The 72089-nt window shown below is 37.8% G+C and overlaps 1 protein-coding gene and 1 long non-coding RNA gene across 2 annotated transcripts; both read right to left on the reverse strand.

The window, feature by feature from the left end:
- Positions 1 to 23017: 23017 nt before the first annotated feature.
- Positions 23018 to 24086, reverse strand: LOC111533345 (THAP domain-containing protein 5-like). Its single transcript, XM_023200161.2, is given in 2 exon segments — positions 23018 to 23933; positions 23935 to 24086. Coding segments are annotated over 2 exon segments (1068 nt in total).
- A 42138-nt stretch (positions 24087 to 66224) lies between these two features.
- Positions 66225 to 67448, reverse strand: LOC111550870. Its single transcript, XR_002734194.1, has 2 exons — positions 67223 to 67448; positions 66225 to 67121 (listed from the first exon to the last, which is right to left on the reverse strand). It is a non-coding gene; the product is annotated as an uncharacterized LOC111550870 (long non-coding RNA).
- Positions 67449 to 72089: the final 4641 nt, after the last annotated feature.

Here is a 72089-nt window from a genome sequence, read left to right on the forward strand (position 1 = left end):
ATATGTTATTGATGCCTACTATGAGCCCAGATGCTTGGAACTGGAAGTAAAACAGTGAATAAAACAGACACAATGGGCCGAGCACAGTGGCTCATGCCTGTAATCCCAGCGCTTTGGGAAGCCAAGGCAGGTGGATAACGTGAGGTCAGGAGTTGGAGACTAGCCTGGCGAATGTGGTGAAATCTTGTCTCTACTAAAAATACAAAAATTATCCAGGTGTGGTGATGGGAACCTGTAATCCCAGCTACTCGGGAGGCTGAGGCAGGGGAATCATTTGAACCTGGGAGGCAGAGTCAAGATCTCACCACTGCACTCCAGTCTGGGCAACAAGAGCAAAACTCCATCTCTAAAACCAAACAAAAAAATAGACACAATCTTGCCCTCATAGAGTTCTAAATTAGCAGGAAGGTAATAATTTTGGTAATGATAATCTAAATGAATAGTTGTATCACGCCTTATAATGTACTTTTTAGTGTTAAAGCTTCCTAAAATTCCTGAGAAATATTCATTTTGTCCATGATGTATTTTTAATACATTGTAAGATTTGGTTTGCTAATGCTAAATTTTCACCTCTTTCTCATGGCCAAAAATACTATAGTGGCTGATTTTTAAAGTCTTTCTTCTTAAATCTTTATTCACAAGCCACGTATTTCTTTTTGAAGGTTCCTTTGAACTCTTTCTGGGGTGTCTAAATATCTTTTAAATTTTGAAACCCAGAGCTTAATATTAGGCTCTAGAACTACCTGACCAATGGTGTGTGAGATGAAGGAACAATCTTACGAACCCAAACACCTAATATGTTGTCTTTCTTTCATACTGTTTTAGAAGTGCCGAATTTGGAGACTGTGTAAAGGGGAGAGTAGAGGCAAATCTGTATTTCCTACTATATTAGTTATAAATAAGTTTAGCTGCAAGTAAAAAATATATTATTATCAGTAGCTTAAATAAAGTTTCTTTTTCACAGAAGCAGAAGTTCAAAGGAAGGTGGTAACTGGCATTCACTTACTCACTGATGTCACTGGAAATTCAGGAACTTTTGTCTTCTTGCCCTTGTGCCTTTGCCACATAGACCTTCTTTTCCTCATCATCGCCTCGTGATTCCGCAGTGCAAGGAAAGAAGAAAGAGAGTGGAGCAAAGTTAAGAATGAGGCAGAAGGGGCAGCCGGCTGTGCTTGTCCTTCCTCATCACGAAAGCCATGGCTTTCTGGGAAGCCTCACTCAACTGAGTCATACTTACATCTCAGTGGATGGTACCATGTTATGTAGGGAGAAGGCTCCATATATGGGCATTCAGTGGGCAAACTGCTATATTTGCCACACTCACATTTTTCAAGTCACAGCCTCACCTGCAGTTACCCTTTAAGAAAGAGGACAACAGCCATTTTTCCCTTGGACACCATGTTTCAGTGATCTTGTGACAGACAGAAGAAAGATTTCCTGCCATGTAAAATTTCACTGGGTTTTTAATGGTTTTAGGTCTAACATTTAAGTCTCTAATCCATCTTGAATTAATTTTTGTATAAGGTGTAAGGAAGGGATCCAGTTTCAGCTTTCTACTTATGGCTAGCCAGTTTTCTCAGCAGCATTTATTAAATAGGGAATCCTTTCTCCATTTCTTGTTTTTGTCAGGTTTGTCAAAGATCAGATGGTTGTAGATGTGTGGTATTATTTCTGAGGGCTCTGTTCTGTTCCATTGGTTTATATATCTGTTTTGGTACCAGTACCATGCTGTTTTGGTTACTGTAGACTTGTAGTATAGTTTGAAGTCAGGTAGCATGATGCCTCCAGCTTTGTTCTTTTGGCTTAGGATTGTCTTGGCAATGTGGGCTCTTTTTTGGTTCCATAAGAACTTCAAGTAGTTTTTACCAATTCTGTGAAGAAAGTCATTGGTAGCTTAATGGGGATGGCATTGAATCTATAAATTACCTTGGGGAGTATGACCATTTTCACAATATTGATTCTTCCTATCCATGAGCATGGAATGTTCTTCCATTTGTCTGTGTCCTCTTTTATTTCATTGAGCAGTGGTTTGTAGTTCACCTTGAAGAGGTCCTTCACATACCTTGTAAGTTGGATTCCTAGGTATTCCATTGTCTTTGAAACAATTGTGAATGGGAGTTCACTCATGATTTGGCTCTCTGTTTGTCTGTTATTGGTGTATAAGAATTCTTGTGATTTTTGCACATTGATTTTGTATCCTGAGACTTTTCTAAAGTTGCTTATCAGCTTAAGGAGATTTTGGGCTGAGATGATGGGGTTTTCTAAATATACAATCACGTCACCTGTAAACAGGGACAATTTGACTTCCTCTTTTCCTAATTAAATAACCTTTATTTCTTTCTCTTGCCTGACTTCCCTGGCCAGAACTTCCAATACTATGTTGAATAGAAGTGGTGAGAGAGGGCATCCCTGTCTTGTGCCAGTTTTCAAGGGGAATGCTTCCAGTTTTTGCCCATTCAGTAGGATATTGGCTGTGGGTTTGTCATAAATAGCTCTTGTTATTTTGAGATATGTTCCATCAATACCAAATTTATTGAGAGTGTTTAGTATGAAGGGCTGTTGAATTTTGTCAAAGGCCTTTTCTGCATCTGTTGAGATAATCATGTGGTTTTTGTCTTTGGTTCTGCTTATATGCTGGATTATGTTTATTGATTTTCATATATTGAACCAGTCTTGCATCCCAGAGATGAAGCCCACTCGATCATGGTGGATAAGCTTTTTGATATGCTGCTGGATTCGATTTGCCAGTATTTTATTGAGGATTTTTGCATTGATGTTCATCAGGGATATTGGTCTAAAATTCTCTCTTTTTTTTTTTTTGTTGTATCTCTGCCAGGCTTTGGTATCAGGATGATGTTGGCCTCATAAAATGACTTAGGGAGGATTCCCTCTTTTTCTATTGATTGGAATAAACCTAGGCAATACTATTCAGGACATAGGCATGGGCAAGGACTTCATGTCTAAAACACCAAAAGCAACGGCAACAACAGCCAAAATTGACAAATGGGATCTAATTAAACTAAAGAGCTTCTGCACAGCAAAAGAAACTACCATAAGAGTGAACAGGCAGCCTTCAAAATGGGAGAAAATTTTTGCAATCTACTCATCTGACAAAGGGGTAATATCCAGAACCAACAAAGAAGTCAAACAAATTTACAAGAAAAAAACAAACAACCCCATCAAAAAATGGGCAAAGGATATGAACAGACATTTCTCAAAAGAAGACATTTGTGCAGCCAAAAGACACATGAAAAAATGCTCATCATCACTAGCCATCAGAGAAATGCAAATCAAAATCACAATGGGATACCATCTCACACCATTAGAATGGCAACCATTAAAAAGTCAGGAAACAACAGGTGCTGGAGAGGATGTGGAGAAATAGGAACACTTTTACACTGTTGGTGGGACTGTAAACTACTTCAACCATTGTGGAAGACAGTGTGACGATTCCTCAAGGATCTAGAACTAGAAATACCATATGACCCAGCCATCCCATTACTGGGTATATACCCAAAGGATTATAAATCATGCTGCTATAAAGATACAAGCATGCATATGTTTATTGTGGCACTATTCACAATAGCAGAGAGTTGGAACCAACCCAAATGTCCATCAATGACAGACTGGATTAAGAAAATGTGGCACATATACACCATAGAATACTATGTAGCCATAAAAAAGGATGAGTTCATGTCCTTTTTAGGGACATGGATGGAGCTGGAAACCATCATTCTCAGCAAACTCTTGCAAGAACAGAAAACCAAACACCGCCTGTACTCACTCATAGGTAGGAATTGATCAATGAGAACAGTTAGATACAGGAAGGGGAATGTCACACACTGGGGCCTGTTGTGGAATTGGAGGAAGGGGGAGGGATAGCACTAGGAGATATACCTAATATAAATGATGAGTTAATGGGTGCAGCACCCCAGCATGGCACATGTATACATATGTAACAAACCTGCATGTTGTGCACCTGTACCCTAGAACATAAAGTATAATAAAAAACAAAAATAAAATAAAGAACATTTCACTGGGGTGCTGGCAAATACACGTAGTAAACTTGCTATTGTACTCATTCATTTGAAGTCTATGGTAACCAAATTAATAGCAGGTCTTTGAAATTCAAAAATGCAAATACAATACATGAAACGTTTTCAAATCCTGGCCATTCTTATCAGTTTAGAATTTAAAATACTAAGCTGTGTGTTCCAAGTGAATTTGATTCCTCATGAATTTAATTTGTCATTTCAGTCCTGAACAGTAACGAAATAGAAGTATTTTCCTTATGTATACTCAGTGAATGCAACTGAATATGAATACTATCACTTTCCTTTATGAAGGCTTGGGAAAACACAGAAAGTTTGTTAGACAAATTATGTATTTTCAAATTCTTTGGACAATGAAGTATAGTTCACATTTAGGATTCCTAATGATTTCGTTTTATTATATATATATAATTATATATAATATATAATATATTATGTATATATAAGCTGTCATAGAAAAGGGTTTCTGGATATTTATAAACTTATAGCACAGCATGTATTTTAGTAGCATTTATTGTGTTTTCTTAATTACATATATAAAATCTATATATATTACATAAGTATATATATTTATAAGTACATATGTAAGTATATATAATATATATTATATGATGGTATATTAAATTAAGTATATATAAGTAATTATACTTTCATACATATATATTAAATTAAGTATATACATATGTATACACAACATATATATATGTTGTATATGTATTCCCAGGATAAAAAATATTAGTCTAAAACGGTATCTACCATATCTACCAAACTATGAACAGTAGTGTTTTCTGGATAATGGAGTTAAAAGTATTTTATGTGTGAACATGGGTGGGCATTCATGTGCACTGGGCACTTTAGTGTAGTTGTATGCTGAGTTTTATCAAAAGTCTTATTACATCATCTTAGAAATGTTTGCATGTCAGTCTCTTCCTTCAGCTGTGAGCTTTGCAAGACTTCAAGGATCTTGTCTCATATTTCCATATTCTTACTTTCTAGAGTAGTGCCTGGAAATCTGGAGGTGCTTATTGTCTACAGAATGAATTAATGAAAATCTGGGTTCAATTTTGGACTTCCTCATTCAGTTCACTGTCCATACATCCTTTCAAATACTCTAACCAGGATCTGACAATCTATGTTATTGTGGTTGTATCAATACATTACAGGTGTTGATTTATTTTTGAAAAAATAAAATGATAAATCACTTAAACTTCAGATGCTCTGGAGAATCTGAGAATAACATGACTTTGCATTCCTAACACAGCCTTAAGTATCATGATTGTGAATTGAAAAAGTGAATACAGAATGCTGACCTATCACTACTGAGGAATGCTTCAAAGTGGGGGTGTCAGATGCCATTGTTAACTGGGATCATCATTGGTTATTTTAATTTCCTTTTCAGGAGAAAAGTGGAATGTGATCAACATTTCTTACAATGATGTGAAAGCAAAAGAACTACCTACTTTAAAAATATAAAACATTCAAGTTGAATTTTATTTACAAGTTAACAAATTAGCCTTTTGTTCCTTCCCGAATGTTAGCCAGAGATAAAATTCCTGAGTAAAAAACAAAAGATTTTATTTTGCACAGTGCAGCCAGCAGCAGGAGCATCCGCAGATTCGCAGTGATTCCTCTTGCCCCAAATCCCATGGGGGAGACACTGAGGCGCTCAGATGGATGCTACACAAGCAGAGTATCTGCAGCCCTGCTGAGGAACACTGAGACTGGAGAATCCAGCACTTTCACAGAAAGGAGGAAGCAGACTTGTTCTCTGACTGGAGTTAAGAGAAGATGCTACCTCATCTTTCAAGATTACCAACTGCATAAACAACCCTGAAAAATGGCCCCAGTAAAGTGCAGTCAGTTTTTACAATCTTGGCACAGTCAGAAAGAGGTACAGGGCAGCAAGTGGCCTGCAAGTAATAGCTTTAATTTCTTCCAATTAAAACTATTGTTATGTAAACTCAGTTTATCAACTACAATTTGCAAATATATTTTTATTATTTTTGTTACCTCTGCTTCCCCTTTGGTTGATAATCTTGTATTCTGTAGAGAACATAGTGCAAGCCTATTTCAATGAAGCTCAGTATTTGGGTCTCACTGGGCCTTTATGCCCCCTTCTATGGCTGGAACAAAGAGTTGGTGAATTAAATAGCAAGAAATGTGATGGTAGCAGAAGGCAGGCTTGGAAGATGAAGGAGCATGATATGGACTTTGGACTTATCCAAAGGAAATAGGAGGTATTTAAGGGTTAAAAGTAAGTGAGATTGTTAAAATCGCACTTTAGATAAACGGCACAGAACAGGCAAAACAGAAGTAGGGAGGGTAACTAGGGGCAAGTTGAATGTTTGCAGCCTAACCCAAAAGGTAGGAGTTAGGGTGCAGACAAGAATAGATCTGAGAAATAGTTAAAAGGTAGAATTGTCCCAATTAGAGTCTAACTGAATATATAAGGTAAGGTAGAAAATCCAAGAAAAGTGTCCAGGTTTCTGGCTTAAGTAACCTAGTGCTGGTGGCACTATTCAATAATTTAGGAAGCACAGAAGAGGCAGCAAATGTAAGAATGTTTAGTTCTTTTGTGGCTATTTGGAGTCTGAGATATGTTGGGACATCCAAGATGTCTGATAGCAGTTGGATGTGCAGATCTGGTGCTTTGTAGATAAAGCTAGGCCTGTACCAGACAGCTAAATTAAATGGTAATTGAAGTTGTGAAAAAGAACAGAATCATGTGTGAAGTATATGGAGAATAAGAAGGAAAAAACACTACTACTTTACCCTTTGTTATTAAAAATTATCTGGTGAAGCTGGGCATTGTGTTGCACATCTGTAATCCTAGCTTCTGGAGGCTGAGGTCATATAATCATTCGAAACCAGGAGTTTGGGACTACCCTAGGCAACACAGCAAGATCCTGTCTCAGCATATATTGTATGATGCTGAGGCCTGGGATACAGATGATCTCATTACCCAGGTACTGAGTATAGTGCCCAATAGTTGGTTTTTCAACCCTTGCCCCCTCTCTCACTCTCACCTCCAGTAATCTGCAGTTTCTATTGTTGCCAACTTTTTGTCCATGAGTACCCAGTGTTTAGGTCCCACTTATAAGTGAGAACATGCAGTATTTGGTTTTCTGTTCTTATGTTAGTTCATTTAGGATAATGGCCCCCAGCTTAATCCATGTGGCTGCAAAATACATAATCTCATTCTTTTTGATGGTTGCATAATATTCTATGATGTATATGAACCACATTTTCTTTATCCAGTCCACTGTTGATGGGCACATAGATTGTTTCCATGTCTTTGCTATTGTAAATTGTGCTGCAGTGAACATGCAAGTGCATGTATCTTTTGGTAGAATGATTTCTTTCCTTTTTTTAATGTGACAGGGTCTTGCTCTGTCAACAGGCTGGAGTGCAGCGGCATGATCTCAGCTCACTGCAACCTCAACCTCCTGGGTTCAAGCGATCCTCCCACCTCAGCCTCCTGAGTAACTGGGACTACAGGTGCATGCCATCATGCCCAGCTAAGTTTTGAATTTTTTGTAGAGATGGGGTTTCCTCATGTTGCCCAGGTGTCTCCAACTACTAGCTCAAGCAATCCACCTGCCTCAGCCTCCCAACATGCTAAAATTACAGGCATGAATGACTACGCTCAGTCTGATTTGTTTTCTTTTGTATATATACCCAGTAATTATTACCATTACTGGGTCAAATGGTATTTCCAATTTAAGTTCTTTGAGAAATCTCCAAACTGCTTTCCGCAGTAGCTGAATTAATTTACATTCCCACCAACAGTATATCAGTGTGTCCTTTTCTGCACAGCCTCTCCAGGAACTGTTGTTTTTGACCTTTTAGTAATAACCATTCTGACTAATGTGAGACAGTATCTCATTGTGGTTTTGATTTGCATTTCTCTAATGATTAGTAATGTTGTTGCTTTTCCATGAAGAAGTCTGGTAGACATCACGTTAATCAAATGAGCAACGTTAACATCACTAGTTAGAAAATCTATGGATGTTATGGATGTTATATAAATTCTGATGTGATACACTACTTCTCTGGTGTTTTTTCCAAATAGACATACTTCAGTCTAATCCTAGAAAACTTCAAATGAGTGCAGATTGTGGGACATTCTACAAAATGACTGACCAGTACTCTTCAAAGTGTCAAGATCTTGAAAGACAAGGAAGGACTGAGGAGCCATCACCAACTGGAGGAGACTAAGAATTTATGACAATTAATTCAGTGTGGAATCCTGGATTAGATTCTAGAAGAAGAGGACACATTAGTGAGAAAACTAGTGAACCCGAATAAGGTCTGTAGTTAATAGTATTGTATCAATGCCAACTTCCTGGTGTCAAGTATTGTACTATGGTGACAGAAGATGTTAATATTTGGAGAGACTGAGAGAGGGGTATACAAGAACTCTATTTCTGCAACTTTTACATAAAGTCTAAGTTATATCAAAATATAAAGTTAAAAGAAATTGTGGAATTCCAACTAATAAAATCCCTGGGCTATTTTTCCTCCTCACTTTCTCACTTTACTCCAAGCAGGAGAAAATAAAAGATCAAGCTGGAAAAAAAGAAAAGAAGGAAAAGAAGGCTCAGGCAAAAATCTTGAGGCACGACCACTCTCTCTTTTTTTTTTTTTTTTTTTTTTTTTTTTTGAGACGGAGTCCCGCTCTGTCACCCAGGCTGGCATGCTGGCAGGCAGTAGCAGGATCTCGGCTCACCGCAACCTTCGCCTCCTGGGCTCAAGCGATTCTCCTGCCTCAGCCTCCCAAATAGCTGGGATTATAGGCATGTGCCACCATGCCCAGTTAATTTTGTATTTTTAGTAGAGACAGGGTTTCTCCACGTTGATCAGGCTGGTCTCAAACTCCTGACCTCAGGTGATCCACCTGCCTCGGTCTCCCAAAGTGCTGGGATTACAGGCGTGAGCCACCATGCCCGTCCAGGTACAATCACTCTTAAAAGCAACCAAAAAGGCTTAAAATTTCAACCAGAAAGAAAAAAGAGACTGGACAAGGTGGCTCATGCCTGTAATCCCAGCACGTTGGGAGGCTAAGGTGGGTGGATCACCTGAGGTTAGGAGTTCAAGACCAGCCTGATCAACGTGGAGAAACCCTGTCTCTACTAAAAATACAAAAAAAAAGTTAGCCGGGTGTGGTGGCATACTCCTGTAATCCCAGTTACTCAGGAGGCTGAGGCAGGAGAATTGCTTGAACCGAGAGGTGATGATGTCAGTGAGCCAAGATCGCACTACTATATGCCAACCTGGGCGACAGAGCAGGACTCTGTCTCAAAAAAAAAAAGAAAAGAAAAAGAAAAGAAAAGAAAAAAATGAAAATGAAATCAATAATGCAAGATTCTATGAAAAATAAATAAATATATATATATAATGAAAAGAGATAGCATAGTCAAACAGAATGATGAAATTGAACAGCTTTAGAATTTAATATGTTTATTAAATTGAATAAGGAGGTCGTTAACTACCTTGACATGAGCAGTTTCATTAGAATCATGGAGGAAGAAATCAAGTTAGTAGAAGGAGAAGTAAATATGAAGTGAAGAAACGAACAATGCATGTGTATGATGGCAACTCTTGCAAGAAGTATAAAGTATAGGTGGAAATGCAGGAGGCTTTGGGTTTTTTGTTTAGATTTGAGGATGCTCAAATGCATAAGCCAAGGAACCAATAGATAAGGAAAGATTGAAGCTGTGGGAATAAGACAGGAAAGATATTCAAAAGAGGTGCTAAAGCGGAATTTTCATAGAGGTAAAATCATGATTCTAATGCAAATATAAAGTGAACATGTATTAAAGGCATCATTTAATTCATTGATTAATGAATTAACCAGGAAAATGTTAAGACCTACTCAAAGTGATTTGAATAGCTGATTTATTATAAGAAATTTAATAAAGGAATATGAGGATAAGATTGCTACATTGTGAAATTTATTAATATCCTGAAAAAACTGGAGGCTTTGGAGTTATCTTTTTATGAAAGAGAAAACTTGGACAGAAATTATTTGTAACATTATAGAGCAAAAATACATAAATTAGCATGTAACTTCACTAAGCATATCTACCCCATAATAAACCGTGAGGTGAACAAAGTACATCCCCTTGGATAATCTTTGGGTAGACCAATAAAGCAAACACCTATAAGACAATGAAAGATCATGCTGTTCTTCCTTTGTCCTTATTTCCAAGTTTGTAATAATTTTTTTGACAGAGAATAGTTCTTAAGTAAGTAGGAGGGAAGTGTATCAGTCAGGGTCTTGTCAAGTAGCAGCAACTCAAAAAAAAGAGCAGGGAAACAAAGTGAGTTAATGAATGATCCACTGACAAAATTATGGATAGAATAAGGGAAAGAAACTGAAGACAGTGACGCACTCCTGGTATCAGCAATAGGTTCCTCAGCTATGCCTGATAAGAAATGAAACATGGCCAGGCACAGTGACTCATGCCTGTAATTCTAGCACTTTGGGAGGCCAAAGCACGTGGACCACTTGAGGTCAGGAGTTCAAGACCAGCCTGATCAATATGGTGAAACCCCATCTCTACTAAAAAGACAGAAATTGGCTGGGCATGATGGCACGTGCCTGTAATCCCAGCTACTTGGGGGACGGAGGCAGGAGAATCGCTTGAACCCAAGAGGTGGAGGTTGCAGTGAGCTGAGATCATAGGCCACTGCACTCCAGCCTGGGCAACAGAGCAAGACTCTGTCCAAAAAAAAAAAAAGAAAGAAAGAAAGAAAGAGATGGTTACCAAAGACTTTGAGAAATGTATATAATGTATGTAGCTGTAGGAGCCAACTTCCCAGTGTAAGTGCTGTGGCCTTTGATGCAGGAACACAGCGATGCCAACTCTGCAGCTTGGAAAAGAGGAATAAATATCGCGGCCTCACCATTCTCCTAATCTCTGATCAAATGTTGGTGACTTCCACTGACCACGTCCAACCAAATGCCAGAGGCAAGGTAGCATTTATATAGGTCACATAGATCAGTCTCCTGGGACATGAGCAGGAGAAAATGGTGGAAAGCAGCCACCAAGGGTCAGATAGCAAATATCCATCCTAAAAAGAGACTTAGAGGATAGGTACTAAGATAAGCTTTAGAGAGGAGAGATGATTTTCAGTTATCACAGGAAGAGAGAAGTGTGAATGGGTGTAGTTATACCCCATTCATTGTTTTTGCCAGATTTGTTGAAGATCAGATGATTGTAGATGTGTGGTCTTACTTCTGAGACCTCTATTCTCTTCCATTGAACATAAGGGACATTTATGTGTTGGAAGAAATTAAGAGGCTCTCTAGTTAATGAATTACATTTTCTTTATTATCATTAAAGTTATTCTGAGAATGAGTATATCATTGGCAGACATGAGTTCAGTCAGGTTGGAGTTTGAAGAAAAAAAGAAAAGTTTGGAATGGTTACTGTAGAAAAGTGTTAGAAGGAACTGACCAGATAAATCAGAGTAAGATTTCTTGACGGGGTGTGGGAATACTTACACTTATTCTCAACAAATTTATGGCAGAACCCATTTTCAAGGTCATTTGATTTTTCTCCAGAATTGTTCAGTAAAATGGGTACTCTTTTCCCAACTTACCCATGTTTCTTCCCAATGAGAGTGGCTGTATACTTAACAAAACCTATCTATTTAGGAAAGTCACTTCTTAAAAATTGACCTCTCCCAAAAGCTTCTTAATGAGAAGCTTGTTTCTTCCCAATGAGAGTGGCTGTATACTTAACAAAACCTATCTATTTAGGAAAGTCACTTCTTAAAAATTGACCTCTCCCAAAAGCTTCTTAAGCTAATAAGCAACTTCAGCAAAGTCTCAGGATACAAAATCAATGTGCAAAAATCACAAGCATTCTTATACACCAACAATAGACAAGCAGAGAGCCAAATCATGAATGAACTTCCATTTACAATTGCTACAAAGAGAATAAAATACCCAGGAATACACCTAACAAGGGATATGAAAGACTCTTCAAGAAGAACTACAAACCACTGTTCAAGGAAATAAGAGAGGACACAAACAAATGGAAAAACATTTCATCCTTGTGGATAGAAAGAATCAATATCGTGAAAATGGCCACATTGTCCAAAGTAATTTATAGATTCAGTGCTATTCCCAAAAAATTACCATTGACATTCTTCACAGAATTAGAAAAACCTACTTTAAAATTGATACAAAACAAAAAAAAAGAGCCCATATAGCCAAGACAATCCTAAACAAAAATAACAAAGCTGGAGGCATCATGCTACCTGGCTTCAAACTATACTACAAGGCTACAGTAACCAAAGCAGCATGATACTGGTACCAAAACAGACACATAGACCAATGAAACAGAATAGAGATCTCAGAAATAAGACCACATATCCACAATCATCTGATTTTCAACAAATCTGGCAAAAACAAGCAATAAGGAAAGCATTCCCTATTTAATAAATGATGCTGAGAAAACTGGCTAGCCATATGCAGAAAGCTGAAACTGGACACCTTCTATAAACTTTATACAAAAGTTAACTCAAGGTGGATTAAAGACTTAAATGCAAAACCAAAACCATAAAAATCCTAGAAGAAAATCTAGGCAATAACATTCAGGACATAGGCATGGACAAAGATGTTATGATGATATCACCAAAAGCAATTAAAACAAAAATAAAAATTGACAAAAATTGACAAATGCAATCTAATTAAACTAAAGAGCTTCTGCACAACAAAGAAATTATTACCAGAGTGAACAGGCAACCTACAGAATGGGAGAAAATTTTTGCGATCTACCCATCTGACAAAGGTCTAATATCCATAATTTACAAGGAACTTAACAAATTTACAAGAAAAAAACAACCCCACCAAAAAGCGGGCAAAGGACATGAACAGACACTTCTCAAAGGAAGACATTTATGCAGCCAACAAACATATGAAAAACAGTTCAACATCACTGATCATTAGAGAGATGCAAATCAAAGCCACAATGAGATACCATCTCACACCAGTTAGAATGGTGATTACTAAGAAGTCAAGAAACAACAGATGCTGGCAAGTCTATGGAGAAATAGGAACACTTTTACATTGTTGGTGGGAATGTAAATTAGTTCAACCATTGTGGAAGACAGTGTGGCAATTCCTCAAGGATCTAGAACTACAAATACCTTTTGACCCAGCAATCCCATTACTGAGTATACACCCAAAGGAATACAAATCATTATATTATAAAGATACATACATACATATGTTTATTGCAGCACTTTTCACAATAGTAAACACATGGAATCAACCCAAATGCCCATCAGGGATAGACTGGATAAAGAAAAATGTGGTACATATACACCATGGAATATTATGCAGCCATAAAAAGGAATAAGATCTTGTCCTTTGCAGGGACATGGATGAAGCTGGAAGCCATGATTGATTGCTACTATACTAAAAGGATACTCTTGATAAATTCTAATATTCACAGACGTAGTATCTCAGAGCATTCTGTTACAAATGAATGCATTTTAACATTGTTTCTCAGGAAAAGAAACAGATAATAGTTATGATTGGAATGCATCAATTTTGCAGGATACCATGATCAAGCTATTTCAAGTCAATGTGCAACCAATACATTGCATCTTTGGTATATGTATTTGTATTATTTTTAATAAATTAACCAAATCAGCAAATCTCAGTGTATCAAATGTTGTCATTAGTTCTGAGAAAAGGAAATATGATATACAGCAGTATTCCCTGACAGTAAGTTCTTGGGAGTATTTGTAAAACAGCAACTGGATTATGATACATGAATTAACAAAATTCTTTTCTCTTATTGCTTTATAGTTTCAGACGTTACCTCCTTTATAAGGATTTTTAGTTGACCTCCAGAATATTTGGTAGAATGATGGAAAAGGAAAGGTGACAATTATTTCCAAGGAGATGTTGGTGTGTATGATGATTAATACTAGTGTCAACTTGATTGGATGGAAGGATGCAAATTATTGATCCTGGGTGTATCTGTGAGGGTGTTGCCAATGGAGATTAACATTTGAGTCAGTGGTCTGAGAAAGGCAGACCCACCCCTAAGTTGGGTGGGTACAATCTAATCAGCTGCCAATGAGGCTAGAATATAAGCAGGCAGAAAAATGTAAAAAGAAAGACTGGCCTAGCCTCCCAGCCTACATCTCTCTCCCGTGCTGGATGCTTCCTGCCCTTGAACATCAGACTCCAAGTTCCTCAGTTTTGTAACTCGGACTGGTTTTCCCTGCTTCTCAGCCTGCAAACGGCCTATTGTGAGACCTTGTGATCATGTGAGTTAATATTAATAAACTCCCCTTTATATATTCCATTAGCTCTGTCTCTCTAGAGAACCGTAATACAATGTGCAAAGTACATTCAAATAAACTGGACAGCAATGTAGGGTGATTTTTGTGTGTGTGTCAAAGTATAATCATATAGCTCCATAAGGCACAGGATTTGAGCTTCTGGAACTAGCTGCTACCACCACTTTCAGATCTCTTTGGCAATTATTATGCACCACTGTAAGATCTTTAACAACAGCATCTTTAAACAGCAATTACTTCCTACTTGGATCCTTTAAATTTTCCGTACCTAAATAAATATTGCTTTTCTTAATTCATCTCAACAAATTCTTATTGAAATATCAACAAAATTTGTTGAAATAAACTGGAAAAATAATTTGTTAAAGTATTGTTGTGAGCAAAGAATCTCTGAACTCACTGAGGCTGTATCTGAGTCTCATTAAAGGTCATTCTCACTTTCTACCATGTATTTCACTGATTTGTACACATGTCCTTTCTCCTCTACCAGAATATGAATTCCTTATGTGTAAGTTCTTTCCTATTTACCGTTGTATATCTTGTGGGAAAAGCACAGAATTGGCACTCATAAGTATTTGATAACTATTGGATGAATGGTTAGATACATAAACACAAAAGAAAATCAAAGGGTCTATTAATCAGCCAATATTTAAAGAGCTCTCATCTATTTACTAACTGAAAGCTAGAATTAAAATGTGCTATTGCTAATTGTGTTTTCAGAAATATCAACTGAAAATATATCTATATTGTATCCTTCTATACCTATGGCATAAATCAATAAGACATCTGAAATGATTTCTTCAAACTTACAAACATAGAGCATAAACTCTAGTTTTTACGAATGAAGTTACAGCAAGATTTAATTGGCTTTAAAAAGCCTTTACATGAATTCTCACAGCAGCATTATCCACAATATCTAAAAGGGGAAAAAACCAAGATACCTACTGCGTGATAAATGGATACATAAAATATCATATATCCATATAATGAAATATTATTTGGCAATAAAAAGGAATAAAGTACTAATACATGCTACAACATGGATGAAACTTAAGACATTATATTAAGTGAAAGCAGCAGTCATAAAAGTCCACATAATACATGGCTCCATTTGCAAAAATATGTTCAGAATGGACAAATCTTTAGAAAGAGAAAGTAGCTTAGTGGCTGCCAGGGGTTGGAGGAGTAAAGAATTAGGGAATGAATGACTGCTAATGGGTATGTGGTTTCTTTTCAGGATGATGAAACACTCTAAATTAGATTGTGTTAATTTTTGTTCAGTTCTGTGAATATAACAGAAAGCGTTGAATTGTACACTTTAAGCTGGTGAATTTTATAGAATGTGAGCTATATTTCAATAAAGCTGTTTTTAAAAGTAAAGATTAAGCGGCTTGTTCACAATTCTATCAATTGTTGGTGAAGCCAAAACTGGAATCTATATTTTCCCAACTATCATAAAGCTTTTATCTTACTTTGCTGTTGTTCTGTGTGTAACAAAGTTGGCTCTTTAAGCTTTTGTTTTCTGAAAGCCTTCACTTCTGTTTTGTCATTTGTGCATTTATTTCTAGTCCTCTTTCTTTCCTCCCACTCATTAAACTCCTTAACAGTGTTCATGCTCTCTTCGTCCAGCTATTAAATGGCCTCCATTTTAATAATTGCCACTCTGCTTTATTTTTTATTTGGCTGAATTGCAGGCTGAATTCTGATACTATTGATCTATTTTGTCCACCCAAGGGACATATCAGACTAAGAATGTGAAACTTGGTGGGGAAGACATTGAGGAAGGGGATGACTTTAGCAGTTTGTGAGCAGCAGGTGGGAAACCACTGAACAAAAGAATGATTCTATTGCCAGAGTCTTATTACATTCATAGAAATGAGAGAACAGCAAGGGTTGTTTAACCTGATACTCCCACCCAGGAGACTGGCTTACAGACAGTGTGTGAGAAATGCCATTTTCCAGATGACTTCCTCTCCTGTTACAAAATCTGGCTATAGCTCTCTGCACAGTGCTGGATCTTCTCCATGTTTGGGTGTTTGAGACACTTATCTTTCACCACTGGGCTGGATTTTTCCACTCATCTTTTAATTTTAAGTATTCTGCTGTAGAAGGATTAATTAGTCCCCATTGAACTTCATGTTTTTAAAAAAATATATAGCCATTGTGGTATTCACAGCTGGGAGAGATAGAAGTCATAAGGTAAATAGCAGTTCACATTATTTAAAAAAATTCATAAGGCAATATATTTTCTCTCTCTGTGGGACAGGACTGAATAAACCTACTCAAATTATAGAAATAAAAATGGATATCTCCTTGCCCACTATTGACACTCTCTAAGAATATGATTAACTGTTATTAGCAGATGACTTTTTCCTTTTCCCAAATGAAGATGTCAAATGTCTTACACTTGTTCAATTTGTAAATTGGATAGATTTTTTCCACTGTTGAAGACATTCTCTGGAATTTTAAGCAGATTGTATTCACTTGCTATCCATGGTGTTTCATTTTCTATTAATCCCAAGTGATTTGGGTAAATTATGAAATTTTTGTGAGAAGAATATGTTAGAATTGGTAAGTTCATGTCATTCAACCTAATATGTAGTGATAAATATATAGTAGGACTTGCTCAAATCCACTGGGTGGGGACGAAGAGTTGTCATGAGAAGGAAAGGTTACTTTATGGAGAATCAAGGGGAAAAAGGGAGAAGTGAGGTTGCCCTGGGTACAGATATAGCAGAAGTAAACTTCAAGGTGGAGCCTTTATGTAACTCTGTTATATTTCACATAGTTAAACGAGAAGAATTATATGTAGTAGACAATGTTAATTGCCTACATAACAGCTGTTCTCTCCCTTCTTTCTTGCTAACACAAGCTCAATTATGTTTGGGTTGATAATATGCCCAATCCCAAGGACTGAATTATGATTAGTCTTACCAACCATGATTTAATGTTCCCTTTTGCTTCCCTTCTACTTGGAATGATGTTGAGTCATAGTGATGCTCAGAACATCAACAACCATCTTGCCACCATGATGCAATTAAGGAGGACAAAAATTAAATATGCTGAGGCCCATGAAAGTGCAAAGAAATAGTGTCCTTGATGACATTACTAAGCTGATGAACTAACTTACTGCTTCCTCCAGACTCTTTGTAATGTAAGAGAATTGTCTCAAAAGCTTAGTTGGGTGTTTGTTAACTGCAGATCTACACATTCTCACTAATATAGCGCCAATGTATCTTCATGCCATCAAGAATATATATGATGTCACCAATTACATATAAGAAAATATAAGCCTTTGATCAGGCTTAGACAGTAAAAGCCTTTCAACAAATTTACCCACTATGAGGAGGTAAGGGAGTTTCTTTCTCATAAACACCGTTTGGACAGGACAGCACAATGGAGTGTGAAAGGCACAGTTGCGGATAAGCACCAGATACTGCTTTGGGTCCCCTCTGAGTCTTTAGGTAGAATTCACAGCAAGGACCATCCTTTAGGAAAATACTGGATTATTATTAAGATTTTAGGACTCTTATCAAGAAAAGAGACTATTGGATCAACTGCTCTCACTTGATAATCTTTTTAAATAAATAAATATGTGTGCGTGTGTGTGGGTCTGTGTGTGTGTGTGTGTGTGTGTGTGGTTATTTCTGCACATAGCATAAGACACATGCTTTAGTACCTAAAAGAAAAGGGGCATATTCACAAACAAATCTTGGCCTAGGGTTGTGTAGCCATGGTAAATAGTAGGCATCCTATTCCCTCTGCTCAACCCCTATTCATACCCTCAGCCAAATACTTTCATTCAATAATGAAATTAAATAATATAATGTTGTGCCAATACACCAATACTGTTTTATATGCTTCAATTCCCTACTATAAAATAAATACAATGACTATGGGTTTCCACCATTTTGGGTTAACATTTTGGTCTGCAGGACTCTTGCGAGCAGAAATGTAGTCTAATAGAAGCTTTAACTCTATAATATAAGGTTTATAGTCATTTATGCGGCTAAGAGTTATTGGACACCTAAGTGTATCAAGGATTGTATTAAGCACTGAAACACAGAGGTGCAAGGTGTGATTCCCAAAAGCAGTTTCCGCAGATGAGAAGGAAACCTAGTTATGTACCTCAAAAATTGCATCACCTTGTGTTTGGTTACTATGACAAAGGTTTGGGACAGAGAAGAGAGATGCAAGATTCAGACTGGGGTGTATGGGAAGGCTTGGGATGGAAGAATATATGAACTGAATCTTGAATAACTAATTGGAATTTTCTAAATGAGGAGAGAAGGATATTTACCAGCAGGTGGAACTGAATGTCCAAAGATCCCAGGGCAATATAGATGCAAGTAGTTAATAACAGCAGGCATGAGGGATCCCTGTGAAGGTGAAGTAATAGATGGGAAGGGAGGGACATTTGGGCTGCACTAAAATGCTTAAACCCAAAGGTTATAGGGGATCTTGAAGGATTTCAGGCAATAAAGTAAAAGAAGTTTCTGACAGCTTAGGGTAAGACAAATTGGAATGGCAAGAGTCTGGAGATAGAAAGAAAACAATCGCAACAAGAACAAAAAAAAAAACTATAATGATAGTGGCAATGGGCATGAATCAAGAAGTGTCAAGAGATAGAACTGAAGGATTTAGCAATCAATTGAATATAAGGGTACCACCACCTAAAAGGGCTTTGAGGATGACTCAGATCTTCCGAGGACTGACTGGAATGAATGATTATGACATCCTTTAGGATAGGGAATAAAAAGGAAGTTGGGTTTTATGTGTAGGGAGAGGAGGAAATAAGAAATACACTTTTTACAGTGTTGAATTTGAGGTGTTCATGGTTTATTCAAGTAAAGTTGTCCAATGGATGAGGGGTTCCTAAGCTTTAAGGGTTCACATGCCAGCATAATTCATATAAATTTGAGAAATCAATTAAAGACTGCCAACTTTTATTTTGCTAAGTCAAGATACATCAAAACAAAACCCTGTCATCTACTAATAACAACATTTCATTTTTATAAAAGGGTATTTCAATATGAAAAATTAAAAAGTGAGTCAATATAAAAGGCAATTTATTAAATTAAATAAATTTGCCTTTATTTTAAAAATCAACCAAGGGTCCTTATCGTTTTCAATTCCTCTTGTACCAGTATAATGCCAATCACTGACTTACAGCAAGCTACAAATTGGCATTTGGGAACCACTAAAATAGACTATTGCATATTGAGATTTAGAGCCCAATTGAAAAGATTTAGCTAAAGATACAGAGTCATAAGCACACGGTTTGAAGTTGAAAAAAGCGAATAATCTTTAGTACTGTTTATTCAGCATCTTCTATGTGCCAAGCACTATAATAAGGGCTTTATATAATATCTCATTTTAACATCCCAGCAATTCTGGGAGGTGAAAGAAGGTGGCTTATTTTTATAGACAAGAAAATGAGACTAGAAATATTAAATCTTCCAAGATCACTGGAGGTATTAAGTTTTCCAAGATTACAAAGCAGAAAGTGACAGAGCTAATATTCAAGGTTTCCCTAACTTGAAATTCTGTACTTTTAATTGTGACGCTACATTGCCACCCTTGAAAGAATACATCACATGAGAAAAAGAATCAAAGACAGAGCCTTTGAAATACACTTAAGAAGATGTTCCTGACAGCCCAGAAGATGAAAATGAACTGTGCCATGTAGGCAAAGGAGAGAAGAATTTCTAAAAGAAATATATTATCAAAACTGCAAAATGTCACAGAGAAGATGTGGGTATGTATACAAATCTAGGCTGAAAATTTTGTAAACTGCATCTACTTCTGAATAAAGTCCAGCAATAGTGCTCAGCAGTCCTACTGACTCTTTCACATGTTCAGCAGTCACTCAGTTACTAGGCTTATGACTTTACTCTGGAACCCATGTTTCTAACTTCTTTTTCAACTCTAGAACAAATCTGCATCTCCTTTCAGTTATGCACAAATTGTAAGAGGCTTAAACATGGCATACCTGAGAAGCTGGGTAAAAATAACATTTGACTCTTGATCTTGATATTAAAATAAATCTTTCAGGATCAAATCAAATCATATTCCAATTTATACAAATCATATTCCAATTTAAACAATAACATCTATGTTGCAGGCCAACTAGCTCTAACACTAGGAAAACATGGGCTCAGCTCTTCTCTACATAGGGTACAGAACAAATACATTATCTTTTAACTGTGGTTCTCCATGGCTTTAAGATTGAAAGTATATAATCCAGGTGACCACAGTAAAATTATGAAAAGGGATTCCTGTCACTATTAAGAAACGGTTATTAAAATTCATTATTCATTTTCCATAGGTCTAATCGTTTTCAAAATTCATCTTCCATCAAAGGAAGCTTCTATTATTTTGACAAACCATGGTGAATAGCACTTAAATTATTACTGAATTATATCACAAAGTTTTGGTACAGAAAATTATAGTGCCCTACATATTCAAATAATGATTTTGTTCATATTACCCACTCTATTTTTTTTTTTTTTTTTTTTTTGCCATTCAGCATCAACTTTTATTGAGCACCTCCTATATTCCAGAACCAAAAACATATTTGTTCCTTACAAAATTCTTAAAGCCACCCTTTAAGGTAAGTAATAGTTGTCTTGTTTTTCTAAGACCACCAGAGCGAGCACAAAAGAACCAGCAAGTAGGCAAAGGTCAGGCGCAAAACTGCTAGTTTATTTTAGTAACCTAAGGGTGTGGAGAAGAAGTCTGTCAGCCTCCGGCAAAGAAGGCCGGCAGAGTTCCCCTCCCCCAAGCTCTCGGAGGGAGTTCCCACATCCCGACAGGACTGGGAAGCTGGGAAGTCTGCCGGGCTGTGAGAAGGCCGCGTGGCTCAATGGCGGAGAGCGGCTTTTCTAGGAGTGGGAGGGCAATAGGTGGGGCATGGGCGTGTCAGGGGGCGTTCCGCAGGTGCGACCAGGTAAATCTTGGTCTCTTCAGATTGACGTCACCTGGCGCATGCCCAGTTGGTCTGCACCCTCCCTGGGCGCCGGCTGCATTTTCCCAGGCACGGGAAAAGTTGGTGGTGAAGAAGAACCCGGAAGTGCACCATCTTGCCTCCATTCGTCCAAACAATAGTATCATCTACTTAACAGATGAGAAAACTTAAGAATCAGACTGATAGAACTTCCTCAATATCATAGGCAGAAACATAATTATATTGACTGCCAATTTTAAGAAAACATCTGTCACATTTGTGTCATTACTACGGTCTTTGCTTTTACAGTTTTCTTAAAATCATGTGAATATAAACAGTATTTTTATTTACATTACCATCACTTCTCTTTCCTAAGAGAAAATCTTTGTTTCCCTAAGATCATGACCACTTGTGTATAATTTCTTGCTTATAAATTTTAATAAAATATACATAAGTGGGAATGTACAGTATTAAGTATTACTCTATTATTCTGGAATTTAACAATGAACAAGCACATATTTTAAAAGCCACACCTACTAAGAAACAGATACAAACTGTGATTTCTAAAATATATTTAAAATTAACCTCATTAAAATTTTTGGTTTATAAATATAACTGTATAAATACAGAACATTTAGAAGCTTAGATGACTATGTATTTGATGGTTAGCCACATATAAGTTATTCTTTCAAGTTTGAAGTACCTCTCCTAAGAACTGGGCTAATGGGTGGTTCCTTTAGTTCAACTGGCATAAAATTATAAAAGTTCTATCTTGGCCAGACGCAGTAGCTCATGCCTAAATCACAGCACTTTGGGAGGCCGAGGCAGGTGGATCACCTGGGGTCAGGAGTTCGAGACCAGCCTGGCCAACATGGTGAAACCCCGTTTCTACTAAAAATACAGAAATAAGCCGGATGTGGTTGTGTGCACCTGTAATCCCAGCTACTCAGGAGGCTGAGGCAGGAGAATCGCTCGAACCCAGGAGGCAGAGGCTGCAGTGAGCTGAGATCAGTCCACTGCACTCCAGCCTGGGTTACAGAGTGAGATTCCTTCTCTCCATCTAAAAAAAAAAAAAAGTTTTATCTTCCTTTCTATTACAGATATATAACTGTAATATATAACTATAGCCAAAAGGTCAAACACCACATAATTCAATATTGAAAAAATACATAGTTAGTATCATCAAATTCTAGCCAACTTCAGTATTAAGTATGCATTACCTTATAGAAAATGTGTTCTAATAGAAGTATCTTAATAAAAAGGGAAGGCTCTATAAAGAACAGATTAGAAATCTAGTAACTGCTTATTTCACAAATTAGGGACTGAGGCACAATCGTAAGTAACTTGCCCAAGTCATATGCCAGTGGTAGACCCAGGACTGATTCCTGAACCTGACTTCTAATCTGTGCTCTTTGACCACTTCTTTGTTTTCTCATGTTATAACTGAATCCTTTTATGTGCTAAATTTTAATTTGGAAAAGTATAAAGTAATAAAACTGCTTTTCTTTCCAGCCCAACTGTCTCAGTTTTCTTAAATCAGCATTACAAGAATAGAATACAGTTCATAACTTTACAACACTCTCACAGGTTCATTAAGATGAGAACTTTATACAGGAAAAAGTTTACTTTACATGTAGTTTGCTTTGGCTGGAAAAAGCTTATTTAACAATCATAGTTTTAAAACCTAGTTATTCTATATCATGGTGACTTCATATGTTGTAAAATGGTTTTCTATAATCTTGACATTTTCTTCAGATAGCCAGTTTTCCTGCTTTAACTGCCTTACAAGAGCTTCCAAAGACTTCAGTCTACCTAGAGTTTGTTGCTCTTTTAACTCTAGAAGAGTTATCTTTGAATGTAGCTTAGAGACTTTCTGCCAAAGATGTTCCTTATTTATATCTTGTCTGCAGTAAGAATGTTCGATTTGTAAAACTTCTGTCCCATAGTCTACATCCTTATACAAGGAGTCTTCGATGTCTATGTCTTCCATTTCCATAGTTTCTTTTTGGGTAGATATAAAAGAATTAACTGAAGGTTTAGAATTTTCTGCAGGTACAAAAATGGCAATAACAGAATCTTTACTTGTATTTAATTCTTCAACTGTTTGATTAATTGTGCTGAATAAGAACGGATTTTCCTGTGCTGACTTTATTTCCATGGAATTACTTGTGAAGTTTGGATTAGCAAGATGATTGGTAGTTACTTCAAGAACGTCTTGGGTTTCCAAAGATTGATGAATACTTTCTGAATTTGAAGTTGTCAAAGTAATGGTTGTAGAATTCAGATCCTCAAAACATGTGTGAAAACCACCTATTCCTGTATCTTGGTAAACTGATGTTTCCAAGGTAGATTCTGGTTTCCCAGTATGTTGTTTTACTAGATTAAGAGTTAACATGTTATTTTGTATACTTCCTGTTTTAGGAGCTGGTGGCTTTACCAAGGAAGATGAATGAAGTAATTCTGGATGTTGAGGGGGCACATTTGTGTTAACTATATTTTTCTTTGTCTCATTTAATACAAATGATTCTTCTGACTTGGCTTTTGGGCACACTTCTTTCTCATCTTCCAAGTTTTTCTTCTGGGATTTTTTTTTAGAAAGGTCCTTTCCTGGGAACCCATGAATCTCGCTTCATATTCTTTAACCACTTTTCCAGTCTTTCTTTGTCATGTAGAGGAAATGGATAAAAACTCAGCTTCCGGTCTTTATTGTTTCGTCACCGGCGGTTCTTACAACAAATCGCTGCGCAATAGCGGGGCATCATTCAGGTGAGGCCCCGGGAAACCCGTACCCACCCTATTTTTTAAGGCCCTCCAAGGTTTGGCTCTAACCTGCTTTCTAACTTATCACTGACTACCCACCTACATGGCCCTCACAAATCTATAAAACTGCTCAGGACACTTTTCTGACAAATCCCTTATTTCTATACATTTCCTTCTTTACTGCAAGAGTAATTTCATCATTAGGCTCTGAAGGAAACAGGCTAGATTCAAGTTCCTCAGCATCATTATGAAACATAGCCTAAATACCAGTATCAATTTGTCCATAAATATGTCACTATATACCTTTAAATATAAAGGCCATTTTTTTCAAACATAGCCATGATTTCATTTATTATCACATCTAAATATTAAAAATAATTCTCAAATTGGAAGTCAGTGTTTCAATGTTGTCATCTTACACATTTTATTTAAAGTCTTTAATTTGAATCAGAATCCAAACAAGAATCATACATTGCATTTGATTATTTTTCCTAAGTCTCTCAATATTTTTTCATGCTTGCTTTTCTCCCTTTGCAATTTTTTGGTTCTTAAAAAATCAGATCATTTGTCCTGTAAGGTTCCCTACACACTAAACTTTAATAACGACTTCCTCATGGTGTCTTTTAACATGTTCTTCCATCCCCTGTATTTCCTGTAACCTGGTAGTTAAATCTAGAAGATTGAACTAATTCAAAATAAAATGTTGGCAAGAACACTTTAGAGGTGGTGGTACATACTTCTACTAGGAAATATATAACATCTGGTAGTTTCTCTTTTTATGTTGGTAACGACTATGAATGATCATTTCCTAGATCAACTACATCATTAAGGATTCAGAATTAACATTGTGTCCTATTTCTTCTTTATTCATTATCTGTAATACTTTTATGGAGTAAAACTTACCCTCATTAACTATTTGACTTCCCTGAGGTATAGTTTATACAGAAAAAATAAGCAAAATGCTTGATTCTTTCAATAGGAAGGGAATTTTTAAAGATGATTCCTCAGGAAAGAGCTCCACTAATGTGTTGCCACTAATGGGGAGATTTGCTGTGCCCATTCTTACCTGAAAACTAGTTAGAGGAGCCTCGGTGAGACTACTTGGTGAACTTAACATGTGAACACACAGTATAAAAAACCCAGTAGACTGGAATGTGACTCCTACCTGACAAATTCAATGAGCTACAGGCAGGGTGGTTAGCTGTTGATGAATGAGCCCAAGGATTGTGAGGTCTGCTTCCATCCCAGAGTTTATTAGGTCAAAGGGGATGTGAAGGATTCCAGTGAATCAGATATGGGTCATGCATGAAACAGAGAGACTAGGAAGATTCATATTATGTTCTATCCAACAGAACCCATTGGATAGGCAATGGGACTTACATATAAGACCCATATGGGACCCATATAAGTTTCACACACCAGTAACTGAGGAGGGAGTAAGTAAAGAGCTAGGGGAGAATATATAACTTACATCAAGAAAACTACAGTTGAGAAGTTTCTAAATATGGGAAGTGGTGTCTGAATACCTCATTAGAGAACATTTCATCTTTAAACACCTACTGGAACCAGAAAGTGCAAAGCCGTATTAAGTCACTTTAAAAACTTACTTCATCTAATGCTTAAACACAAAGGGAATTTATTGGAAGAATTAATTAGGCAATTAACCTGAAGGAATAACAAAAATGCAGCCAAACCTTAGATGTGATAGGAAGCACAGGCTGAAATGCCATATAACTGCTTACTTGCCTCTGCTTATTGTTAAATGTTTCATTCTCGGCCATTTTTCTTGGGACTGTTTCTTTACTTCTTCTCTTCAGTCCATTGATTGCTTGATTGTAGATCCCAAGAGTTATAAAGGTTTACCCATCACACCTTCATCCCTCTGGAGAGAGCGTGCCATCTCTCTCTTTGCCCCAAGCCCCCACGTTCCAAGGATGGAACTCATTATTGTAGCATGGCACCTTCAGAGTTCAGAGCATCCTGTTGAATGAGGAGAGGGAGACTGTGACAGACACAACTCATTAGAAGACACAACTAATTCCATAGATGCCTACTGCAGTATCCCAGCACAAGCATTGTGAGTACCAGTTCTGCCACTTAATACCTACGAGACTAAGGATAAATAACTCACACTCTCTGATACTGAACTTCCAGATAGGCAAAATACAGGCAACCTTGTTTCTATTTTTATCTGAGGTTTCTGTGATAAACCATGGAGTGAAGATTCTAACAACCTGTTGTAAACTGAAAGCAAGATAAATATGAGACGGAGGATCATGGTAATGACTATATAATACCCTACAACAACAAAATATAATATCTTTCTCTGTATACTTATGGGCCATGCAAATTGTTCCATACAGTTTGCCATGAGAGTGCTTCTTGTCAGATATTACTCTGTCTCATATGTAAAATATCTTTTCTGTGTTTCCAGTCATGCAGTAAATGTTATGATGATAAGAGGTGTAGTCTAATTAGGGATTACAAACTGATGGACCACAGATGTGCTTTGTCTGTAATATCCCTAACCATTACTCTCTCCCCAGATCACAGAATCAAACCACTCCTTATTAATTCACCCGTCTCTTCATACATGCCTGGCTAATTTGAAAACTATTTAAATGCTGGAAGGTGTAATTTGGGCTATAGGCCAAAGTGTATACCAAAGTGTTCATGCGTGTCTGGGAAGTAGGATCTTTTTCCTACTAAAATAGCGGGATCTGTTTCCAAAACTTTTACATCTTTTTTAAAGCAAACATTAAAAGTTATAGGGATTTATTATTTAGGAAATGAAAGAGTAAATTTGTCCAGGCAACTAAAGTTGTGTAGCTTGGCTTAAAGTCATCTTTGTATTGATTTCCCTGGTTCTGCTGTAGGCTATTTGCAGGACTGCAGCTAAAACCCATCCTCTCCTGTGACCATTTTCTGCCTAGTCATTTTGTATTTAAAAATGCTGCTTTTTTAAATGGACTTCTGGGGATGGAAGATCAACTTCAATAAAATTATAGTAAATTAAATTAAGGAACTAAGCCATTAATAAATTCTAAACTTGTCCTAGATTCCTAGAACATATTATATTAGCATAGCCTCTCAAGATTTTAACATATTTCTGTGTATATTAATTAATTCATTTAACAATTAAATGTTTAAATTTATCAAATGCTTTTGCTGCATCAGTTGAAATAGTCATATTTTTTGCCTATTAAGATAGTGAATGCTGTTGTTATATTTTCTCTGTGTTGAGACTTTAGTACTTCCTGGAATAAACTTGATTTGAACAATGAATTATTATTTAATAGCCAAATTTTTGATTAGCTAATATTTCATTTAGAATATTGGAATGTACATTCACAGGTGAAATTGGCTTATAATTTTATTTTTTATTTTAATAATTTATTAAAATTATTTTAATTTTATTTATCTCATATAAGAATCAAGATTGCACTAATCTCATTAAATAAGCCAGTAGCTCTTCTACTTTTCTAAAAAATAAACTGTAAGATTAATTTTTCTCTAAAAATTTTCTGCGAAACAGACTAAGGGTTTTAAAGTTTTGGTGGCAGAAAGGTCTTTTGTAATCATTTTGTCAGCACTACTGTTTACTGACCTGTTCAAATTTCCTACTTTGAGCAAGTTATATTTTTCCAAATATGTCATGTCTTCCCATGTACTATCAACTATATTCTTATATAGTTGCCCATAATAATATTTTTATTTAAAATAGGTATATCTGTAGTTATTTTTCCTTTACATTGTGTCCTTATTTTTCTATCATTTTTCTTTTTTCTTGCTCAGGCTTGCTGCAGACTTTTTTAAAACAATTTTAACTTGTATTTAAGATTAATAGGATACAAACACAGGTTTGTTCCATTGTTACATGGGCATATTGTGGGATGCTAAGCTTTGGGGTTTAATTGATCACATCACCCAGGTAGCAAGCAGAGTATCCAATAGCTAATTTTTCAATACTTGCGCCTTCCTCCTTCCCCCACCAGTAGTTCCTAGTGTCTATCATTCTCATCTTTACGTCCATGAGTACTCAATGCTTAGCTCTCACTTACAAGTGAGAACATATCGTATTTGGTTTTCTGTTCCTCCATTAATTCACTTAGAATAATGGCCTCCAGCTCCATCCATGTTGCTGCAAAGAACATGATTTTATTCTTTTTTGTGGCTGTGTAATATTCCACAGTACATATGTACCACATTTTCTTTATCCCATCCACCATTGATGGACATCTAGGTTGATTTTATGTCTTTGCTATTGTGAATAGTGCTGCAACGAATACCTGTATGCATGTCTTTATCATAGAATGATTTATATTCCTTTGGGTGTATACCCAATAATGGAATTGCTGAGTTGAATGGTAGTTCAGATTTAAGTTCTCCAAGAAATCACCAAACTGCTTTCCACAATGGCTGAATGAATTTACATTTCCACCAGCAGGGTATAAGTGTTCCCTTTTCTCTGCAACCTTCCCAGCATCTGTCATTTTTTGACTCTTTAATAATGGCCATTCTGACTGGTAATTATGGTAACTCATTGTGGTTTTGATTTGCATTTCTCTGATGATTAATGAGGTTGAGCATTTTTTCATGCTTGTTGCCCACATATATCTTCTTTGAGAAGTGTCTGTTCATGTCCTTTGCCCACCTTTAATGGGGTTTTTTTGTTGTTGTTGATTTAAGTTTCTTATAGATTCTGGATATTAGACCTTTGTTGTATACATAGTTTGCAAATATTTTCTCTCATTCTATAGATTATCTGTTTATTCTGTTGATAGTCTATTTTGCTTTGCAGAAGCTATTTAGTCTAATTAGGTCACTTGTCAATTTTTTGTTTTGTTCCAATTGCTTTTGAGGACTTAGTCAGAAATTCTTTCCCAATGTTGATGTCCAAAATGGTGTTTCCTAGGTTTTCCTCTAGGATTCTTATAGTCTGAGATCTTACATTTGAATCTTTAATCCATTTTGAGAAAATTTTTGTATTTATGTAGTAAAATGTAGGAGTCCAGTTTCATTCTTCTGCATGTGGCAAGACAGTTATTCCAGCACTATTTATTAAATAGGGAGTTCTTTCACCACTGCTTATTTTTGTCAACTTTGTCAAAGATCAGATGGCTGTATGTGAGTTGATTTCTGGGTTTGCCAATATGTTCCATTGGTCTATGTATCTGATTTTGTACCAATATCAAGCTGTTTTGGTTACTGCAGCCTTACAGTATAGTTTGAAGTCAGAGGGTGTGATGTCTCCAGCTTTGTTCTTTTTGCTTAGGATTGCTTTGGTTCTTTGGGCTCTTTTTGTTTTTTGAGTTTCGTATTAATTTTAGAATAGTTTTTTTTGTGATTTTGTGAAATATTATGTTAGTAGTTTGATAGGAACCACACTGAATCTGTAAATTGCTTCAGGCAGTATGGCCATTTTACTGTTATGTATTCCTCCGATCCATGATATTGGAATGTTTTTCCATTTGTTTGTGTCACCTATTACTTCTTTCAGCAGTGTTTTATAGTTATCCTTGTAGAGATCTTTCACCTCCTTCATTAGATATATTACTAGATATTGTGGTGTGTGTGTGTGTGTGTGTGTGTCCATTAGAAATGATATTGCATTCTTTATTTGGCTCTCAGCTTGAATGTTATTTGTGCATGGTAATGCTACTGATTTTTGGACATTGATTTTGTATCCTGGATTGAAGTCATTTATCAGTTCCAGGAGCCTCTGGTGGAGTCTTTAGGGTTTTCTAGATGTAGAATCATATTGTCTGTGAAGAGAAGTAGTTTGACTTCTTCTTTTTCTATTTAGATGCATTTTTTTTCTTTCTCTTGCCTAATTGCTATGGCTAGGACTTCCAGTATGATGTTGAGTAAGAGTGGGCATCCTTGTTCCAATTCTCAAGAGGAATGCTTCCAGTTTTTGCCTGTTCAGTGTAATATTGCCTGTGGGTTTGTCATAGATGACTCCTATTATTTTGAGGTATGTTCCTTCAATGCCTAGTTTGTTGAGTGTTTTATCATAAAGGGACATTGGATTTTATCAAAAGTTTTGTCTTGTCTACTGAGATAATCATGTGATTTTTATCTTTAATTCTGTTTAGGTGGCAAAGCAATTTTATTGATTTGCGTATGTTGAACCAAGCTTGCATTCCAGGAATGAAGCCTACTTGCTCATGGTGAATTAACTTTTTGATATGCCACTAGATTCAATTTGCTCATATTTTGTTGAGGATTTTTGCATCAGTATTCATCAGGGACATTGGCCTGTATTTTCCTTTTTTCACTGTGTATTTGACAGATTTTGGTATCAGGGTGATGCTGCCTTCATACAGTAAATTAGAGAGGTGTCCCTTCTCAATTTTTGGTAAAGTTTCAGTAGAATTGGTACTAGTTCTTCTTTATATGTTGGTAGAATATGGCTGTAAATCTATCTCGTCTGGGGCTTTTTGTGGTTGGTAGGTTTTCTATTACTGATTCAATTTCAGAACTCATTGTTGATCTGTTCAGATCTTCAATTTCTTCCTGATTCAATCTTGGGAGGCTGTGTGTTTCCAAGAATTTATCCATGTCTTCTATACTTTCTAGTTTATGTGCATAGAAGTGTTCACAAGAGACTCTGAGAAATTTTGTATTCCTGTGGGATTGGTTGCAGTATCATCTTTGCATTTCTAATTGGGCTTATTTGGATCCCGTTTCTTTGTTAATCTAGCTAGCAGTCTATTGATCTTATCAATCCTTTCAAAGGATCAACTTTTGGTTTTGTTGATTTCTGGTATAAATTTTTGGGTCTCAATTTTGTTCAATTCTGTTCTGATTTTACTTATCTATTTTTTTTCTGCTAGCTTTAGGATTAATTTGTTCTTGGGTTTCTTTCTCTTTTTTTTTGGTTCCTCGAGGTGTAATGTTAGATCATTAATCTGAGATCTTTCTAACTTTTTGAGGTAGGTGTTTAGTGCTATAAACTTACTCTTAACACTGCTTTTGCTGCATCCCAGAGATTTTGGTATGTTGTGTCTCCGTTTTCATTCATTTCAAGGAATTTTTTGACTCTGCCTTAATTTTACTGTTTACCCAAAAGTTATTCAGGAGCAAGCTGGTAATTTTCATGTAAATGTGTGGTTTTAAGAGATCTTCTTGGAATTGATATATGTCTTTATTCCACTGTAGTCTGAGGGTATGGTTGGTAAGATATTGATTTTTTTTAATTTATTGAAATTTACTTTATGGCCAAGCTTACTTTATGGTCAATGTTGGAGTATGTTCTGTGTACAGATAAGAAGAATGTATATTCTGTGGTTGATGGGTGGAGTATCATGTAGATATCTATTAGAGTCTATTAGGTCCAATTGGTCAAGGCTTGAATTTAAGTCTAGAATTCCTTTGTTAGTTTTCTACCTCAGTGATCTATCTAATGCCATCAGTGGGGTGTTGAAGTCCCCCAGTACTATTGAGTGGCTAAGTCTTTTTAAAAGTCTAAAAGTACGTGTTTCATGAATCTCCATACTCCAATGTTGGGTGTGTATATTTAGGATAGTTAAGTCTTTTGGTTGAACTGAATCCTTAATTATTATGTAATGCTTCTCTTTGTCCTTTTTTATGTTGTTGACTTAATGTCTGTTTTATCTTATATAAGAACAGTGACCTCTACTCTTTTTTGTTTTCCATTTGCATGATAGATCTTTCTCCAACCCTTTACTTTGGGCCTTTGGGTGTCATTACATGTGAGATAAGTCTCTTAAAGACAGCAGACAGATGGGTCCTGTTTCTTAATCCAACTTGCCACTCTCTGTCTTTTAAATGAGGCATTTAGGCTGTTTACATTCAACGTTAGTATTAATATGTAAGATTTTCATCCTTTTCTGAAACTGTTAGCTGGTTACTTTGTAGTTTCTAATGTGTGGTTGCTTTATAGAGTCTACTGTGTGCTATGTACTTAAATCATTTTTATGGTACCAGGTATTTTTCTTTTGATTCCATATTTAGAACACCCTTAAGAATCTTTTATAAGACTAGTCTAGTGCTAACAAATTATCTTAGTGCTTGCTCCTCTGGAAAAGATTTTATTTCTCCTTTACTTACGAAGCTTAATTTGGCAGGATATGAAATGCTTGGTTGGAATTTCTTTTCTTTAATAATGCAGAAAATAGGGCCCCAATCTCTCCTGGCTTACAAGGTTTCCGTTGAGAAGTCTGTTGTTAGCCTGATGGGCTTCCCTTTGTGCATGATCTGACCTTCTTTTCTAGGTGTTTTTAAGATTTTTTTTTAAAGCATTGACTTTAGACAATCTAGTGACAATATGCTTTGGTGATGTTAATTTTGCATGGTATCTCACAAGCATTCTCTGGATTTCTGGTATCTGGATGCCTACTTCCCTAAAAATATTAGGGAAATTGATTTGAATAATTTCCTTAAATGTTTTCCATTCCTTCTCTCTTGGGAATCCAAATAATTCATAGTTTGGTCACTTTACATAATCCCATATTTCTCAAAGGCTTTAATTCTTAAATTCTTTTTTCTTTATTTTTGTCTGACTGTGTTAGTTTGAAAGACCAGTTTTCAAGCTCTGAAATTCTTTCTTCTGCTCAGTTTAATCTATGATAAAGCTTTCCATTGTATTTTGAAATTCCTTAAGTGAGCTTTTCAATTCCTTAAGCTCTGATTGATTTCTTTTTAAGATGTTTATCTCTTCCTTCATTTCCTGGATTTCTTTAGAAGCTTCTTTGTGTTGATTTTCAACCCTGTCTTAGATCTTGTTGAGTTGCCTTGCCATCTATGCTTTAAATTCTTTCTATGTCATTTCTGAGTTTCCATTTTTGTTAGGAACTATTTCTAGAGACTAATGTGACCCTTTGGGGTGTTACTACATTCAAAATTTTTGTAGTCCCAAAATTCTTGTTCTGGTTCCTTCTCATCCAAAGACACTGGCACTTCTGATTTTTGTAATTATTTTTATGCAGGTAGGATTTGTTTTCTTTTTTCCCCTATAATATTACTGCAGGTTTTTTTCTTTTCTTTCCCCTACTCCCTAGGAGGTGTGACTTTAGAGAAGGCTGGGTAGGGTTTTTGGGCTTTGCTTCTACAGGCCTTTGCAGTTCTATCAGTAGGTTTTATATTGAGCTGAGTGGTTTGACCTGCAATCCAATAGATAGATGGCACTTACGGGTAAAAGCCAGCTGCAGCCAATGCAACTGAGTATATACTTGATTCTTGTTTACTTGGAGAAGCTCTCTGTTGCCTCAGGCAATGGTATGATCTGTGGCATGCACAGTGGCCTGAATTCCCTGCTCAGCCCCATGACTGTGGGGAGCAACATGGGCAGGAACAGATCAGGCAGGCCTACCTACAGGTTCCCTGATAGCAGGCATAAACACCAGTGCTAAAGGAAAATTCAGTGCACTGGGATCTCTGACAGGAAGGGTGGGGTTGCTCAGGCTGCTGGCCCAGGCAAGTGAGTGCTCTGTCTGGAGTTCTGCTTGCAGGTGGAGTAGAGGGGGCCCTGGTGCACAATAAGCTCAGAGGAGCAGGCTGGGGCATGCAACAATGACACATGTAGACCAGTTCCAGGTTGCCAAGCTGGCCTTGGCTACAAGTGTCATCACCCAAGAGAAACCATAGCTATAGCAACTGTCCTCCTGACCCACACCTGAGACAGGGAAAACAACAAATTGAGCACCTACTGCTGAGGTACTTTGCACAATTCTGGCTGTGGAAGCCCCTACCCTGCTTCAGAGCAAGAGCTCCAATCTCTGGTCCGAGACTAAAATGCCTGCATGGCCACACTGCCAGGTCACCAAAGAATGATTCACTCTGTATGTGCCCTGAATAAAAATGGTGTCTTGCTTTAATCCATGTCTGGGAAAATCTCTGCACCTTTTACCAGTGTCTTTCCCTCTCAATATCTTCCAGCCTCTTGCCAAGTTAGCTCCAGAGCTTGGGAGAAATAGTGCTCTCCTCTGGCCTGGGTTGATTGGATCCCCAGCGGAAAGATGAGTCACAGAGGGAGTCTCTGTGCCTCTCTCATGTACTGGAGCTTCATTCATTTTTGTCAGCCAGATGTTGTCACAGGGCCTGTTTACCTATGTTCTCCTTGGAATCTGGGGTGTCCTTCATGATTCCAATGGACTTCCATTTTCCCTATTAAATTAAAGCTCACAGAGTTGACCTTTTTGCACTATCTTGCTATTTCCAAGTGGCTGAGGCATGCTAAATGCTTCTAATCCATCATCTTGGGGGAAAAAAACTAGATATTTTTAGTTTTGTTGATGATTTTATGCTTTTTGTTCTTTATTGTATTAACTTTTTATTGTTATTAATTCCTCCTTTCTCGTTTCTTTCAATTGATTTCTTTGGATTTTCTCTGTTGCATTTTGAACTTTTTGGATTGAATGTTTAGCTTATTCATTTTCAAACTCTCTGTGTCCTGGTAATTTTATTTTACATTTCTATCACAGGACTAGTTCAGCCATGTCTTTCAAATGGTGGCATGTGAGTCTTTACTGTTGTTTCAGTCCTCAAATTTCATAATTCTTTTTATGATCTCTTTAACCCAAGAACTAATTATTAACATAAAGCCTGGCATTTGGGTTTACATATGCAAACTGTATTTCTTTTCTTTTTTCTATAGATTCTTCATGGACATTGAAGGAAGGAATCGATAATCCATGCGAGTTTTTTTATTTTGTCAGCTTTCTTTTCTACTATGTCTGACAAATAATTCTGGTCATCTCTCTGTGAATATAGGGTGGTGTTTAAGTGAGTGTATAAAACAACATTGGAAAAAACACAGGATTTTGTGTGGGTGTGCAAAGTACCTCACTCCAGAATAAACATGCCTCATGTAATTTAAATATACCCAAATAGCTAGATACCCTGATCTTATAACCAGTTTCCTTTGAAATAAGTTTCTTTGTGACAAACAATTGGGTTTTTATGAAGCTAATGATCTTCAGTTTGTCACTGGACTCATGCTATTGGTTATCTTACTTGATGTCTTTATGATGAAACATTTTGTGAACAAATTTCTTACAAATGTGCAAAGCCAGAGCCCAGCCCACTCATCTCCTACACTTGTGCATGTTATTTGAAAATGCCTTTTCCATACAACTCCTTTGTTTATATGCTTTGAATAATGTTATATCCAAATCACTTTTAGGATGTCAACCTACTCATATGAAGCAGTAAAAATGAAAATTTCTCCATAAAAGAAGAGTTCTGAGAGGAAAAACAATATGAATTGATGTCTATCAAGTTTTTCTTCATACAATTTAACCTTGTATAGTTAGTGACTCCTCTACAATTAAAAGGGAATTGTTAGGAATCACTTTGCTTTGCTTTAAATGAATGATTTATAATTTGATAAAGTATTGCTATGGCCCTATGAGATTAACAAACATAATTACAAACACCCTTATTCATAAGTCAAAATAATTAGACTCCCAAGAGTTAATGATAGAAAGACAACGAGCCAAACAATACATACACATGAACTAGAAATATTGGAATAAACGGGTCAAATTTAAAAGAAGCAAAAATCCTCAAAGAAATAAGGGAGAGAAAAAAAAAAAAATATATATATATATATAAATCATCTAAGATTTCCTTCACGTTCTCCCTCCTGTCACCACCAAACGTAACTCATGCTGTATGTATTTGCTGTATCCATGCTGGCTCAGCATTCTTACTGATGCATTTTATGGCAGGGATATAGGTTTTTTTTTTTTAACCTCTGCATATAATAACCAGATACCAGAAATGCCAATTATACAAAAACAAAGCATATCATTCCCCAATAGAAAGTCCATAGAAAGAAAGTGGCCAAGGATTCTGGGGTCAGTTTCCCTATTTTCTTTAGGCTTTCTCAAGACACATGCTGTCTTTTCTGTGTGTCGAATGATGAGCAATACTGAGCATACTCTGAGCATTTTATAAGCATGGAGCTGTTCCAAATAAAAGGCCGTGTACTCTGTGCCTCATTAAAGAGGCAGCTTAGAAACAGCATAGACTAGGAGTCAGGAAACCTGGTTCTAAAAATTCCAGGTTTTCTGTGATCAAGCCATCATGCCAAGGCTCTAGATCGAATTACCAGTTTTCAGAGGGAGGGAGGAAAACAGATACATGTTAAATGATGCCACAGAAAGCACTTAGAAAAATCTCGAATTCAGAAAACTCTACAAGATAAACGGGTTGGCTTCTTCACCAAATAAATTGTAAAGAGAAAAAAAGAGATAAAGAGAATCTACTGATTAAGAGAGACTTAACAGACACATGAGAAGCAAATGTATGTGAGAAACTTGCTTGGAAATTGACTCAAACAAATCAAAATTTAAAAATCATTTTCAGGCTAGGTGTGATGGCTCATACCTGTAATCCCAGCACTTTGGATCATCTGAGGTCAGGAGTTCAAGACTAGTCTGGCCAACATGGAGAAACCCCATCTCTACTAAAAATACAAATATTTGCCAAGTGTGGTGGCAGGCACCTGTAATCCCAGCTACTCAGGAGGCTGAGGCAGGAGAATGGCTTGAACGCGGGAGGCAGAGGCTGCATGAACCGAGATTGGGCCACTGCACTCCAGCCTGGACAACTAAGCGAGACTCTGTCTCAAAAAAAAAAAAAATCATTTTGAAGACAATCAGGGGAACTCAAACACTGCCTGGAGACATTTGTTGACCATTACAGAATTATCCTTAACTTTGTAGTTGTGATAATGGAATTGTGGTTATGTTGCTAAGCACTTCATTATCTTTTAGAGATACAAATTGAATTAGTAATGAATGCAGTGATGTTATGCATGGATTCTCCTCAAAATTGCTAGAAGATGTGGGTGGGAGGAGTTGTATGCAGGAAGAAGTGGGCAGGGGCAGTCATGAAACAAAACAAGAGTGGCTATGACTTGATGATTGTTACAGAGAGGTAAGGGGTCAATGGGGAGAGAAGAGGGAGGTTGATGGCACTATTATTTTCTACTTTCCTATGTATTTGAAAATTACTATATTAAAAAGGTTTTTTTTAAGTGGTAAGGGTCTGTTTAAACATGTTTCATTTGTAACCACACAACATCTTTAAATATCTTTCATTTTGGTAATTTCTCAAACTGCAAAGTTCTTCCATCCAAAGCAGGAAACAAAAAACATGTGAGTGTGGGCCAGGCGCAGTGGCTCACACCTATAATCCCAGCACTTTGGGAGGCAAAGTAGGGGGATCATGAGATCAAGAGATCGAGACCAACCTGACCAACATGGAGAAACCCTGTCTCTACGAAAAATACAAAATTAGCCAGGCGTGATGGCACATGCCTGTAATCCCAGTTACTCGGGAGGCTGAGGCAGGAGAATCGCTTGAACCAGGGAGTCGGAGGTTGCAGTGAGCCAAGATCATGCTACTGTACTATAGCCTGGCAACAGAGTGAGACTCTGTCTCAAAAAAAAAAAAAAAGTGTGTGAGTGTGTGTGTCTGTGTGGTGCCTTCTCATACACCCTTGCAGCTATGTTTCTCATATGTGGTCCAGGTCTGATTAATGCAGGGAGTAGTAGGCTACACGGTTGACAGAGCATAGTCCAGAGAGGAAACAGTAATAGTGATCTCATTAAACCAGTCTTTCAATACAGGTGGGCATTTTTTCCTGGCTGCATAGCTTCAAGTCTGGCTCTCTGAGCCCCACAGAGATTTCCTATACTTGTTTAATATCTTTTAATAAACGTATTAAGTTATTCAGTGTCAATTCTGTTATTTGAAACTAAGAAGTGTGATTTACGTAGTGCCCTCAAGAGACACAACTCTTGTGAGAGATCGGAAAAACTGATAGTATCAGAAAAATTCTCCCTTAGAAAATGATCTTTTGACTGATCTTTGAAAGGGTGCATAGAATCTTAAAAAACTACCTGGGTGAGAAGTGAGAAATGGAGAGGGTACCTTGCAGGGGATACAGTATAAATAAAAGCGAGAAGCAGAAGTTACAGACCATGGATCTAAAAAGAATTCAGCTTGACCATACAGTAAGCAGAATGAAGATCAGCAGGGGAAACTACTATAGGAAAAGTATGATGGAGACAGTTCATGGTAGTTTAGACTAACACAAATCTGCTTAAAATAATAGACTCATTGAGCTCTTACTATGTAATATGCTGATTATGTGACTCATCTCTTCCTATATTCATAATAATTCTATGAGTGGCTATTATCATTTTTGTTGCTATTGAAAACTGAGGCTCTGAAAGATTAAACAACTTTCCCAAACTTATACTACTGATAAATAAGAAAATCAAAATTTGAAGCTTGGTTAGTCTCCAGAGTTCAACATTTTCCCCTTGCCCTATACTGCCTAAGGATTTTGAACCTCATTTTAGGGACAATAAGGAATCACAAAAGATTTTCAAGCAAGTAAATTATCTTATCTGTTCTTCCAGAATTTTAAATACACAGCAAGATACAAGACTGATTTCTTGAATAAATCTTACTCCTTCTTATATCTGAAGCCACAATATAGTTCTTATTGAACTAAATCTTATCAGTTTCTAGAATTATATGGAATATCAGTTATTGTACAATACTTGGGATAACAAGAGATTTAGAATAGCAATAGAATGTGAGGAATAAAATGACAGCTTTGGAATTTTTAGTGTATATATTTTCTTTAATAAATTTTGGTAACAATTTATTTCCTTGTGATGCAGTTGTCAATCATCAAGAACTATAAACATGATGAGACAAGGATAGATTTGAAGGTTGTTTCGTTAGTTAAATAAAGGGGTATCATTCAGTCTGTAACTGCAGTTTTTATATAATCATTCTCCTTTGGTTCCTCCCTAGTTACACATTTAATTGTTTAAGATATTTTTATATTGTTTTATGGGTTTTTAATTTTAATATTATTCAAATACATCCTGACCACCACAGGACAAGTCTTCACAGCCGAAGGCCTGAACTGTTGTACAGCCTTTCTTGGCTCTTACTGTCCAGACATTTCCTCTTCCAGTCTATTCCGCGACGATCTTTCAAGCTATCTCTTTCTGTCCTGATGACTACAGAATTGTCCTTTTCCTAATATGGAGAGCTCTTCATAAAAAATCTGGCTCTCTCAACCAATTCAACCTACTCCTTTTCATTATCACCAAACGTATAAGGATTTTCAAAGCCTGCTTTTTCTCTGGGCCCTTTCTCTTCCTCTTCTTTACCTTCTTGTAGCCCAATCCCCACTTCTCCACTGACTCTTTTCTGACCACCCTGATTCATGACAACTCCTTCTTGTAAGATCTACTTCCACAGTTTTTACGTAACAGTAAGTTAAAACATGGCTCCCTATCAAATGTTTATCTTTCCACAGGTTTCCTTTTAAGGCCCCAGATAAAACCCCAGGGGACAGAAACCTGTTGTGTCTTTTATTATGCCCTGCTCCTTCTCCAAGCATCTTACACAATAGGTTGAACATAGTAGAAAATATACAACACATATTTAATTAGTATACGATGCTTTAAGAAATAGTAGGAACACAAAAATGAATACTTTCAATCCTTGATTTAAATATACATAAATATCCCTGATTTTTAAAATGTTATAGAATATTTTATGTATAGCATGGAAGTCCTCTCCTAGTAAACACACTCACTGAACTAAAATAAGAAAATTATAAGCACAGTACACAAAGTATAGAGTAAATGGATAATCTTTATAAAATCTTGAGCATTTCATGCTCCCTGTGGAGTGAATTGATAGTCACTACCACAAACATACTTAACACTACTACAAGTTCTAACAAGAGCTCAGGAGTCAAAAATGACAAGGCATGGAAATTTATCATTTTTTAATATTGAGGCAGGAGAACTGCACCGCTGCACTCCAGCCTGGGCAACAGAGCAAGACTTCATCTCCAAAAAAAACATGTGGCAATGAGAGAAATATCTATTGATTTCCATTGCAGACAGAACATTTTCAGGGATACCAAAAGTCTTTTACTTTGTACATATTTCTATTTTGTATCAAAGTATAATTGGAAGAGTGGACTTCATCTTTTAAATAGTTAATAAGATCTTAGGAACTCTGGTGAGATCCGTGCTCACTAACAATAAACCTTAAAAAAAACAAAGTGTTCTCAGGCTACTTTTGAAAACTGGTTTGTGTCATACTATTTGTTCTTCAAGCTCCCTGGACCCTTGACCATGCATGTCGCAAATACACTTCAGGTACAAATTATTTGCACTGTTAAACTTTAGAGTTCATGAAAACATCCAGGCTGATGAAAAAAAAAAAATGAAATATCAGATTTCCAGTAAGAAAGATGAAGGTAAATTACCAATTAACATTTCTAAATTTAGAAAATTAAATAATATAGATTTACTTACCAGGGACTTCAAAGCATCTAGGCTTCATAAACACATCCTAAAAAATAAATAATACCAGAACATTTTGGAACAAGTTGTATATAGAAGAAAACAATGTCCCTTTAAACACTCAACCTAAAGAATTTTTAGTAGCACCCAGGCCTCGTAGGCACATACATCACATTCAGCTTCAATCTCTTAAAACCCATAGCAGTTTGAAAGTGGTTGTATAATCAGATAATGTCCCAGGCAAAATAAAGATAAAATCTCAGCCGGGCGCCATGGCTCAGGCCTGTAATCCCAGCACTTTGGGAGACCGAGGCGGGCAGATCACGAGGTCAGGAGATTGAGACCATCCTGGCTAACATGGTGAAACCCCGACTCTACTAAAAATACAAAAAAATTAGCCGGGCGTGGTGGCGTGCACCTGTAGTCCCAGCTGCTGGGGAGGCTGAGGCAGGAGAATGGGGTGAACCTGGGAGGCGGAGCTAGCAGTGAGCCCAGATCGCGCTACTGCACCTCAGCCTGGGCGACAGAGCAAGACTCTGTCTCAAAAAAAAAAAAATTCCCAGTCATTCCACCACGCCAGATGAATCTATCCTGTCTTCATTACATGATAGGAAATGGAAGAGTTTGTGATATGGTTTGGCTGTGTGTCCCCAACCAACTCTAATCTTGTATTATAATCCCCACATGTCAAGGGAGGGACCTGTAATCCTCACGTGTTGAGGAAGGGAAATAATTGAATTATGGGGGCGGTTTCCCCTGTGCTGTTCTCGTGATAGTGAGTTCTCACAAGATCTGATGGTTTTATGAGGGGCTCTTCCCCCTTTTCACGCACTTCTCTCTCTGCCTTGTGAGGAAGGACATGTGTGCTTCCTCTTCTGCCATGATTGTAAGTTTCCTGAGGCCTCCCTAGCCATGCAGAACTGCGAGTCAATTAAACCTCCTTTATTTATAAATTACCCAGTCTCGGGTATTTCTTTATAGTGGTATGAAAATGGACTAATGCAGTTGGTGAGGGCCACTATAACAGATTACCACAAACTCAGAGGTTTGAACAACAGAAATGTGTTGTCTCCCAGATCTGGAGGCCAGAAGCCAGACACCAAGGTGTCAGCAGAGTTGGTTCCCCCTATAGGCTATGAGGAAGAATCTGTTCTGTGCTTCTCTTTTGGCTTCTGGTAATTTTCTAGAAGTATATGACATTCCTTGGCTTGTAGAAGCATCAACCTGGTCTCTGCCTCTCTTTACATGGCCTTCTCCCTCTGTTCATGTCTATGTTCAAATTTTTCTTGCTATAAGGACACCAGTAATATTGGAATAGGGCCCATCCTACTTCAGTATAATGTCATCTTAAGTAATTACATCTGCAATAGATCTATTTTCAAATAAGTTCACGTACTGTGGTGTGGTAGATAGGGACATCAATATATGAATTTGGAGAGTAAACAACACAATGCATAACTGGAATTAAGATAATTTGTTCATGTGGTACACAAAATTAATCATCCAGAACATACATAGGACAAAAAAATCAAATTAGAGGGAGGAATTCTACATATCAAAGTTGTATAGATTTCTTACATTTCAGTAATTTATTCATACATGCATTTTAGAAAACCTATGGAATAATATCAGCAATGTAAAGGCACAATGGGGGATAAATGCTTGTTCAACATTTATTTGGCAGTGGTAGAAATTAACTGATGTCCATCAATGGATGAATGGATGAAAACTATATGGTGTATATACACAATGGAATACTATTTAGCCTTTTTAAAAAAGAAGAAAGTTCTGTCATTTACAACAATATGGATGAATCTAGAGGACATTTCACTAAGTAAAATAAGCTAAGCACCTGAAATAAAAACACCATGTGATTTCATTTATATGTGGAATCTAGAAACATCAAATTCATGGAAGTAGAGAGTAGAATGGTAGTTACCAGCGGTCAAAGGTGGACAGGAAAAGGGGAGATGTTTACAATCTCCCCTGAAAGTGCACAAAGTTTCCGTTAGGAGGAATAAGTTCTGGTCATCTACTATATAACATGGTGACTATTGTTAATAATAATATTTTATATTTCAAAATTGGTTTTTAAAAAGTGGATTTTAAATGTTCTCACCACAAAAACTAAGTATGTGAGGTGATAAACATATTAATTAACCTAATTTTGCCATTCCACAATATATTCATGTATCAAAACATCACATTGTACCTAAAAAATATATACCATTATTATGTCAATTAAAAAAAAATACAATTTTTTAAAAGAAAGTAACTGATGTTCCACTAATAAAATTGTGTACTTTCTTCATTTCAAAATCACACATTAAATCTAAAATAACATTTGCTTTTATTTGGAAAATGTCTGTTCACAAGTTTTCTATCATTTGTGATTGAATTATGCTAGTAATTAATACTCTTTAAGAACCAAGTTGGTTATAAGACTATAGTAATAGATAATTGTCCAACATGTATGTGAAAGTCCTTTTTCTCTTGGCCATGATGTTGGCAAAATAGTCCAACTTTTTCCGTAGTTCTTAATATTTCCTCAGTTTTCTTTTGCAATTTTCAAACTAAAAGTCTTAGGAGGTATACTTAAAGTTCAAAATTTACATAATAAAATAAATTGCTCATGCTCATTAAATACAACTGCATCACTACAGAAATTCAGCTGTGACTGATGACTTCAGGGAACTATTGCTGGCTGGTTTCAGAGCAGGCAGCCCAGCCCAATGTACATATGTATCCTAAGCATATTACATGGAGATAAAAGGATATCTCAGAGGAACCTGTTAAAATGTCTGTTTGTTGTCCCTGTATGGTCAGAGACAGAAAGCAGGAACAGCATGCATTTTTCTGGTTGTGTAAGGGATTATTCATGGAACTGTGAGTTAATCAACACCGTATTTCCTGTTCATTGCAGTGAGACTTCAGTAGCCGCTTATGAATTGGAGCCCCAGTAAGGTCTTTGATCTAATCCTTAATCTGCTTTGCAAATTAGCAGAGGGAATGGCCAGATAAATCAGGGAATCTCAAAGTCGGAAACTACCTTGTAGTTGGAGGAAATACCAGAATGCCATTATTGTTTGTCTTTCCCCAGCTTTATACACCAGGAAAATGAACTGTATAAAATTGTGGTGCATATAGACTGGGTGAGGTGGCTCAGCCCTGTAATACCAGCACTTTGGGAGGCTTAGGCAGGCAGATCTCCCGAGATCAAGAGTTGGAGACCAGCCAGGCCAACATGGCAAAACTCCATCCACTAAAAATACAAAAAATAGCCTGGCATGGTGGTACATGCCTGTATTCACAGCTACTCCGGAGGCTGAGGCACAAGAATCACTTAAACCTTGAAGGCGGAGGTTATAGGGAGCTAAGATCGTGCCACTGCACTCCACACTAGGCAACAGAGCAAGACTTCTCAAAAAAAAATAAGTAAACAAAATAAAATTGTGGTATGCAGACTCTGGAATAGGTACCTGGGTCTGTGTCCCACTTCTGGCCTTTATTAACTATGTGACTTTGAGCAAATCCTTTGACTTTTCTGTGTCTCATTTGCCTCTTTTGCAATATGGTAATAACAATAATACTGACTTCATTAAATTTTGTGCAAATTAAATATGTTAATACCTGTACAATATTTAGACCAATTCCTGGTACATACAAAGCATGAATGTCTCCTACTATTAAAAGTGTACAACTGAACTATGTTTTATGATGTTAAGTGTTGATTTCAACCTTAAACAAGTATTTCTTAGTTGGTTGGGGTGAAAAATGAGGCAACTGAGCACACATTCTACCCAATAAGGCTCCTATATTGAGAAACACTCATCTCTCCAGGGTAGCTCAATCCACAGCAAGGTGCTCTCTGGCCATACTGGCCCTATCAGACATGTGAGAAGCAGTTTGCTAAACAGAAGAGAATCACCAGTATCCTAGTGCAAACTCAGCTTAGAAGGCAGCCTCCTATGTTACCTCTATTATTAGCATACATAGACTTCTGCCAGATAGTTGAGACTGTGGGTCCCAACATCTGCTAGGGACTTTCCCTTTATCCCTTCTGGATCAAGGAAAGATGACAGCCATCGTATTGTTTTGTCATAGCTGTTTAACCTGAAAGTGTGTGTATATGGGTTTCTTGGTGTTAGGCGCAACCAAAAATTACAAAAATCTGAAACACATCTATAACCAAGTTTGAAATCTAAGAGCGCTCATCCATCCAATGATACACCTTAAAATGGTCATCTGGTTCAGTCACACAACAGAAGCTTATATCAGTAACCATAAAACAGGCAAATAATTTTTTAAAAATTTTAATAAAAGGCCACAAATTAGAAATTTCACAAGATGAACCAAAGTATGGTGTCCGGAGTTGGTTCCTTCCGATGGGTTTGTAGTCTCGCTGACTTCAAGAACGGAGCTGCACGGTGAGTGTTACAGCTTTTAAAGATGACACGGACCCAAGGAGTGAGCAGTAGCAAGGTTTATTGTGAAGAGTGAAAGAACAAAGCTTCCACAGTGTGGAAGGGGACCGAACAAGATTGGAACAGAGTAAGAAGAAACTGTGGGACTGTAAATAATGGAGCTCTTGACTTTCAAGGGGACAAGCAGCAGTTCAACAGTAACCATGAAGAGCTAAGCCCAGAGGCACTCTTCAAATGTCCTGAGTTCCTTAAAATAGGGAAGATTTTTTTTTTTAATAACCGAAAGTAGTTGTTTTCACAAACTCTGTTTGATGAGGCCCAGACCAATCAAAACTGATTTAAAATAACAAATAAATGGGATGTTTTTTCACAACTGAGGGCAATGAAGCATATTCATAACCTTGCTCTATTTGACTTCTCTTATTTTCTTGAAGTAGATTATCTTTCTTCCTGAATAAAAAATGTTTTCAATTTCTATGGTATACTCTGTGATGTAAAGATGGTAAAGGAATAGCCTCATAGCCAAATTGGATGACAAGATTACTGGGTATGATATTATGCTAAAGATTCTGTTACTGAAAGATAAATTAGAAGCAATGATCAATTCCATGGAGGGAAAGCGGCATGAATGAAATTTACGTGAATCTCCAAATTTCTTTCCCTTAGGTCATCCTGTATATCTTTATGGTTTGTTCCTTGTTTGATTGCCCCAAGTCAATTTTACCATTCAGGAATTGTCAGGTTCTTTAGTATAAGAAGATTTTTGTGGTCAGTGGTGGGTGAGAGATACCTAATTACTTCAACTTTTTCATTGAGTGGCTTTGACTATGAAAGCAAGCCTTAACCTAAATACCCCAAATGTTTAAATAGTTATTATCAAACAGGCACAAAAACAGTCATACACCTGTTTGTGTGATGCCAAGGAAAGTGCCACTCTCTGCTCCCAGGTAGATTGATTCATGACTTGCATGAAAGCTTCATTCTGATCCAAATATGATAATATTTGAAAAGCAGAACCAGCCAGCCTTGAAATGGAGTGAAGCAATTGAATCTTCCATGAATCAGAGGAATTCAGGGTAGGCAAGGGGCCAGAATCTAGACCCCCACTATTGAGGTGTTACATCATAGAATTAGTGCAAGAGTAATGGGGCCCATGCAAATGTATAACCTGCCATGTATGTCGAGCATCACTTTCATCACGATAAAATTATTTCTATCATCCTTACGTCAATTGACAAATTATCCAGTATAAATTTTGATAATGATGCTTAAAATGCTAAGTAACTCTACCTCAGATGGTTGTTGATTCTTCTTAGGGCATTTCAGATGTAATATAATTATTCCTAAGGTATAGATCAGAGTTTATTTGTACATGCACACAGGTAACAGTATTTACACTGAGGTAATTGTAAATAAATTAAGACAACAAAATATTAGGGTGCTATTTTCTGTGTATTCTTTACCAATAATTGTTCATCTACATGAAATGGTTTAGCTATTACTAGGATAATTAAATATCTATCTTAAAGATGAGAGAACTGATGTACTATTTAGAAATCTACTAAATAGTTTGGTAACCTTGAGAAAGCTGTTTAACCTTTCTTACATCTCAGATTTTTCATCTGAATAATATAGTTACCATGATAAACACATATGATAATGGATGCAAAGTTCTTTTCTCAGTGCCAGGCATTTATAATGGATTCAATCAATTCTAGTTACAACATTCCAATGAAATATTAATGAATTAAAGACATTTTAAGCCTCAATTTAACATCTGATATTACTATGTCTAGGCAGTAATAGAATTTTACTATTAGGTAAAAGTTTGGAGGTCATCTAAGACCAATTACTCTAAGAAACTGAAGTTTAAAGAGGTTTTTGACTTGCCAGAGATAGCATAGAAAATCTTATTACAGCTAAACCCTGACAAGAGTATAATATTGACCAAAAAAACAGAACTAGCATACTTATTAATTAAATTCTTTTCATGGTAGAGTTAGCATAACTATACTTAATGTACTCATCTCAAGAATGTTCCACCCCAGATATCTGTGTTCCTTAGCAGCCATCTGAAGACTCCTATTATGTCAGGTTTTTCAGTTCTCCCAGGCTCATTTCACTATCCTGCTTCCTTAAGGTGGTAAATGATATCATTCCAGAGGGCTGCCTGAAGACCCTATCTCTAGTGTAGTCTACCACTTTCAGGCCTGGCCCAATCCCGGGTTTAGTTCCATACTGATTCACCAGTTGGTAAGAAACCAGAGTATTTCTAACCCTGGGAACAAGACGAGGTAAAATGAAATAGAGAAGGCAATGAAGAAGCCCAAAGTCAAAGGCTCACTTCCAACTCATGGTCCAAGGCTCAATTTATGAAGAATATGTGCAATAATGCCAGTCAACATTGTGAATTTTAGAGAATATGCTGTGTAATTTTTGGTCTTTCTACAATTTTTAGCATGAGCAGTGCATTAAAAGGATATTAAAGTATCAATAATTTTTCCCATTTCTATATCTCTAACATCCAAACACTTTTTCCATAAAGTCTTAGATTTGAAATGACTATTAGAGGTTCTAATTAAGTCTCCCAAATAACATCTTCCTTTATAACACTCCCCTCGGGGGACAGTCAAGTACATCGTCTGACAAATCCAGTTATTAGAAAGTTCTTTGTTGCATTCAACTGAAATATTTATTTCTGTAACTTTTAGGTAATAGTGAGAAAGTCAATCCTAAAACCACAGCCGCTAAAAGTTGGCAAGAATCTCGAAATCATTCTGCTCTCTGGAATATCCCCAAACAAATAAACCCCCCTTTCCATTTCAGAGCCCACATTAGTTCACTTTTGCTGCATGATAAATCATCCCCAAACAGTAATTATTATTTTATTATAAATTATTTTATTATTTTATTTTATTTATTTTAATATTTTATTATTTATTATTTATTACAAATAATATAAATATTATTATAAACAATTTATTATTTTCCATGATTTCATGGGTCAGTCAAGTGATTCCTTCAGTCTGGCCAGCTTGACTATGGCTGGATGGTTTAGAACAGCTAATTCACATGTCTGGCAATTGTCAGGCTGGTGTTTCTAGGGGTGGCCTCAGCTGGGACAGTTTGGCTTTGCTCCACAAGGTCTCTCATCCTCCAGTAAGTCAGACTGGACTTCTACTTACAGTGGTCCCAAGGTTGCAAAAATAGCACTTTACAAGTGTCTGATGTACTATTTGCTAATATTCTTTTTGCCAAAGAAAACCACATGATGTACTGGATCAGATAGTGCCTCCTACCCCAGTCCCCCAACTGCCAATTCATATCCTTCCTAGAACCTCAGAATGTGACCTTGTTTGGAAATTGATTCTTACAGATATAATTAGTTAAGTTGAAGTGAAGCCATTCTGGAGTAAGGTGGTTCTTTAATCCAGTATGACTGGGTGTCCTTATGAGGAGAGAATAGATACAGAAACACACAGGGGGAATGCCACTTGATTAGTGGGACAGAGATTGGAAAGAGATGTCTATAAGCCAAGGAACCACAGGGACTGTAGGTCACAGCAGAACCTAAGATAAGGGTGTGGAACAGATTTTCCCCTAGTTACTTCAAAGAAAGCATGAGCTTGCCAATATCTTGATTTCAGACTTCTAGTTTCAAAAACCATGAGAAAATAAACTTCTGTTGTTTTAAGCCCACTAGTGTGTGGTAGTTTATTATGGCAGCCCTAGAAAACTAATATACATGGCCAAATGTAAAGTCAATGGATGGATGGGAACAACTGAAATGTCACATTGCAAAGTAACCTGCACCCAAGGATGGCAAGAATTTGTGGATGCTTTCAACCTATCAGAGAGCCCTTCAAGTATATTACATATCATAATATTTTTTCTTGATCATCTTTTCCAGGATAACCCCTCCCAGTTCCCGTAACAAGGTTTCAAAACCCCTTGCATAGAGAGAGGCTGATGTCGTGGTATTGCAAATATCTTCATCTTTCTTAAAAGGTAGGCCCATGATTTTACCACACACTACAGATGTTTTCTCTTTAGTAGTACTATTGAGCTCTGTTTTAATTAGACTGTGTTTGGCTACAAGTAAAATAAATCTAACAGGGGCTTAAAGTGTAAGACTATTTATTGCTGTGCTTCACAAGAAGTCTGGAGATAACCAGCTCCAGGTTTGGCAACTCCACAATGTCAGAAGTTGTGTTGAAATTTCTGAAATTCTTTTAGTGTGGTTGCAAGAGGTCTGCCTTACCTCTGAATATTATATCTTCATGTGGCCATGTCCAAATGGGGGCAAAGGGCGGGACAGAGCAGTGAGAGAAAAATTTCATAGCTTCCCTTCCTGATGACATAACAAAGGCAACAGCTTCCCAGAGGTCTCTCAGAAAATGTCTTACAGTTTCTTTGGCCAGAACTGAGCTCAATAGAGGCTTTAAAAGCAAGTCTGCTTTGTCAGCTCTATTGTGGTTACCAACAAGGGAGAAAATGTTTTGGAATGGCTACTGGGTATAGCTCCTGGGCCACCAACCAAGAGTGTCAGATACATCTTTCCAGAAACACATGACATTTTGAGGCAAAATCCCTTTTATGTAAGGAATTTTTAGAGATGACAGAACTTTTAACCAACTCTTTAAATTAACAAGGAATGTACTTCTTATAGTAACTAAGCATGTGAGCTCTGAAATTGGACTGTCTGGGTTCAAATCTCAGTTTATAATTTACCAGATGAGTGACTGTGGGCAAATTACTTCACTTCTCTGTGTCTCAGATTCTACATCTTAAAAGTAAAGATAATAATAGTACCCACTCAAAGTGTTGTGAAGATTAAATTCATAGAACTTATCATAATGTCTGGTGCATAATAAATATTCAACAAATATTATTTATTATTATTGTTCCAGTGCCCACTCCCACTACAAGATAAGGAAAGGAACAGAGATGTTAGTGTATATGTATTTACATAAAGAAAACTGGAAGAACGCATAAGAAACTGTGGTGGGGGAGAACAGAGACTTTCTCATATTTGAATTATATCAATATATATACAATTGGGTCAGGAAACATTTAAAGTTTCCGTTCTATATCTAAGTCAACTTGGTTCAAGATTTTACAAAATTTAAGCAGAAATATTTGCCAAAATGTTAACAGTAGTTATCTTTGAGTGATTGAATTCAGATTGTTTATTTACATCTTTTTACTTTTCTGAAACTCTCCTGCAGCAGGCAAGACAATGCCCCGGAAGATGCCTGTGTCCTAATCTCTGGAATCTGTGAATATGTTAGGTTACATGGCAAAGGGGAATTCAGGTCATGGACAGAATAAAGGTTGCCAATAATTGCCCTTAAAATAGGGAGATTATCCTAGATTATTGAGAGGATCAATATAATCACAACAGTTCTAAGATGTGTAAGAGGGAGGCACAGGAATCGGTGTCAGAGTGATGCCATGTGGTGAAGACTCAACTGGTCACTGCTGGTTGGGGAAGATGGAAGACACAATAAGCCAATGAATGCAGGCAGCCTCCAGAGGCTGGAAAAGACAAGAAGACGGATTCTCCCCTAGAGCCTCCAGGAGGGAACATAGCTCCGCAGACTCCTAGATTTCAGTCCAGAGAGACTCATTTTGGACCACTTATCTCCAGAATTGTGAGATCATAAATTAGTGTTGCTTTAAGACACGAAGTTTAAGGTAATTTGCCACAGCAGTAATAGAAAACTAATACAAACCACCCCGCACTCACACACACATATTAAGTAATCAGCATATATTAACAACTAGAAAAACATAAGACTTTTTAACATCTTATATATACATACAAACTTGAAGTGTGACCATGGGAATACTTTACATTTACTTGAAGAAATACATATGTATATGAGATGATATATATTCAGCATTAGCTTGTAATTATTCAGAGACTTAGCCCCAAGGTATCCAGGCAATCTTCAAATGGCAAAAAGAGGACAAGTGTGGGTTCCCAAACTCCTGGTGTTGACTTTTTTCATTCTACGCCTTCCCTAGTTTTTCAACAACTGCCCCACAGGTAGCAAGCATCCCAGCCTTTAGCCTGAATGTAGGCCTAGGCCTGTATATAACTAGCCATCTGCAAAAGTGCCGACTTTTCAAGAAATAAGAAAATAAAACTGTAAAAAGGAAAGACACGTATCAACACAACATTGTTGAAGAGCAGGAAATGTTCTGAGACACCAGTCAGAAATCTGTTTCTAATGTGATGTACCTTGTTTTCCAGAGAACAGAAAATTGCCTGTTATAAATGCATTGTCATGATGACAGTGGAAAAGAGAACAAAAATTGCACCAGATTCCTTTGTATTTCATTATATCCTTGAAACCTAGAGACCTAAGGAAGCTTTACATTTTAGTAGCTTCATTTTTTTATAGTTGAAAAATAATAGCAGTTGGAAGATCTTCTTTTAAAAATAGAAGCTAAGTAGTCCTTATAAGAAAATAGTTAAACTTTTTGTCAAATTGCTTCCTTCCTGATTATCAAGATTTCAGGAAATTTTAAAAATATAAAAAAGTATATAGAAAAAAATATTTTTCATATTCAGAGAAAAATATAGCTAAAATCTGTTATATCTTTCCATTTTATATTTTTTCGTAGTAAAATTAAAACATATAGCATATATAATATTTTATTTTGATACTTTCTGTTAGTATGAAAACAATAGCCTTCATTTGAGGTATAAAATTATATAGCCATAATTTTTATATTGCATAATTTTCATATTTGCATCCATTGTGAGGATGTACTAAAATGTATCCACACTCTTCTAAGTATTGAATAATAGGATTGCTTCAAACTGTTCATTATGTATGATGATAAATCATACATAAATAATGCTGCAAGTATATAAAGATTTCTCTACATTCAGAATTATCTCTTGAAGCTTAGGCTTCACCACTATGCAATGTATCCATTCAACAAACCTGCAGTTGTAGCCCCTGAATCTGTCAAAATAAAAATAAATAAACAAATAATAAAAGAATTATTTCTCTGGGATCAATGCTTAGAAGTGGACTAGCCTAGTTGAAATTTATAAATATTTTCAAGAACTTAATACATATTACCATAATTCTTCATAAGGGGGTATATATCTATCTTCAAGCAATACTTGAGACCATCTATATCCCCAACTCTCTCAAGCACTGGGTATTATTACTTTTAAATCTTTGTAAATTTGATAAACAGAAAATAATATTTCTTTACATTTATTATTTTTTAATTAGGTTGAACATTTGATTCACTCTCTATGTATATGTCTTCTTTTGTGAACTTTCTAGTCACATTCTTTGTCAATTTGTTTCTTAGGGTTAATTTATTAGAGTTTATAAAGGGAGGCAGGGAGATACTGAAAGCATGACAAGAGCAATCGTTTATTACGTGGAGTTAGTTTGAAATCAGGCACATCCAGGAAACATCTTCCCTGACAAGCAAGATGTAGCCCTTCCAAACATCACCCCAAAACTCAGTGCTTACATCTATTAAAATGTCTAGTGAATGGCAAGAAATAAGTCACTTGTCAGCACTTTTCTAAAATAGTCTTACTATCAGGAGCAAGTTCAGAGGAAGTCCAGACATAGCTTCCCTAGGAAATCTCCAATAGAAGGAAATGAAGGTAGGCAGAGCAGAGCAAAGAACATGCTATAGGAACAAGAAGGTTCCCAGTCTATTAGATGTTCACGGAGATACTTCTGCAATCTACTCATCTGACAAAGGGCTAATATCCAGAATCTACAAAGAACTCAAATTTACAAGAAAAATCAAATAACCCCATCAAAATTGGGCAAAGGATATGAACAGGCACTTCTCAAAAGAAGACATTTATGCAGCCAACAGACACATGAAAAAATGCTCATCATCACTGGCCATCAGAGAAATGCAAATCAAAACCACAACAAGATACCACCTCACACCAGTTAGAATGGCAACCATTAAAAAGTCAGGAAACAACAGGTGCTGGAGAGGATGTGGAGAAATAGGAACGCTTTTACACTGTTGGTGGGACTGTAAGCTAGTTCAACCATTGTGGAAAACAGTATGGCAATTCCTCAAGGGTCTAGAACTAGAAATACCATTTGACCCAGCCATCCCATTACTGGGTACATACCCAAAGGATTATAAATCATGCTGCTATAAAGACACATGCACACGTATGTTTATTGTGGCACTATTCACAATAGCAAAGACTTGGAACCAACCCAAATGTCCATCAATAATAGACTAGATTAAGAAACTGTGGCATATATACACCATGGAATACTCTGCAGCCATAAAAAAGGATGCATTCATGTCCTTTGTAGGGACATGGATGAAGCTGGAAACCATCATTCTCAGCAAACTATCGCAAGAACATAAAACCATACACTGCATGTTCTCACTCATAGGTGGGAATTGAACAATGAAAACACTTGGACACAGAAAGGGGAACATGACACACTGGGGCCTGTCGTGGGGTGGGGGGAGGTGGGAGGGATAGCATTAGGAGATATACTTAATGTAAATGATGAGTTAATGGGTGCAGCACACCAACATGGCACATGTATACATATGTAACAAACCTGCACTTTGTGCACATGTACCTAGAACTTATAATAAAAAAGAGAGAGAGCATCCCTTATTATATGGTTTGCCTGTGTGTCCCCACGCAGATCTTATCTCAAATTGTTATCCCCACATGTCAAGGGAGGGACCTGGTGGGAGGTGATTGGATCATGGGGGCAGTTTACTCCTTGCTGTTCTCATGATAGTGAGTGAGTTCTCATGAAATCTGATGGTGTTATAAGTAGCAGTTTGCTCTGTGCTCTCTCTCTCTCCTGTAGCCATGTAAGACATGCCTTGCTTCCCCTTCACCTTCTGCCATGATTGTAGGTTTCCTGAGGCCTCTTCACCCATGTGGAACTGTGAGTCAATTATGCCTCTTTTGTTTGTAAATTACCTTGTCTCAGGTAGTAGCTGTGAAAATGGACTAATACACCTTATTTGGCAAGATACATTATATCTACATACTATATACCTGTATAATATCTACTCCCTGAAACATCTGTTTGCCCAGTTAAAATCACATAAGTGCAGCAAAATACTATTCCTTTCATAGAACCCTGTTTTAAAAAGTAAAACGTTATGTATTAATCTTTAGAAGACTGCAAGACAGAGACCATGCATGCCATTTAGAATTACTTTGATTTAAACTAACACAGAACCAAACTAAAAATGGCAATAAGGGTAGCAAGTTAAACTCTTCCAGTTATGTTGGCCCACTGAAATGGCCACCCTGGAAGAGTCAGTTCTGGTCACCCGGAAGAGTCTAACCTGCTACCCTTATGCAATAAGTCACTTGCCAGCACTTTCATAAAACAGTCTTACTGTTTAGGTGACCTGTTCAGTGGGCCTACATGACTGGATTCCAGCTGGCATCTCTGTGGTTTTTGAAGCTGTCATCTTAGGATTTTCAGATAGCCTCCATAACTCCAAATACCATATCCTCAAACAACAATGTCCACTAAGACATTTTATCCATTTTACCAAGGAAAAAAATATTTTCCAGAAGCCTACAAGATAATTCACTTCACAATGAATGGGTAAACATTGATTACAAACCCCACTCTAAACCAAAGCTAAGGAGACCGGGATTACTATAATTACCTTAGACCAATTGAGATTTGTCCCTGTGCTGGGAATTATTGCTCCCCAATGTCTAGACAAAATCTAATTAGTGATAGTAAGAAAAAAGCAGAGAAATAGCTGGCATGTTAGCACCCAATTGTGTCTACCACATTGTGTCTTTTCTATTTATATTCCCCCAGAACCTAGAGAAGTACACTTTACATAGTATGCACGAAGCAAACATTTGTAGGCTAAGTTAATACACAAAAATAAGTGTTTGGAATAGCTTTGTAAAATATCACTGGTGCATTACTTTTACCAACATTACTCAAGAACTATGAAATACTATTCCATTTTGTAGAATACTAAAAGGTAAAGCTCAACAAAATAAATGTATAATTATTTCCATGAACAAAGAAATATCCTGAATTTGACAGCATCAGAATCTTTGAAATTAAAAAAAAAAAATCAGTAAACAAAAATAGATGGTACTGGTTTGACAGATTTGGGGGATTAAGTTGGGTGAAACATAAGGGAAATATTAATAATTGTGCCACACTACCTTTGCTGATCACTTTTAAATTGACGTCAACATTGATGCTGTTTTCTATTTTATTTTAATATAATTAAGCTACATAGATAGCACTTAATTCATGAAGTAAAGAATATTAGATTCGCTACCTATAGTTTCCCCTCTCTATGCTCCCATAGTACTATGGTCGTAATTATGTTGGTTCCTTCATCACATTATTTGTTCTATAAATTGGACTTCCTGCCTCCTACTTAAGGGGACAGACAGATCATATTCAGCTCTGTATTTCCAGTAGCACGCAGTAGATGCTTTGTAAAGTATTTGCTCAAGACTCAGCCACCAATGTTCACTACATACCCTGTTATGATTCACAATATGTGTGTCCCAGTCATTAAATAACTAGCCGCTCTAAGCCCACCCTTCTGTATATCTTGCTTTGCCATGCAGGGGTTGGAACTCAGCAGCTTGCTCCTGCCAAAAGGGACAGGCTACAAGGCTGAAGGAGGAAAGAGAGGCTTGCTCTTTGCTGTCTGCATCCTGTTTGGTAAGCATCACTCCAGCAATTTTTCTTCACCCCAAGGGCAACAGTTTTTTCCTGTAGTAGCAACTAAATCCCATTGGCAGTTTTTCAGCATGTGAAGAACCAGCCTCATCAAGTCCCATCCATCCCTAGGGACCTCAGCACCAGCTGGGCCAGCACCTGCTACACAGTCTGTCAGTCCATTCTGGCTACTATAACAAATCATCATAGACTGAGTGGCTCATAAACAACAGAAATCTATTTCTCAGTTCAAGGGGCTGGGAAGTCCAAGGTCAAGGAACTGGCAGATTCAATGTCTGGTGAGGGCCCACTTTCTGGCTCATAGAGAGCCATCTTTTCACTGTAACCTCACATGGTGGCAGAAGGGGCAAAGAAAACTCTCTGGGCTCTTTGTTATAATGGCACTAATCCCATTCATGAGGGCTTTACTCTCAGGACCTAATCACCTCCCAAAGTCCCCATCTCCAAAAACCTTTACGCTGGGGATTTGTTTTCAGCATTTGAATTTGGGGAGGACACAAATATTCGGTGTATAGCAAGGCCACTCCTCTGAACTCAGAGACATCAGAACCAACTGAGCAGGACCCCTCCTCAGAGGTCTGAGTTTCAGCTCCTCAGGGTGTGTCTTCTAGAACTCTAAATTATTTTAGTAATTCCAGCCTCTTCCTTATCTTCCCTGAGCCCTAACTTCTTCTTGCAATTACTACCTCAAGGATACCTTAGATTATCTTTTGACCTTTTCAGTTATTTAGTTAATAACTTTATACTTAGTTAACTTTTATATTAAATTCTCTCTTTTCAAATCACTTGGTCCCTGACTGATACAAATTACAAGTTCCCTGTTGCAGGAAGTCAGGGACCCCGAACGGAGGGACCAGCTGAAGCCATGGTGGAAAAACATAAATTGTGAAGATTTCATGGGCATTTATTAGTTCCCCAAATTAATACTTTTATAATTCCTTATGCCTATCTTTACTGCAATCTCTGAACAAAAATTGTGAAGATTTCACAGGCACTTGTCACTTCCCCAGTCAATACTCTTGTGATTTCCTATGCCTGTCTTTACTTTAATCTCTTAATCCCATCATCTTCGTAAGCTGAGGATGAATGTTGCCTCAGGACCCTGTGATGATTGCGTTAACTGCACAAATTGTTTAAACAATATGAAATCTGAGCACCTTGAAAAAAGAATGAGATAACAGTGGTGCTCAGGGAATAAGGGAGATAACCATTAGGTCTGGCTACCTGAGAGCCGGGCGGAACAGAGCCATATTCCTCTTCTTTCAAAAGCAAATAGGAGAAATATAGCTGAATTCTTTTTCTCAGCAAGGAATATTCCTGAGAAAGGGAATGCGTTCCCAAGGGGAGGTCTCTATAATGGCCGCTTTGGGAACGTCTGTCTTTTATGGCTGTAGATAAGGGATGAAATAAGCCCTGGTCTCCCATAGCACTCCCGGGCTTATTAGGACGAGGAAATTCCCGCCTAATAAATTTTGGTCAGACCAGTTGTCTGCTCTCAAACACTGTCTCCTGATAAGATGTTATCAATGACAGTATGTGCCCAAAACTTCATTAGCAATCTTAATTTCGTCCCGGTCCTGTAATCTCGCCCTGCCTCCATTTGCCTTGTGATATTTTATAACCTCATGAAGCATGTGATCTCTGTGACCCACACCCTATTCACACACTCCCTCCACTTTTGAAAATCACTAATAAAATCTTACTGGTTTTGCGGCTGGCAGGGCATCATGGAACCTGCCGACATGTGATGTCTCCCCTGAACACCCAGCTTTAAAATTTCTCTCTTTTGTACTCTTTCTCTTTATTTCTCAGACTGGCTGATACTTAGGGAAATAGAAAAGAATCCACAAAGAATTATCAGGGGCAGGTTCCCCCAATATCTGACTCAATTTGCTAATCCATGGCATGACTCATATACACCAGGTAACCTAATGAATTGGTGCAGCATGCTAGGCAAATACCATTTGATAGTTCAGTGAACTCTGGAGCTTACTGGTGCTTGGGGAAGGAGTGGAGAAAGACCACTGATAGGAGCTCTCCACCTTTTCACCATTACCATAAACTGGCCCACATTTGCATTCACAAAGCAGAATCCTTACAGTTACAGGACTCTTTCCTGAGAAGGTGACTTCACAATCATCTATTATTACTTGAGCACCTTTCCCAACCTAGGTGCTTCATTAAGGCACCCCTTTCATTAAAATACAATACTCCCACAAGGAATTCCAATAATCACATCTCTCTCTTGCTATAGTTCAATGATGTTTCACCATCCCTTAGAGACTGGCACCTTGGGCAGCTGTTTGGCTTCTCTGTTCTCTTGATGCAGCTCTGCAGATAAGCACATGAGATATTGCTCTGCATTAAGTAGGAACTCAATGTTTTATATTCCTGAGATTGTTGTCTAAAAATTAACTTCTAAAAACAACAGGCATTAGCTGAGTGTGGTGGCATGAGCCTGTAATCCTAGCTACTTGGGAGAGTGACACAGGAGGATTGCTTGTATCATGAGAAAAAGGGCTTTGTCTCAGACCCCAAGAGCCAGTTCTTGGCTCTCATGTGAGAAAGAATTCAGGGCGAGTTGCAGAGTAGAGAAAATTTAAGATAGTCTTTTACACACTGCTCAATTACAGAGTCAGGCATCCTCAGAAAGCAAGAGGAGGAAAACACCCATTTCAAATATGATGTCTTTTTATATAGATTTTAAGGACAGTATACTTTATCACAAAAGCTTGTGATGAACTTTTGACAGGCTATCAGTATTGATGCTTTTCTATGTTACTATCCTTAAACTAAGAATACTCCTTGTTCTTAAAGTACTGGGACATTTCTATAAGTTCTGGATCTTTATTAATTTAGTTAACATCATTAACTCATTCCCTCAACTATAAACATCTTGTGATCAAGAGTGTTCAACACCCTAGGAATGTAACCCAGCAGGTTTGGCTTCATCCAGCTTTTATTCAGGATGGAATCACTCTGGTTAGGATGTCTTTGACACTTAAACCCAGGACTTCAAGGTTACAGTGAGCTATGATCACACAACTGCACTCCAGCCTAGGCAACAGACCATAGACTACGTCTTGAGAATAAATAAATAAATAAACAAACAAATAAATAAGCAAATAAAAAAAATGGCATACTGAATCATAACAGCTAATCCCAAGGACTAGTCATTGTTCTAAGCAAAAAGCATGGGTTATTTCACACTAAATGAGGAAGGTATCACTATTATCTCAACTTTCTGTTTAAGAGGTTACATAAGTAGCTCATTTTACTTTAGACCAAGATCTCATTTTGAGGCAGGAAAACAGGGTATGGAGGCAGGGAAAATGAGGCCCATTCACACTTCAGCTATGAGAGGAAATAATCCTCTCCATGGTAAATGACGTTGTCACTTTACTTTATCCTCCTCATTTACATAGGGCATATCCCAAGTAACCAATGAAATCCTCTAGAGGGTATTTAAACTCCCAAAAATTCTGTAATGGGACTCTTGAGCCCCTACATTGGGCCCACTGCCACACTGTGGAGTGTACTTTCATTCTCAATAAATCCCTGCTTTGGCTCTTCATGCTTTGTTTGTGCATTTAGTCCAATTCTTTGTTCAAGATGCCAAGAACCTGGACACCTTCTACCGGTAACAATTTCAGGTCATCTGACTCTTTACCTCTCTACTAGAGACTCATTCTCATATTAGACCTTGACAGCAAGCAGCTCTGGCCCACTGGTTCATAATTCTCTGGAGAACAAATCCAACCCAGTGCTTCCATTTCTTTAATTGTTTTGGTTCACAACATGGAAAAATGACCTATGAGCACTAAATAAGCCTAAAAATAAAATGCTTTTAAGAAAACTTTGTTAAGCAATGGTATAAGAGTGGACTTTTAAACTAGACCCATACAATTTGGCTTTAACCAACTAACTTCTTGGAGAGTTTGTGACAGTTTAAGACATAGTGCCAATTCTTAAGAAGAATGAGGCACAGGATTAGACAAATAAAACACATAACTCTACAAAGTAATATCACAAAATTAAGTGCATTAAATTTAACAATGAAGACCTCCCTGAGGGCTACAGTACTCTGGGAAGACTCCATATAGGAACCAAAACTAGAAGGTGCCCATTATCTGATGTATAGGAGTTGAATAGGTAGAGTGTCTATATTGTTTGACTTGTATCAAGTTGAATTCCAAGTATAGAATTTTACTTGAGTCTATCTTTAAAAGGACAACAAAAAATAGAAAATTTAGGCAATAATCTGATACCATCAGGAAGTAGTCTGGAAACCTATAATCTCAGAACTATTGCAGAGTATGTTGACCAGAATTTTTAGAATGGACCAAATTGTATATTGATTTTCAACTTTCTTCAATTTGCTTCCATAAACCTATGTCTCTAAGCAATGCTAAAATTGTACTATCTGAAAAGATGTTTTGATCTACACAGTGCAAAGTGTTCAAAAGCAGAGTAGTGTGAAATAGAAGATGTGTGTATGTACACACATATGCACACACGTGCACATGCACCCCACACACCCACAGGTCCTGGCCCTGTTTGCCTGGAGATCTATCACTCACCCTCTCCCTTTCTGCTTTGTATAGCAGCAGTGCTGGCCCTGCAGGCTATTTTCCAGGATTTCCTATTAGTTGGCTATCATCTAAAGTGAGCCAGTGGGAGGCACTGGAGAGAGATTGAAGGGCTGGAGGAAGGAGAAGCCAGGGTATTTCTCCTTGTGCCTCAGGAAGTGTTTAAGTGGCTGGAGCTTCTGCTGCACAGGCCCACCATGGCTCCAGCTCCTGCTGGGTGACTCCAGGCCTTGGGCTCTAGTAGTACCATCTTCTCCCTTTGTTTAAGGAGGGCATCCCCAGTGGAACTTCTTTGTTTCAGGAGGGTATCAACAATTGAATTTCTTAGCTCCTTCATGATCTGAGGAGCCAAATAAAACGCCCTCTGTTAAAAACTCTAAAATTGGTTTCTGTGTTAATGGCTAAAAAATGGTACAGAGGGGAAGGCTTTTCCTTTCCTTCTATTCCTTACCTTGTGGAAAGAGCTCCATTATGAAATAATCCTGGCTCTTCTCTGTCCTGTCTCCACTTACCCACTTACAGAGCAGTAAGTTAACTTGGTTGATAAGCATGGAGGAGTAGCCAGGCATGCAGAGCCCAGCCTCCTCCTTTCCTTTTCTTTTGAAAGTCAGTCCACTTTTAGTCAATGTGTGCTGTGCTCTGCTCTTGGCCATATGGAAAGAGTCTGGCCCTCCAGAGGATGCTCGTAGGTTTCCAGGGTCAGTATGTCTGCCTAATTTTAAATTTCTGGATTAAGAAGCCTATTTGCATACAGACACAAGCATGTTGTGCTTTATCAGCATTGTCAGTAATAAAGGAAATATTTTTATTCCCCCATCTGTATCATTTTTGTTTCTTATGTCTTAGTTCATTCAGAATTCAAACAGGGAAAAAGTTCTTCATTAGAACCCCTCAGAAACCCACCATATCTAATATTTAAATATATAATATCTTAATTAATCCTATTCCTAAATTATTAGATCAGTTAGAAACAATAGCTCACCTTAGAGATTACAATGTGCCAGGAATTATTCTAAGTGCCTTAAATATAACTCATTTAATCTTCAAAACAATGCAATATGTATTATTAAAATTCCTGTTTTACAGGCAATAAAACTGAAGATGTTCTATAATTTTCCCAAAGTCACACAGATAATAAGTGATAGAATCTGTAATCAAGCTCCAATAGTTGGGCTATAGGATCTGTACTCTGAAGCACCATGCTATGCTGCCTAAATTTAGGTTTTTAATAGATGATTCGGTACTTCATCTAATGTAATTTAATTTCCAGTCTTAGGTAACATTGTTTTCAAATATCTCTTATAATCCAGCATATAGTCTCAGTCACTTCAACTATGATTTAGAAATCTACATTATTTTCCTCTCATACAGAATCCATTCCCACTAAAGACACTACCAAGCAATGTAGATTTTACCAAACATTTCATATAAGAAATGAAAACAGAGATTTGTATCAAGTACCTGAGGGGAAACTACAGTGTTTTATGTGATTGATGCATTTCTGAAAACACCAATCATTCTACTCAGGAAACTGGAAAGATCATTATCCCATAGAAATAAATGTAAAGGTATATTATAATATTCTAAATTTTCTATTACAAAAAAAGTTAGTAATATTTTTATGTCATACTATTCCAAATTTGAACAGTTCAACTTTGCATAAAATAAATAAAGTATATAAATATTCCCCCTGGTTTTCACAATGAGGAAGGAACATTCTTTTCCATCCTTCTGTCATACAACAAGCTAACTGTTGCCTCCAGCTTCCTAAAATCTTAGTACTCAACTGCCCACACACAAAATTTTGTCCTTTATTTCACTCAGCAAATTAGTCCTACTTCTTTCCCCATACCAGCTTATCTACACATGAGGTTAAACAAAGATCTCCCCACCCACAGGAGCCCACTCTTCTTAGAAAAGGGAAGGAAGTGGATAGAAGTATATAGATTAATACAGTGTTGTATGGGAGCCAGTTTATCCCAGCTTGAAGAAACCAACTGCTAAATTTTCAGGAATTTTACAAGTGGTTCTTAAACATGGCCATTATTAAAAACTGAATTATGGCTGTGAGTAGTGGTTCATGCCTATAATCTCAGCACTTTGGGAGGCAGAGGCAAGAGGATCACCTGAGGTCAGGAGTTCAAGACCAGCCTGGCCAACATGGCCAAACACTGTCTCTACTGCAAATACAAAAATTAGCCAGGCCTGGTGGTGTGCACCTGTAATCCCAGCTAGTTGGGAGGCTGAGACAGAAGAATCACTTGAACCCAGGAGGCGGAGGTTGCAGTGAGCCAGGATGGCACCACTGCACTCCACTCAAAGATTATCAACACTCAAAACTGATTGCTTTCTAGTTATTTTACTATTTACTTTTATCTGTGCTCTGGGACTTAAGTCTTTTGTATCTATGTAACACTTATATGGTGAAAATACCATATAAAGTATTCTGCAGCGCATCACTTCCCAACTCTGTGTTCAGTGCTGACATAGTGGTAGCTTGAAATGAGCCACGATGGAAGAAACTATGCTACAGAAATTGACAAGGTTTATAACTAGAGCTTTTTTCCGTCTATAAATCCTATGGTTAAACACTTATTAGCACGCCACTAGATACTTGGTTTGATAGAGACGGATACATAAATTCATATACATACATACATACAAATGTACATACATAGCATTTTAGATAGATCAACACTGGCTTCCTACAGAAATAGCTCTGTATGTCCTTTAATAAAAATTCTTGCAAATTTCAGTGAAACCACTGCATATTATATTTCCCACTGGAATATAGAGCACGTGGTTTCACAGAGGGTATGAAAAGTCAAACTCAAACAATCCACTGAATCTCCTTTCATGTAAACAGCCAACAATAGAGAAAAGAAACTAACAATACAGACCATGTACAGTGGGCACAAAAGGCTCTTTGACGAACTAGGAGGAAAATGCTGAACCAGCACAAGTTCTCCGGAGCAGATTTATGTATTCTAAATTATAGGTGGTCAGCATAAACATTCTCCAATAGTAGGGCACACTTAGAAACCTCCTCTCTAAATAAGAAAAATGATATTTTAAGTTGCAGGGAATGGTAATCAATTTCTACACAAGAGAGCAAGACCAAGCAAATTTGAAAAACTTGCAACTAGAGAACTGGGAGCTGACTTTATGAGGAAATTTTCTACACTCCAACCTAAGTAGGCAAAATACCTTTCTCAAAAATGTAATGACACTGTATATCTAAGAAGTTTATCATATTGCTGATGATAATACACAGTAGTAACTGCAACTTGAGACCCCAAAGAGCAGAGACAGCCCTGCTTCATGTTTTATTTGAAGTGGCTCATACCTGCTACAGGCATGTTTGTAAATGGAAAATACATTTTTATACAAAACGTTTAAATGTTACATGTTTTAAGACGGTAGTTATAAACATTAAAATAAACATGGGATAGAAACAATTCAATTCAAATATTTACAATGTTCAAATCACCGTTCTCATCACCAGAGAGATATAAAGATTATTCCCCACATTGCAGACATTCACAGGGTCACTGGGGAGACAACTAAGTGTAACCTGGAAAACCTGCTTAACCAGCTTGGCGTACCAATATGGTCACACTTTTAACAATTGAATTACCTCATTTCTGAGTTATCTAAGCTCTTTCTGCAACAGGAGTCTTGGGAAGAGAGGCTTTTATTCAGTTCATGGAGACTGTTTGTAGTTCACAAGACAAAATTAGAGAGTTTGATCAGGGCACTGTGAACCTTTATTTATAATTTTCATTACTTTTGTTGCTATCACCTGGTGTCACTATCGAAAATGCGTCCTTGCTTTTGGTTGCTAAGTCATCCTTGCTGAGTCAGGTTCTTGAAGAGGCTGCAGTGATAATTCGTGCTTGGGCTACCAAAGTCTCATCTCCTTTAGTCTGCACTCACAAACCCACCATGACAGGATGTCAGATCAGAGAAGTTTCTAGCCCACACTCAAGCTCTGTCACAAACAATTGACCTCCACAAATAGGGACTGTGGTAATGAGTCTGGGTCGTTAGTCAGGTCTTCCCTTCTCAAAGCGAGCTCCCCTTCCGTCCTTCACAGTTTTTGTGACTGGGAACCACAGCAGGACCTTCTCAACCTATCAGAAAATTCTACCTTTAGATCTCTTAAAGAAAGGGATGGCATCTCCACATATCTCCTCAAGATATACCTTGGCCTCTCTGCAAACATAGCTACCTCTTCACCAAGGATTAGTTCTGAATGTTGAGGGGTACTAGAGGGACAGGGGTTACATATGCTTCACACTGCAAGAGCAAATTCACCTTGCAGTTGTATAACTAAGAGAAAATATTTAGGTTATTCCCCAGAATTTTAAAAAATAAAAAAAACTGCAAAAAAGGTAATATTCTGCTTCTACAAAGATTGATGGCCACTTTAGTCCTCTTAAAAAGTACTGTCTCACCAGATACACTGCAACTTAAATAATTTAGAAGGTAATCTGGGCTATGATAAATGTGTGCACAAATTCAATAGGAGCATAGAGCACCCGGCAATTAAGTTTGACTGAATGGATAAAGGGAGCTTTCAAGAGCCAAAGATATTTGATCTGGGACTTAAAGTGTGGGTTATGTAAACAGAGAGGGAAAGGTGTTTATGGGCAAAACAGCTCAAGGGAAAGGATGTGTAAATATTCTAAAGTAAAGGTGAGCCATTTACCTGGGTGACAGACCACAGGCTTCATGGGCAGCCAGGAATGAAGAGTGGGGAAAAGAAAGTTTACTGTAGACCTACCTTGTGGTCAGCTTTGAATATCATGTTAATGACTTTATTCCAAAGATGATGGGAAGCCACCCAAGGATTAAGAGCAGAAGAAGTAATGTATTTGAATCTGTAATTTAGGGAGATAACTGATACCTATGCAGAGGATGCACAGGTGAGAGGCTGGAGCTGTTCTCTGCATCCAGGGTAGAGAAGGTGCAACCCTGAGAGTAGAGGCAGTGGCAACAAACAGAGAAAACTGATTCTGGGCCGGTCACGGTAGCTCACGCCTGTAATCCCAGCACTTTGAGAGGCCGAGGTGGGCAGATCACATGAGGTCAGGAGTTTGAGGCCAGCCTGGCCAACATGGCGAAACCCCTTCTCTACTAAAAAATACAAAAAATAGCCAGGTGTGATGGCAGCCACATGTAACCCCAGCTACTCGGGAGGCTAAGGCAGGAGAATCACTTGAACCCAGGAGGTGGAGGTTGCAGTGAGCCGAGATCGTGCCACTGCACTCCAGCCTGGGTGATAACAGTGAAACTCTGTCTTCTAAAAAAAAAAAAAACTGATTCTGGTAACATTGCAGGACGGATTAGCAAACACTGAGGAATAGCAGAAGAAATGCAGAAGGAAAGTGATGCTGAGGTTTGTAGCTAGGGAGACTGGATGAAAGCTACACCATTAACAGTACTGGGTAACATTACAGGAGGAGAGTTGTAATGAGGCTACAAAATAATGGGTTTCTTTTAGACATACTGAGTTTGAAGTGCTTACAGGACCTTCATGTGGAGAAGCATTTTCTAAATTCACTTTTAAAAAATGAGAGAAATGCTTTTATCTCTAGATAATAAGTGGTAATAACTGTGCCCGGAGGCTATCCAAATACTTTTCAACAAAATTTCTCATCACAAGCAAATATTCTGCTACAAAAACATTTCTAGCACGAATGAAACAGGGTAAGTTCAAAATATATATATTATTTTTGTTTGTATAATTATATAATGAATAAGACACTACAAATCAATGCAAAAGAAAAAGATTATTTAATAAATAACAGAGATTTAGAGTGGGTATTTAGAAAATAATTATGGATTTAGAGCCTTTCCTCATACCATATACCTAATTAAGTTAAACAAAAAATAAAGTAGAAGAAAATGAAGGCAATTATTGATCCAATCTCTGGATCTCAGGATGGAAAACATTTTGTACACTTAAAAGCAATGAGAAAAGCATCCCAATGTTTATGATTAGTAAATTTGACAACATAAGCATTTTATATATCTCTTTTAATAAACATTGACTGAATATAAAAGACTTTAAAAAGTAGCATTGAAATTTATTAGTCACAAATATGACAGAAAAAATAGTATCGTTTATATATAAATACCTAGTATTATTCTTTAAGAAAATCAATAAGAAACAAAACAAAATGGAAAAACGTAGCCTCTATAGTATCTAGAGCAAACTATTAAAAGGTTATTGCAGAGACGGCTAATTGTGTCCCAATATTCGTCCTCTCCTACTTCTTTGGTAATGGAACCACTAATTTTTAGCTGGGCATATGGTTGTCCAAAATAAAATTTACATTTTAGTCTTCCTTATAGCGATACATGGCCATATGACTAAATTCTGGCCAGTCGGATCTAAGTAGAAGTGTTGTGTACCAGCTCCAGGAAGTGTTCCCCCTTAAAGGAAAGGTCAGACCCTTCCTCCTTCCTGCTGGGAGTGCGGATGTGAGATGTCCATCTTGAGCAGCTATCTTGGAGTTTGAGTTGGAAGCCATGTTAGGGTGGCAAAAAGACCTGGTAGGAAGAACCTGAGTCCCTCCTGATTGTGGTGTCTCTTTACTAAACTGCCTACTTCTGCCTCCTGTTAATTGACAGAGAAATAAATGTCTGTCTTCTCTAAGCCACTCCTGCTATGGGGCTGTCACTTGCCCTCAGGTGCTAAATGTTACAAATATCAAATATTTACCGTTCTATGTTCCCAAAATTATCAGAAAGGAATATAGGCAGTATAATATCTACTACTATGAAAAAATAAGTACATAATGAAAGGAATTCACTCACAATGGGAAACAGTATGACAGGTCAGCAACATTCCCAATATCTCAAAAACCTCGCTTTGTTGTTTATCTCCTCTCGTATTTCACCAAATTGTAAATCCTGTGATTTATGATTTATGAAAGCTCCTCAGTTGTACCCTCTCTGCTGACTCTGTAAGAAAGCAATGAAATCGCCACTTTGTTATTTTATAGTGGGCATTGGAGAATTAACAGCCTCCAATGTTATAACAGTAAAGTCTTAAATATAGCTACCTTCAAAAATCCGTTGTAAACCTTCACGGTGGCATCACAAATCTGGCAATTGGCCAAGATTTAAAAGTATTGAATATTTCTTCATAACCAGAAAAAACACACCCCAACTGGAGGTGTGAGAAAAGAAGGAGCTTGTCTCCTCTTTGAGTTCCAGTGAGAAATTTGCTTGATTATAAACCAATTTGAAAAAGGTTACTCTTAGTTACCCCAACACACTTGCTTCAGGTATATGATCACACTGAAAACTACAAACAAGGGTAGAATGTAGGCAGTATCTCCAGGGTAGCAAGATAAGAGTCAACATGATGCAAGCAATCATCTGGCCTATCTGGCATGGTAAGGAGGCCTTTGGAGGTGGAGGGGCAGTGGATTGGGGAGGGAGTGGAACAGACACAGCTATTGAAAACTACAAAGGTGTCTGGGCACAGCGGTGCATGCCTGTAATCCCAGCACTTTGGGAGACTGAGGTGGGCAGATCACATGCGGTCGGGAGTTTGAGGCCAGCCTGACCAACATCGTGAAACACCATCTCTACTGAAATAAAAGAAAAAAAAAATTAGCCAGGTGTGGTGGCGTATGCCTGTAATCCCAGCTACTCAGGAGGCTGAGGCAGGAGAATTGCCTGAACCTGGGAGGCAGAGGTTGTGGTGAGCTGAGATTGTGCCACTGTACTCCAGCCTGAACAAGAACAAAACTCCACCTCAGAGAGAAAAGAAAAGAAAAAGAGAAGAGAACAGAAAAGTACTAAGGTTTGCAGAGATTGTGGGAACTTGGTTAGCTATAAATGATCTATACCTGGAAATATTGCTGCTCACATGTATACAAGGAAAAAGGTAGCTCAACAGGCATATCTCAAAAAAAATTGAATGACTATTTTCAAAGAATCACCATTATTTCCCAGTTTTCCCCTTCAGGGATGTAAAGACAATTAACTTCAGTGCAGTATTTGTTAGAGGTTGCTATCATTGGCAATCATTCTGACCAGAACAGTAACTGTAATAAAAACCAATGTAAAATTGCTTAATTAATGCTTAAATTGCTTAATTAATTAATATCTTGGGGACAATGTATTCCCCAGTGTCTTGTTTTTTCAAAGACCACCGGCGGTCTTCTCGCAGCCCCACTCCTGTCAGGATGTGGAGACTGTGGGAACTCCGTCCGAGAGCCCCACCGGGGGGCACTCTGCCGGCCTCCTTTGCCGGAGGCCAACAGACTTCACCCCCACACCTTAGGTTACCAAAAATAAACTTGCAGTTTTGCTCCTACCCTTGCCTGGTCGCCGGTTCTTTCGTGCCCACGCTCGGCTGGTCTTAGAAAAAACAAATCAGTTGGTGCCGAAGACCCGGGAGGAGACCCCTCCTCAGGCCTCTAGGGATTGAGGAACCTCCTCCTGCTTCCACACCACAGACGGACCAGGACCTGAGACCCGCTTCCCTCACTCTCATGGCCTCTCTGGGGTAAGTGCCCTTGTCTCCTCTTTACCTCCCTCGGCCAGAAATCCTGTGCAGGTCCGAGGTCCACTTGGAGCCACCAAGTGGCTCGGGAGACCCCTTCAGGACGGAGACGTCTGCCTGAAGGTAATCTCCACTTTGGCTCCATGAGCCTCCAGTCTGTCTCTGCTGGTTCCAAAGGACGCTTTGAAGCCAGGCAGAGATACACTTCCATTTCCATTGTGTCCATTGTGTCCCTCGGCCAAAATCCTGCGCAGGTCCGAGGTCCATTTGGAGCCACCATGTGGCTCGGAGACCCATTCAGGACGGAGACGTCCACCTGAAGGTAATCTCCACCTTGGCTTCAAGAGCCTCCAGTCTGTCTCTGCTGGTTCCAAAGGACGCTTTGAAGCCAGGCAGAGATCCACTTCCATTTCCATTGTGTCCATTGTGTGTCGGTAAAGAGGAAACAAATGGGAAACCCCTCCAGTCCAAATTTCCAAAGAGCACCCCCTTAGGGTGCCTCCTAGCCAATTTAAAAACCTTACAGCTTGAACAAGACCTTAGGAGGAAGTGGTTAATTTTCCTTTCCACTGTGGCGTGATTGACCTCAGCAATTTCTGCCAGCGGCTAGGCAAGTGGTCCGAAATTTACATACAAGGCTTTTGGGCCTTAGGCTCTCGTCCCTATACTCCTTCTCTCCCCGCTCTCCCCACCCCCTCCCTTCCTGCCCAGACTCCTCCTCCTCCCCCCATCCAGACTCCTCCTTCCTCCTCCTTATCTACTAGTAATCCACTCGGTCCCGTGCCTCCTTCGGGGCCCCCAACTGGCTGTCTTGAGTCCCCTATCTCTGCCCACACCCTCCTACTGTGTTAGCACCTTTGCGAGAGGTAGCTGGGGTGGAGAGGGTAGTCAGAGTACATGTCCCTTTTTCATTGGCCGATCTTTCCAAAATTGAGAAGCGTTTAGGTGATTTCTCAGCTAATCCTACCATATACATAAAGGAATTTAGATACCTTTGTCAGGCCTATGACTTAACTTGGCATGACCTCCAGGTTATCCTAACCTTTACCCTAAACTGACTGAGGTTCTAACCCAGTATACCCGGTTAGATCCGGCCTCCCCCACAGGGGCCACCATTTTGGCGTCTTATTTCATTTCTCAATCAGCTCCTGACATTCGTAAAAAACTTCAAAAGGTAGAGGATGGTCCTCAGACACCAATACAAGACCTAGTTAAATTAGCCTTTAAGGTCTATAGCTCCAGAGAGGAGACGGCTGAGTTACAGCTCCTAGCAGCGGCTTTACAGCCCAGTCGTAACCCCAGGCCAGAGAGCACATACCCCACAGACTCCAAGGCCACGAAAGGAGCCTGCTATAAGTGTGGCAAGGCAGGACACTATGCCAACAGGTGTCCGCAAGGTCCCCGAGCCCCAACGCAGCCTTGCTATAAGTGCAAGGCATCAGGACATTGGGCCAGTGAATGTCCTGACCCTCGTCCACCAGCAACCCCCTGCCCTGCTTGCCAGCAGGGAGGAAACTGGAAGGCTGATTGCCCCACCCTGAGAACAGGTGCCACGCCTCTACGTGACCCCCTTTCCCAGGATCCTGGGAGCTCCTTCCAGCTCCTACATCTGGACGATGACAACTGAAGGTGCCGAGACTTGGGGACCCCCATCACCCTCGCCGAGCTGCGGGTAACTCTCCTGGTAGCGGGTAAGACAATTTTTTAATCAACAGCGAGGCTACCTATTCTGTTTTGCCGTCCTTCTCTGGACCTAGCCTTCCATCAATATCTCTGTAGTAGGAGTAAGTGGAAAGCAGCCTACTCCACGAAAAACTCCATTCCTTAATTGCTGCCTGGCCAACAAGTACTTTGCACACTCATTCCTCATTCCCAACTAAAAAGGGCCCCTATCAAAAGCAATCAGTGGAAATCAGTTTGGCTTTCCCCCACTCACCTGAAACTTACTAAATTTTCTTAACTATCTCATACTCCCCAACCTTGCCAGGACCTTCCTTCTGGGTTTTGCCCATATTCCAACAAATGCTTCCATTCCTCATTCCTATACTAATACTGTGCCTTATTTTATTTTTCATCCGTGCGTCCAAATACCAACCATGGGCTCCGACTTTAACAACACCCCTTAACAGCAGGAAGTAGCCAGACAGACCACAGCGCCCCTTTATCACTATTATCAATAAAAGGTTGGACTGTTTGGACGAACGGCAAGATGGTGCACATCCGGGTTCTTCATCCCCCCTCCCAACTTTTCCCGCACACACGAAAATGCAGCCGGCGCCCAGGGAGGGTGCAGACCAACTGGGCATGCGCCAGGTGACGTCAATCTGAAGAGACCAAGATTTACCTGGTCGCACCTGCGGAACGCCCCTGACATGCCCATGCCCCACCTATTGCCCTCCCACTCCTAGAAAAGCCGCTCTCCACCATTGAGCCACACGGACTTCCCAGCTTCCCATCACTGTTGGAACTGTCGGAACTCCGTCCGAGAGCTTGGGGAAGGGGAACTCTGCTGGCCTTCTTGCCTGAGGCCGACAGACTTCTTCTCCACACCTTAGGTTACTAAAATAAACTTGCAGTTTTGCTCCTGACCTGTGCCTACTTGCTGGTTCTTTTGTGCTCGCTCTGGTGGTCTTAGAAAAAACAAGACACCTAGATATACACACTTTAATGGAATAATAGGTGAAAAGTTGAAGAAATAAATTTCTGGGAGCTTTATTTAAAGTAACAGAAGATTTGTTAAGAAATTTTCCAAAAGTACTTCTAATATTTTAATATTGAAGTCTGATAAAGAAACAGACTAAACTGTTGCTTTGCCTTGCTTTCTTTCAAAGAGAGTAGTTTTCAAAAGCTCTCAGAAAAAAATTAGAAGTAACAGTGAGAATCAGCTGTATTAGGAAAGATCAGATAGCCAGCAACAGAAAGAGAAAAAGAAAATAGCAATAAACACTTCTTTAAGGTTTATTACTGTTTTTCCTTTTTCGGTTCCTTAACTTTTTTGGTAAATATTTTCTTTCAAAAGCCATTGATTATTTTAAGCTGTCCTAATATGATTACACAGAGTAAAAATAAAGAATAAAAAATTCTTAGGTAGTTAAAAACCTACCATAAAGGATATTTTAAGTGCCTTTATTTTGAAATTCCAGTATTATAGGAAGTAAAACTCAAAGTAGAAATCCCCCAAACTAAGATTCCATTAACAATGTGTCACTCAATTTGAATACTAGAAATATTTCTTTAAACATAAGTACTGTTTTTCACTGGAAAAAGCTTTATAAGACCAGTTTCCTCTTCTGGAGAGAACAGAGAAAATAAAAAGTGATTATCAATAATCACTTCCTGTCTTTTCTTTTTCTTTTTTTTTTTTTTTTTTTTGATGGTGTCTCACTCTGTCACCCATCCTGGAGTGCAATGGT

The sequence above is a fragment of the Piliocolobus tephrosceles genome, chromosome 3 (assembly GCF_002776525.5).
Source record: "Piliocolobus tephrosceles isolate RC106 chromosome 3, ASM277652v3, whole genome shotgun sequence".
Classification (NCBI taxonomy): Eukaryota; Metazoa; Chordata; class Mammalia; order Primates; family Cercopithecidae; genus Piliocolobus; species Piliocolobus tephrosceles.